This window comes from Oryza sativa, chromosome 1 (genome assembly GCF_034140825.1).
Source record: "Oryza sativa Japonica Group chromosome 1, ASM3414082v1".
Lineage (NCBI taxonomy): Eukaryota > Viridiplantae > Streptophyta > Magnoliopsida > Poales > Poaceae > Oryza > Oryza sativa.
In genome coordinates this window covers 21,121,187-21,192,099 of record NC_089035.1, presented here as the reverse complement: position 1 = coordinate 21,192,099, position 70,913 = coordinate 21,121,187, and the positions used below count along the sequence as shown (strand labels likewise).

The 70,913-nt window shown below is 41.9% G+C and overlaps 4 protein-coding genes and 2 long non-coding RNA genes across 6 annotated transcripts; 4 read left to right on the top strand and 2 right to left on the bottom strand.

Annotated features, from left to right (window-relative positions):
• The first annotated feature begins 5,319 nt into the window (after positions 1-5,319).
• On the top strand, positions 5,320-6,748 carry LOC136356092 (uncharacterized). The gene is made up of 2 exons (XR_010740776.1): positions 5,320-6,265; positions 6,378-6,748. It is a non-coding gene; the product is annotated as an uncharacterized lncRNA (long non-coding RNA).
• Positions 6,749-19,863: 13,115 nt separating this feature from the next.
• Positions 19,864-22,747, top strand: LOC4326196 (B2 protein). Its single transcript, XM_015758895.3, has 5 exons — positions 19,864-20,648; positions 20,782-20,882; positions 21,248-21,331; positions 22,011-22,121; positions 22,269-22,747. Exons 1-5 carry the CDS (start codon positions 19,931-19,933, stop codon positions 22,311-22,313), a joined length of 1,059 nt encoding a protein of 352 aa, XP_015614381.1. The 5' UTR covers positions 19,864-19,930; the 3' UTR covers positions 22,314-22,747.
• A 524-nt stretch (positions 22,748-23,271) lies between these two features.
• On the bottom strand, positions 23,272-26,971 carry LOC4326195 (F-box protein SKIP8). Its single transcript, XM_015758907.3, has 3 exons — positions 26,340-26,971; positions 25,340-25,536; positions 23,272-23,786 (listed from the first exon to the last, which is right to left on the bottom strand). The coding sequence occupies exons 1-3, from the start codon at positions 26,760-26,762 to the stop codon at positions 23,525-23,527; spliced, it is 882 nt and encodes a 293-aa protein (XP_015614393.1). The 5' UTR covers positions 26,763-26,971; the 3' UTR covers positions 23,272-23,524.
• Positions 26,972-32,584: 5,613 nt separating this feature from the next.
• Positions 32,585-40,485, top strand: LOC4326194 (ubiquitin carboxyl-terminal hydrolase 6). Its single transcript, XM_015766868.3, has 18 exons — positions 32,585-32,677; positions 34,518-34,663; positions 34,768-34,803; positions 34,916-35,023; positions 35,917-36,017; positions 36,098-36,224; positions 37,209-37,268; positions 37,356-37,420; positions 37,589-37,642; positions 38,116-38,224; positions 38,399-38,487; positions 38,567-38,636; positions 39,163-39,243; positions 39,325-39,399; positions 39,549-39,597; positions 39,796-39,915; positions 39,996-40,070; positions 40,152-40,485. Exons 1-18 carry the CDS (start codon positions 32,668-32,670, stop codon positions 40,199-40,201), a joined length of 1,425 nt encoding a protein of 474 aa, XP_015622354.1. The 5' UTR covers positions 32,585-32,667; the 3' UTR covers positions 40,202-40,485.
• A 5,429-nt stretch (positions 40,486-45,914) lies between these two features.
• AIP2 (DEAD-box ATP-dependent RNA helicase 15-like) lies at positions 45,915-51,108 on the bottom strand. The gene is made up of 11 exons (NM_001401632.1): positions 50,846-51,108; positions 50,642-50,742; positions 49,109-49,281; positions 48,796-49,027; positions 48,531-48,649; positions 47,855-47,911; positions 47,593-47,777; positions 46,672-46,816; positions 46,519-46,602; positions 46,371-46,434; positions 45,915-46,270 (listed from the first exon to the last, which is right to left on the bottom strand). Exons 1-11 carry the CDS (start codon positions 50,971-50,973, stop codon positions 46,260-46,262), a joined length of 1,299 nt encoding a protein of 432 aa, NP_001388561.1. The 5' UTR covers positions 50,974-51,108; the 3' UTR covers positions 45,915-46,259.
• Positions 51,109-55,021: 3,913 nt separating this feature from the next.
• On the top strand, positions 55,022-55,672 carry LOC136355170 (uncharacterized). Its single transcript, XR_010739329.1, has 3 exons — positions 55,022-55,246; positions 55,337-55,402; positions 55,493-55,672. It is a non-coding gene; the product is annotated as an uncharacterized lncRNA (long non-coding RNA).
• Positions 55,673-70,913: the final 15,241 nt, after the last annotated feature.

Below are 70,913 nucleotides of genomic sequence, written 5' to 3'. Positions count from 1 at the left end.
GGCCAGATCTAGGAGGGAGGGAGGGAGGGGACCCCCCACTGGACGCCCCGCGCCGCCCCGCTGCCGGTCCACGGGATCCGCCGCCGCCGGGAGCCGGGAGCTACCGCCGCCTCTGGCCGAGGAGAGGAGGAGAGGGGAGGGGAGGGGAGAGGAGAGGTGTGGAGGTGAGGGGGAAGGGGAGGGACGCGGGAGAGAGGGAGTGAGGGAGCGAGGAAGAAGGGACTTAGAAAAAATCGCTCCTAGGTTGGCTCTATTTATATTCCAAGTTTATTTTCACAGGCGGACCACTTAAGAGGTCCGCCTGCGAAAATAGATTTCCGCAGCTGGACATCCAGCTTTACCCCGGTTTGTATTTTTGTAGGCGGCTATTTGGCTCCGAGGGTTATGTCCGCTTGCGAAAATAAATACCCAACATCGGCAAAAATGCTTTTTCTAGTAGTGGGTGCTTCAATCTTTTCAAGGAGGCACCTATGCTACTAAGGCGGAGACAGTGATTTAGCAAGAGTAGTACTGAATTGAACCATGTAGCTAGGCTTAAGATGTTATTGATATTTCTACTTAAAATTTAGCGTTTTGCATTGCAACTTTTTCGGCCCATACAGGACTCAAGCCTATACTACTAGAAAAATATTTTTCATATTTTTTTGATTTTTTTCAAGCAAACTATAAAATCATCGTTTGTAAAAATAATTAAAGATACCATAAATATAATCCCGCATGCGTAAATTGTTTTTCCAGGTGGACCTTTTAAAGGTCCGTCTAGAAAAATAAAAGTATTTTTGTAGGCGGACCCCTTAAAAGATCCGCCTGGTATCTTAAGAGATCTGCTTGACTCCCAAATCCGGCTGGAGAGGAGAGGGGAGAGGGCGTTGGTGGCGGCAGCTATCGGCGGTGGCAGCGGTAGCATCTACCTCGACGCGGCTCCCCTCCCCTCCCTCCGTCCTAGATCAGGCCAAAGGGGGGAGGGGGAGGACGGCGGCGGCGGCGGCTCCCCTCCCTCCCTCCCTCCCAGATCCGGTCGAAGGGAGAGGGGGAGGACGGTGGCGGTGACGGCGATGGCTCCCTTTCCTCCTCCCAGATTCGGCCAGAGGGAGAGGGAGGGCGGCGACAGCGGCGGCTCCCCTCCCTCCTAGATCCATTTGAAGGGGAAGGGGAGAGGGCGACAGCAGCACCCCTGCAGCGGGCACAGGGCTCCCCTCACCTCCCCTCCCTCTCCCTCTCCCTCCCAAAACCGTAACCCTAGATCTGGCTGGAGGTGGGAGGGCTGAGGTGGCGGCGCGGCCGGAGGTGGGTAGGGCTGGCGCGGCCGTGCGGGTGGGGTGGTGGCGATTTTTTTTGTTCGCACAAAATATTTTCGCAAGCGGGTGGCTATACCGCCCGTGAAAATAATTTATTTTCATAAGCCTTTGCATACAGGCGGGCCTTCCCCTACCTGAGAAAACAATTTTTGGCTGCATGGGAAAACGATTTTCGTAGTAGTGTTATACTTTCGACGTTTAAAATGTGTTTCAAAATATTTTTTTTTCTAGAGTACTAGTTTCCCCCACCAACCAACCCACATTTAAACTTTTACCTAATATTATATCGAATCACTTTACACTTCTCAACGACCTCTCATTTTCCGAGTAACATCATAGTATTTGTTTTGATTTTTAATATCTTAAAATAATGTTAGAAGTGCTTATATTTTAGAACGAAATAAGCTACACCGAAAGACATGGATATGTAAGTGCTATATATCAGCAAAGATTTCATAGGTATTCAGCGCAATACACCAACCCAAATATTTAAGTTGAAGAGAGATGATAAAAAAATAATGTATTACTCTAGTGATAAAATGACAATGTATCAACCTACCAAAATAAAAGTAGGTATATCGACAGTAGTTTGTTGGCAATCTAGTACGTATGGGCATTTCGTGATATGAAATCCCTATATATATTTACGTGCTACTGGACGGCATCAAAAGTCGTATATTGATATGTTGATTTTTTTTTCCTAGCTAGGTTTGTGGGCACATATATTTATACCATTGGTCTAACTAAGCCCGACTCAAATACGATTTGATCGGCAGTGGACTTATCTCCAAATAAACGAAAATTACACACCTGCCTAATTACAGCAATTATTTCCAAAATTAAATCTAAAACAAGTCTAATCAGCCCGATTCACTTCCCAACTGAACCAATTCTTCTTACGGCGTCAATTCCTCTTGTTGGTCCGTTTTGACCAATGCTTATATCCAAATCTTACCGTTAACACATACTCCCTCCGTAGTAAAGGAAGTCGTTTAGGATAATGTTTAAGTTAAATCTTGGGAATATAAATTATGAATAACTCTCAAGTTGTTGAGTTTGAAAATGTAAAAATTATATGAATATATTGGTCTTGAAAAATATTTTCATAAATGTATGCATATATCACTTTTCAATAAATATCTTTACACAAACAAAGAAGTCAAAGTTGTGTTTTTAGAGACCGTGTCGCTATCCAAAACGATTTCCTTTACGAGTACGGAGGGAGTACGTCATGGTAGCCTGGTAGGAACATAGATTGGTATATCTGTACGTCACTTGTGTGATTTCTCTCCCCTCCTCCCACTACTGGAAAAACTGATCTTTGCTCGGTCGCCCCAAAACCACAGTAGTCCCAGTTAAAAAAAACCTTTAGTCCCGGTTTAAAACCCCATAGTCATTTTACGATCTTTAGTCCCGGTTGGTGTCACAAACCAGGACTAAAGATTACCACTTTAGTCCCGGTTGGTATTACTAACCGGGACTAAAGATCTCCTAGATCTTTACTCCCGGTTGGTATTACCAACCGGGACTAAAATCACGCGTAGTATATAATCTCTATTCCCTATCCTCTCCCTCACAACCGGCCTCTCCTCTCCTCAGATCCATCTCCCTCTCCTCCTCCCATCCCGGCCCTCTCCTCCCCCTCCTCCCTTCCCATCCGATGCCCAGCGAGCATCGCCTCCTCCCCCTCCTCCCTTCCCGCACGCGTTAGGTGGGGCCGCGCCCGGCGGGGCCGCACGCGGTAGGCGGCCGGCGGGGCCACGCCCGGCGAGTAGCGAGCGGCGGCAGGCGGCACTACCGGCATTCATTCTTTTTTTTTCTTTTTTTTTTACAATTTGTGATTCACTGAGATGTATAATTTTGTGATTTGTTGTATGGATCTGAGATATATAATATGTGATGTATTTGGTTTGTGTGTAATTTTTTTAAGATTTGTGATGTATTTGATTTTTTGTGTACAAGTAACTTAAGATTTGTGATGTGAATGTTTTGGGATGTTACTTTGATTTGGGGTTTGATTTGGGAATATGCATCCCACTCGATTTGGGAGAAAATACAGGGATTAAACTCTGGCTAAAAAATAATGAAAAAAAAAGAAAAGGAGACCTAATGGGACTGCCGCTACCCTCTCTTTAGTCCAACCGAGACTAAAGATAGGTATCTTTAGTAAATATCGATCTTTAGTCCCGGTTATTTCACTCGGGACTAAAGATAGCGATCTTTAGTCCCGGATTCGTAGTCCCGGTTGGATAACCGGGACTAAAGGGGAGTTACGAACCAGGAGTACAAAGGGTTTCTCCACCAGTGTCCCCCTCCCTCCCCTCCCCCCTCCTTAGCCTTGTCAAGCGATTCTTGCATCGCCCTCCACTTGGTGGCCGTTGCCCCTACGCTTACAAGGCCCGCTAGGCCATGTTGTCGCACCCAGGGTTTACATTACCGTCGGTAACCGTGCGGTTACCGCAGTTACCGGCCTTACCGTAGGGATACGGTAATAGAAAAACCGCGGTAACCTCCTTAAAGTCAAATAAATTTATATGGTTTCGTACGGTTTTTCACGGTTATCGTGGTTACCGCACAGTAACCGTGCTTACCGCCGGGTCACGGTAACCCCGGCCCCGGCGGTTTGGGAAACCCTCGCACCCCTCCATCTTTGGCTCCGGTGCCACCACATCACTATCATCTTTCGTCTTTGGGAGTTCTAGCCGCTTGGATGCACCGGCTCCTATCCATTTCAACAACATGTCCTACTGCCCAACACCAGCCCACTGCGGCCTTCCTATTCTCCTGCGGCCAAGGAGGCTCCATGGCCACTAGCCCACTGCCAGGCCACCACCATTCCGACCATCCTTCTAAGCTAGGAAACACCTTTCATCTTTCTACCCATAAATGATGGAGTAAGTCAAATAATTTATGCAAAGCCAAAATATAAATCACGGAGTAAATCATAATAAAGTTAGAAATTTGTGTAATTTTCCTCCCGAAATAGGTCGAGTGATGTATAGTTTTTTCAAAGAGCCATGTAACCGTCCATATTGGTTGTTTCCTAACCCATACACTGGGAGGCTAGGTGCATGCTTCCTGCTTGCCATATTGACCCGGCTGTTGGAATTAATGAATGGGTCTTAGCCCACTCGAAGATTAATTCTTTGGAAAATCACAAAAGCCCACCTCATGGGATGGCATGCATGTGGAGTTTAGTACCACCTTGCTTATTCTAGGAGAGGGGGACCTCCTTAAAAGGGAGGATGCCCTCCTAGCCACTTGAAGCATGTGTGGTGGAGAGAAGAGGGGAAACACACGCGCGCGCTCGCTCGCCTCGCCTCGCCTGGCCTGGCCTGGGCAGGGCAGGGCAGGCGGCGCGCGTGCACGACGTACGCGTCGAATGGTCCGAAAAATTGGCTCCTCACCCTTGCGCAGATGCAGCCTCTTTTTGCAGTTTTGTTTTGCTGCAAATTCGGATTCGTTTTTGTTTTGGAAACGTTCCGAAAAATCCGATGCGTGCAAACGGCGTGGAGTCCGGATAAGTTACGCGCGACTTATCCGGTTCGGTTACGCGCAGTAGAGATCGTGCGGGCGCCCTGATCAAGCGACCTTTCTCTATATAAACCGACCCGCCGTCTTCACGCAATATATGCGAAAATCAATCTAGGGTTTGCCTCCTACTCTGTACTGCGCCGTCGCTCGTAGACTACTCCATCCCGCTCGCCGGCGTGCACCAGCGATCGGGAGAGCAGGTCTCCGGAACCTCTGCCTTTGACGTCCTGCACCGGGAGAAGGCGGCAATAAGGTTTTTGGGAAGCGCTTCGCGCGACTGCTCCCTGTTCGTTCGCGACGGCTCGCCTTCCTCTTCGCTCGCGTGTTTCGTGCCTTCGTAGACACCTGCGAAAAGTTTCGACCAAGCAGCCGGTCTTTTCGTCACCTCGGTACGTGTTCAATATGTTGCGCATATTTGATCTGTTCATGTTATTCTGCGTAGTTTACATGTGTAGATCTAATGATGCGTTCATGCTAGTTTTCATCTGTAATGTCATGACTTATTTATGGAATAAATTAAATCATTATATGCCCATAATCTCAACAATCCAAAAACCTTATTATAGGCACTGTGATTTTACTATGGCTGGTTTTGCCGATGCACTGAGGCCGGATAAATTCACCGGTGTGCATTTTAAGAGATGGCAGATCAGGGTCACTCTGTGGCTGACAGCTATGAAATGCTTCTGGGTGAGTACTGGCAAACCTGAAGGAGTTCTTACTGCTGAACAGCAGAAGCAATTCGAGGAAGCCACTACTCTCTTTGTGGGATGCATTCTTAGCGTTCTTGGCGATCGTCTGGTCGAGGTGTATATGCATATGACCGACGCTAAGGAGTTGTGGGATGCACTGAATACTAAATTCGGTGCTACTGATGCTAGCAATGATCTGTATATCATGGAGCAGTTTCATGACTACAAAATGGCTGACAACCGTTCTGTAGTCGAACAGGCTCATGAGATACAAACCATGGCTAAGGAACTCGAACTCCTTAAGTGTGTCTTACCCGACAAATTTGTGGCCGGGTGCATTATTGCAAAACTACCTCCATCTTGGAGGAGTTTCGGTACTGCACTCAAACACAAGAGACAGGAATACTCCGTTGAGGGGTTGATTGCGTCTCTTGATGTTGAGGAGAAAGCTCGGGAAAAAGATGCCGCGTCTAAGGGCGATGGTGGGCAGTCCAGTGCCAATGTTGTGCACAAGGCCCAGAACAAGAGCAAGGGGAAATACAAAGCTCAGCAGACCACCAACTTCAAGAAGCAGAAGAAGAACAACAACAATCCTAATCAGGATGAGAGGACTTGCTTTGTGTGTGGCCAAGTTGGTCATCTGGCTAGGAAGTGTCCACAACGCAAGGGGATGAAGGCACCTGCAGGGCAGACTTCTAAGTCTGCTAATGTGACCATTGGCAACACTGGAGATGGAAGCGGGTATGGTAATTTACCTACTGTTTTTTCAGTTAATCAATCTACTAATTGGTGGGTTGATACTGGGGCCAATGTACATGTTTGTGCTGACATCTCATTGTTTTCTTCTTATCAGGTCGCACGGGGTTCCACCGTCCTAATGGGGAATGGGTCACATGCTTCTGTTCATGGTGTTGGCACGGTAGATCTGAAGTTTACTTCGGGAAAGATCGTGCAGCTGAAGAACGTGCAGCATGTCCCTTCTATCGACAGGAATCTTGTTAGTGGCTCCCGTCTGACTAGAGACGGATTTAAGTTGGTTTTTGAGTCTAATAAAGTAGTCGTGTCTAAACATGGATATTTTATTGGTAAAGGTTATGAGTGCGGAGGCCTGTTCCGCTTTTCCCTTTCTGATTTCTGCAATAAGTCTGTGAACCATATTTGTGGCAGTGTGGATGATGAGGCTAATGTTTGGCATTCACGTTTATGTCATATTAATTTTGGCTTGATGTCTCGGCTTTCCAGCATGTGTTTAATTCCTAAGTTTTCCATTGTCAAAGGTTCTAAGTGCCATAGTTGTGTGCAATCGAAGCAACCTCGCAAGCCTCACAAGGCTGCCGAGGAGAGAAACTTGGCACCACTAGAACTCCTACATTCAGATCTTTGTGAAATGAATGGGGTGTTGACGAAGGGTGGAAAACGATATTTCATGACATTGATTGATGATGCTACTAGATTTTGCTATGTGTACTTGTTGAAAACGAAAGACGAGGCTCTAGACTATTTTAAAATTTATAAGGCAGAGGTTGAAAATCAACTTGACAGAAAGATAAAAAGGCTTAGGTCTGATCGTGGTGGAGAGTTTTTCTCGAACGAGTTTGACTTATTCTGTGAGGAACATGGCATCATACATGAGAGGACGCCTCCCTATTCTCCCGAGTCTAATGGGATTGCTGAAAGGAAGAACCGCACACTGACTGACTTGGTGAATGCCATGTTGGACACCGCGGGACTGCCTAAGGCATGGTGGGGGGAGGCATTGTTGACCTCAAATCATGTGTTAAACAGAGTTCCTAACAGAAATAAGGACAAAACACCATATGAGATATGGATTGGTAGAAAACCATCACTTTCTTATTTGCGCACATGGGGGTGCTTGGCGAAAGTCAATGTACCAATAACGAAGAAGCGCAAACTTGGACCTAAGACTGTGGACTGTGTTTTTCTGGGATATGCTCATCATAGCATTGCCTATAGATTTTTAATAGTTAAATCCGAGGTACCGGACATGCATGTTGGTACAATTATGGAGTCTCGTGATGCTACCTTCTTTGAGAGCTTTTTCCCAATGAAGGATACACATAGTGGTTCGAACCAACCCTCTGAAATAATTCCCAGTTCAATCACACCACCAGAACAAACTGAACATACACATGAACTTGTCTCTGAGGAGGATGTCAGTGAAGCTCCTCGAAGGAGTAAGAGACAAAGGACGGCTAAGTCTTTTGGTGATGATTTCACTGTGTACCTCGTGGATGACACTCCTAAGTCAATTTCAGAAGCATATGCATCTCCTGATGCAGACTACTGGAAGGAGGCTGTCCGTAGTGAAATGGATTCCATTATCGCTAACGGGACTTGGGAGGTGACAGAGCGACCCTATGGGTGTAAACCTGTGGGGTGCAAGTGGGTGTTCAAGAAGAAGCTTAGGCCTGACGGTACTATTGAAAAGTACAAGGCTCGGCTTGTTGCTAAGGGCTATACTCAGAAAGAAGGCGAAGATTTCTTTGACACTTACTCACCTGTTGCTAGATTGACCACAATTCGTGTGCTACTTTCCCTAGCAGCCTCACATGGTCTTCTCGTTCATCAAATGGACGTTAAGACAGCTTTTCTTAATGGAGAGCTGGATGAGGAGATCTATATGGATCAACCTGATGGGTTTGTACTTGAAGGTCAAGAAGGCAAAGTGTGCAAATTGTTGAAGTCTTTGTATGGTCTGAAACAAGCTCCTAAGCAATGGCATGAGAAATTTGACAAAACATTGACGTCTGCAGGCTTTGCAGTCAATGAGGCAGATAAATGTGTGTACTATCGCCATGGTGGGGGTGAGGGAGTTATTTTGTGCTTGTATGTTGACGACATACTGATATTTGGGACAAACATTGAGGTGATAAATGAGGTTAAATCATTCTTGTCTCAAAATTTTGATATGAAAGATTTGGGAGTAGCTGATGTTATTTTAAACATTAAGCTAATTAGAGGTGAGAATGGGATTACACTCTTGCAGTCTCATTATGTGGAGAAGATCTTGAATCGCTTTGGCTACATTGATAGTAAGCCTTCTCCAACACCTTATGATCCTAGCTTGTCGCTTCGCAAGAACAAGAGAATTGCTAGGAATCAACTGGAATACTCCCAAATCATTGGCTCGTTGATGTACCTGGCTAGTGCAACTAGGCCTGATATCTCCTTTGCTGTGAGCAAGTTGAGCCGATTTACCTCTAATCCGGGAGATGATCACTGGCGTGCGCTTGAGCGAGTAATGCGCTATCTGAAAGGTACTGTGGAATTGGGGCTTCACTATACTGGGTATCCTGCGGTACTGGAGGGTTATAGTGATTCTAACTGGATCTCTGATGTGGATGAGATCAAAGCCACTAGTGGATATGTTTTCACACTGGGTGGTGGTGCTGTTTCATGGAGGTCTTGCAAACAGACAATTTTGACGAGGTCAACCATGGAAGCAGAGCTAACGGCACTGGATACTGCTACTGTTGAGGCAGAATGGTTGCGTGATCTATTAATGGATCTGCCTGTTGTTGAAAAACCGGTGCCGGCTATCCTTATGAACTGTGACAATCAAACGGTAATTGTCAAAGTGAATAATTCTAAGGATAATATGAAATCGTCTAGACATGTGAAAAGACGATTGAAGTCTGTCAGGAAATTAAGAAACTCCGGAGTTATAACGTTGGATTACATCCAAACAGCGAGAAACCTGGCAGATCCCTTCACGAAGGGACTATCACGAAATGTGATAGACAATGCATCGAAGGAGATGGGTTTGAGACCCATGTGAGTTATACTATGGTGGTAACCCAGTCTATGTGATCGGAGATCCCGTGAATTAGATCCTGGGAAGAACAAACCATTAATAAACTAGAGGAGAGTACCAATATATATACCCTCTCTAAGTGAAGATGCATATACTCTCGTGAGCTGCAAGGCAGGTTGGCTATGCCTTAATGAGTTCTGTTGGCTTTAATTAGCAAAGATGTTGTCCTGCAGAGCATTCTTGAAGGAACTCACCTTTGTGAGCTTGACTGTTGGTCGCAGTCCATGAAGATTTTGGGTGAATCTTCTAGGAAGCTTACTAAAGACCTAGGAGTATGACTTATACGCTCCACCCGAGGGGTAGTCTACAGACGGTCTAGTACCAGATAAGACTTTGAGTGAAACTTGCTTGCACAAGACTTGCAATTCAAGGCGTAGTCCATTGTTCAAGTTGTGAGTAAGTGTAGCTTGGAGTTCTAGGTGGATGTTCAACCTTAATTGGTCTCCATCGAACCGCTGGTATATAAACAGTACATTGGAAAAGGCAAATCTCAGTGGGATTTTGAGATTTGGTGGGGGATTGTTGGAATTAATGAATGGGTCTTAGCCCACTCGAAGATTAATTCTTTGGAAAATCACAAAAGCCCACCTCATGGGATGGCATGCATGTGGAGTTTAGTACCACCTTGCTTATTCTAGGAGAGGGGGACCTCCTTAAAAGGGAGGATGCCCTCCTAGCCACTTGAAGCATGTGTGGTGGAGAGAAGAGGGGAAACACACGCGCGCGCTCGCTCGCCTCGCCTCGCCTGGCCTGGCCTGGGCAGGGCAGGGCAGGGCAGGCGGCGCGCGTGCACGACGTACGCGTCGAATGGTCCGAAAAATTGGCTCCTCACCCTTGCGCAGATGCAGCCTCTTTTTGCAGTTTTGTTTTGCTGCAAATTCGGATTCGTTTTTGTTTTGGAAACGTTCCGAAAAATCCGATGCGTGCAAACGGCGTGGAGTCCGGATAAGTTACGCGCGACTTATCCGGTTCGGTTACGCGCAGTAGAGATCGTGCGGGCGCCCTGATCAAGCGACCTTTCTCTATATAAACCGACCCGCCGTCTTCACGCAATATATGCGAAAATCAATCTAGGGTTTGCCTCCTACTCTGTACTGCGCCGTCGCTCGTAGACTACTCCATCCCGCTCGCCGGCGTGCACCAGCGATCGGGAGAGCAGGTCTCCGGAACCTCTGCCTTTGACGTCCTGCACCGGGAGAAGGCGGCAATAAGGTTTTTGGGAAGCGCTTCGCGCGACTGCTCCCTGTTCGTTCGCGACGGCTCGCCTTCCTCTTCGCTCGCGTGTTTCGTGCCTTCGTAGACACCTGCGAAAAGTTTCGACCAAGCAGCCGGTCTTTTCGTCACCTCGGTACGTGTTCAATATGTTGCGCATATTTGATCTGTTCATGTTATTCTGCGTAGTTTACATGTGTAGATCTAATGATGCGTTCATGCTAGTTTTCATCTGTAATGTCATGACTTATTTATGGAATAAATTAAATCATTATATGCCCATAATCTCAACACCGGCCGGCCTAGCTTCATCATTCGAATGCACAGCAAACCAGAGACAAATATAATTAAGCCGCTCGATCAGCGTATTATACGAGAGGATTTGTGCGTTGTAGAAGCTTTCAGAGCAAGCATAATGGCACATTCTAAGAAGCAACTGCGATTAGATAATAGAGTTTACAAGTTTCGAAAGATTTGCGGGGCAACTCAGCTTGTTCTGCATCCGAGCTAGCTGTTGCAACTAGCGAGACAACTAGCTGGCCGGCCTAGCTACTAGACAGTGTCAACTGTCAAAGTAGTGTTAATTAGATTTCGTTGTTTTATTTTATATGGAAAATAAATGGTCCCAGCTTGCTTGGGATGATATAATTATTCGAAATGATCGCATATGTTCAGCTTTTGAACAGCACCATCCGCGTTATTCTTACTTGCTCATCACCAGCTTTTGCCGGCCAAAAAGGGGGAAATGTGCAAGTTAATTAGTACATGAGTATATCTGAAATAATTAAGTATATTTTTCGTTTCGTATTATAAATCTTTTTTATGTTTTCCAAAGTTAAACTTTTATAGGTTTAAGTAAGTTTAAAGAGAAATATAGCAACTTAACACCAAATTAACCCACTAAACCTAAAGTTGAATATATTTTAAAAATATAATTGTTTGGTGTTGAAAATATTTATGTCTTTCTATAAACTAATTTTTAAAAAAATCAAAACGTCTTATAACATAAAACAGGATAATAGAAAATTAATGTTTTCTCGAACATAATTGCTTGTGGTGGAAAATGATTACAAACAAGTTTACAACCATGAATCATTAAAAAGAACAATCTTAATAATCCATTAAGATAAATAAAAAATTTCATATATTCCCCCCACCCCACCCCAAGCAAAAGTTTGAACAAAAGTCCGTCTAGCACCCTAAAATTTAAAACCAGGCATCCAACCCCCTAATCTTGCAAAACCATTCATACTACTCCTAACTTCCTAAGGGTGTGTTCAGAACTCTAAGTTCCCAACTCCCTTGCTTCGTTTTCCGCACGCACACTTTTCAAACTGTTAAATGGTGTGTTTTTTTATAAAAATTTTCTATACGAAAGTTGCTTAAAAAATCATATTGATCCATTTTTGAAAAAAGAATAGCAAGTACTTAATTAATCACGTGCTAATGGACCGCTCCGTTTTCCGTGCAGACTGTTTGGATGGGAACCGGCATATGCGAACACAGCCTAAGTTGGTTTTGTATGGTAGTATTATTATATTGGTATTTATTTATAAGTGAGAGCTAACACAAGTGGTAAAAAGAAAGATTTAAGTGGAGATTTTAATATATATGTCCAATGCGTATGTCACGAGATCAAACTTGTCCAATTTATATACAAATTAGATAAAAAAAAAAGCCACTATACAAAACCACCTTTTTGGGCTATATAAACGGTATTATAAAGTTTAGAGTGATCAATGTTGGGTTTCAAAATTCAGGGTGCTAGATGCACTTTCATTTGATGTTTGGAGGGGTATTTGGACTTCTTCCTAAGATAAATCTAGTCAGTAATTAAGATTTCTAGTTGGTTCCATTTTTAATTTACATCAAATTAATCAAATGATAATAATAACCGCATAAATATAAATTTAGCAGTTAAATATGACATTCAACTAGACTAGGCTGGGTTTGAATTTTGCTTATCTCTCGTTTATCGTGAACACGCTTCCCAACCAAAATGCCAAACGTATATTATTTTCAAAAAAATTATATAAAAGTGTTTTCTAAATGAAATAGAATATATTTTTAAAATTTATAATAATTATTGTTTAATTAATTAGATGCTAATAATCCATCCCCCACCCCTTCCCTTTTTTTTTTTTTTTTGAAGACACCAGCAGCTCCAGCCGAAATGCCCTGACCGAACTGGCCACCCAAGCCAGTAATTCTCACAGAAAAAGCCCAGCTAATAAGCGCGGCCTGCTAATTGTTCATGGCCAGCTAATCCGCTAATTAACTCACCCAAGTGCGTGGCCCGTTTTTAATTCACGGGCGAACCAGCTGAAGGTTCAGCCCATGCGCGCGTGCGTAACTCGCTCCAGCCTGCACAACGCACGACGTCCCACCAAGGAGAGGGCCACGGCGGATTCTTGATGCCTGGCCCATTCCCCCCACTCGATAGCGCTCCCTTACTCCTGGGCCAAAATACAGTGAACTCAAATAATGTACGGGCTCAACTATCATCACATATCAGAATAAGTTCACCGGAGGTCCCTCAACTTAACAGCGAGATTTACTGAGGTCCCTTAACCACAAAACCAAGAATGTCTACCCTTAACCCTAAACTCACTCAAACCATTCACCGGAGGTCCCTCGGAGCGGAGGCTGCGGAGCACGGCGGCGGAGTGGAGGCTGCAGGCGGAGCAGCCGCGCGCCGTGGCCGCCCTCGTCGTCGGCTCTTCACCGTCGTCGTCGCCGTGAGCGAGGCTACGCGGCGCGGCCGTCCGGCGGCGGAGCGGAGGCTGCAGGCGGAGCAGCCACGCGCCATGGCCGCCGTCGTCGTCGGCTCTCCACCGTCATCGTCGCCGTGGGCGAGGCTTAGAGTTACATGCATATATGCATTCATTCATGAATATATACATATATATTCGATCGATCGATCTTGTCACTTTCAACCCGTGCAACCTGCAAATCAATCACAAGCTGCTTTTGCTTTGGTCTTTTTCTCTCTACTGCATGCATGTATCCCTCACTTGAGAACCCATAGCTAGCATGCATGCGTTTACGGGCTTTTGGCCTTTCTTCTCTCACGCGCGGAGGGACGCCATTGCCGCCGACAAGCTCACGAGTGAAGCTCGGCCGGCTCTCTCTCCTCTCCGGCAAGAAGGGCGCCAAGGCCGCCCTGCCCGACGACGACGATTACAAGCCCCCCGCGCCGCCGTTCCCACCCGGGGACGGCGACGACGATGAGGAGCCCATCAACCTCGTATTCAAGGGTGGAGATGAGGCCGGCGGGAGAGGGGGTGGCGCGCCGCATCGGCGAAGAGGTAGCCGCCGATCGCCTGCCGCCGCTCCGCAGCCACACTTGCCCCCCACCCCTCCCCTTCCCCGCCGCTCGTCGACCAGGCCCCCCGCTCCGTCGTAAGCGCCCGCCACCCTCCGCCCACCGCTGCTCCGCCTACCGCGCTCATGGAGGTTAACCAACACGACGACAATGCCGGCGGTGAAGAGCTAGAGCATGACGAGCGCCGCCGCTCCGCTGCCACTCTCGCCCGCTGTCCTGCCCGCCGCTCCCGCCGTCCCAGCCGCCTCTCTCCCCCTCTCCCGCCACCGCCGGCGCGCTCGCTCCACGCCGCCCGCTGCCGCGCTCGCCTCCTCTCCCCTCTCCCGCTTCTTCCCTGCGCGCCGTTGTGCCCGCACCGCCGCCTGTCGCACGCCCTCATCTGCCCGGCCGCCTCACTGAAGAAGAGATGGGAAAAGAGAATGTGCAGCTGACATGTGGGCCCCACATACTTTTTAAATTTTTTTTGCTGACTAGGATGCCACGTCGGCAAAACCGGGCAAAAATACTGTCGAGGGACCTCCGGTGAACAAAGGTTTGAGGGAGTTTAGGGATACACATTTTTGGTTTTATGGTTAAGGGACCTCAAAAAATCTCGATGTTAAGTTGATGGACCTCTGGTGAACTTATTCCTCACATATCTCATCATCCTATTAAGGCCCCGTTCGATGCTTCAAAAAGAAGGTAAAGTTTTTCGCGCACGTAAAACGGAAAACCACATAAGCACGTGATTAAATAAGTATTAACTATTATAAATTTAAAAAACGGATTTATTTGATTTTTATAAAACAACTTATATGTAGAAACTTTCATAACAGTTTGAAAATTGTGCTAACGGAAAAGGAGAAACTTAAACCCGTCACAAATGTTAAATGTTAAAGGACCTCTATGTCAAATTTAGATGAGCCGTCACAAATGTTATATGTGATACATGTCAAACTATATGGACCATGAACATATTATGATGAGAATCATGGTCATTGTCACGCTTGTACAATTTACCATGAATCTCATATGTTCGATAGTGCTATTGACGAGGTAGTACGCAGTGTGAACAACCAGACATGCCCATAATTTTTTACATTTTAATCCAGGCCAATATGTACCAATGTATTTAAAGGCCTCTAGCTCCATTTTTTTTAAAAAAATACTCGCTCATTTATTGATTTGGCTGGAGCGTGTTTCTTCTACTTTCTTTTTCTTTTTCACACATATAAGTGTTCGATAATTTTAATGGCCATCTCAAAGAGCTATGGCTCATGACGATAATATGGACATGTGTTTCAAGTATTAAAGATTTTGTTTTTCCGCTTATCAACAAATAAATGGCATAATTATTTTTTACACCATAATTTAAAAAATTATTCTTCCAACTTACATAGAGTACCACCACTAATTTATTGTTTTGTTTCTTGGCATCTTATAAATATAGGACATCAATTTGTTTTTTCATAGGGGCCTCAAATTCTTAAGGATGGCCATGTATGTCAATGTTAAAGCAGATTTACAAAAATTACTATGTCCATGCCACATATAAATCTTAGCAAATTTACTATATCCACGTTGTTAGAGTAAATTGTTATGCCAATGAAGTAGGAAATTGAAAGTTTTTGTTATTCAAATGTACTATGTCTTGCTTTTGTTCTCAAACTCAGCCAACAGCTAGGTGAGGTCGGAGGACCGGATGGTAAAGAGGAGGAGGTTTTTTTATTCAAAAGTACTATGCGTCTATGTCTTATTTTTTTTATAGGGACATAGAAAGATCTTTCTGCAATAGATGTTTCTCGATTGGTGAACGATATGGTATTTTGCGCAGATGATATAACTTCGAGCGGCTAGATCAAACGACCCAGGTTTTGCCACCAATGTGGATATATAGTTATGTTATACTAAGATGAAACCAAACGTAAACTACAAGGGCTGCAACAGGTCTCTACTTCATTTGGTCCTACACAACATATGCATGCAAATTAGTTGTATCGTTAACTATCTCCTTTTTATCGATGCTCTTCTGTTTGGTAAGATGATACTACCTCCGTCCTAAAATAATTATCGCTTTGAGTTTTTTTTAATTTTTGATCATTTGTCTTATTAAAAAATATATAAATTTATTATTTATTTTATTTATGATTTGCTTTGTTATCAATAGTACTTTAAGTATAACTTATCTTTTTTATATTTATACTAATTTTTTAAATAAAACGAATGATTAAACGTTCGAAAGAGAAAGTCAAAGCGACAACTAAACTAAAATGGAAGTAGTATCAATAAACCCTACATCACTCGCAGGGGTGAAAACATCACGGCAGCGACCCGATCGTCTCTGTTTGTGACGATCTTCTAGCGATATTCTTTTCGTTCGCACTTTATTCTTCTCCTGTTTGATTTTGACAAGGGTCTTTTTGTTTAGCCGGTTAGCCCACACAGGCAAAGTGATATCGTGGACATGATCGTGAGCACGGTTAGTTGGGGGTTGGGGTGCTTCGGCCACCGACTACCGCCCGTGCTTTGCCGCCGCGTGTCACCCGGTCAATAGCGACGGGGCTTCTAGAAACGCCAAAAGAAAAATCTAGCGTGAAGGTTAGGAAAAGGTCACCAAACGTTGGTGCTCAACAGTCGTGTGTGGGTGATGAGCAGAGGAAGCGAGTCTAATAAATTACTCCTATCAATAGCTTTACTGGTAGCTAATTGATTTTGTCCCTTTTGAACGACCGTGATAGGCTAATTGATTGACTAAATTGCACGGTGAAGTTTGGCTTGAGATACCAGCAAGTTCGGCTGCTCCGATTCTTTTATCAGCTAATTTGTGAGTCTTGTGACACACAGGTCAGAATTCAGAGTTTGGGCCACTTTAGAAATATAGGAATTCCTTGTGAATAAGACACTACTAATATGTTCTCATGCGGGTCTTTTTTTCTGTATTTTAGTGGAGCTTCCTCCGTTCCGTTCTTTTTGTCCGGGTATGGCTCAACACATCGCTTATAAAACTCTTTTCAATTTACTCCCAAGATTATTTTTCCAGAACGACTTTGTATTTGGACTTGTCGTACTCCACGGGGAACCAACCAAAAGAAAATTGCAAACCAGATCATCGCGCAAGAAACAGAAAAGCAAACCAAATCAACGCATCCCCACCCGACCACTGGCAACTCTCTCCCTTTCGCTCTCCGTTTCCACGGGCCATACCATATGCCCCCGTCCACGCGAGCGAGTACGCTAAAATCCTCCTATAGCCCGTGCGCCCACCACTCCGCCGACTCCCTTCCCATACGAGAGCACAGTGTCACGCCATGCCAAGGCCACAAGTCCCGCCAGTGTGTGTGACCCCCCCCACCCCACCACGACAAGTGAATATGCGATGCACCACCGTTTTTTGCGCTTGCACCCACCACCCCCCGCGTAGTACGCGGGGCAGTACGCGCGGGCATCGGCTTCTTCGCGGCTTGGCGGTTCGGTCGACCGATCGGTGAGGTCCACCGGATCAGCCGCTGCTGGCGCCCAGGACGAGGGATCCACCGGATCAGCGGATCAGAGGCAAGGCAGGCGGGCGCGCGCGGCGCGCTGCCGGGTGAGCGATCGCGACGCGGGGTGGGGTTGTGGCCGTGTGCGGCGCGCGACACGTACGCGTGCGCACGCGGGGCTTTGCCGCGAGGAAACAACCAACGGACGGACGGGGTCACGCGGATCCGGCGATTTCACACTCGAGAGCTAGCTAGCACTGGAGTAAATGCGAGTCATGGAGGAGATGCCTTCCCCGGTTACTAGCCACGCGCGTTCGCTCGAAGAGTAATTACGGGGGCTATAATCGATCTGTGTATTACTACTACTACTGTATTTTGAAAATGGAATTCGCGGACAAAAATCGTCGTGACGACGATAACAGGTTGTTTGTGTGGAGAGCGCGAATTTCCCCAAGTCAATAAAGATCCACCCAGCAGGAGTTCAACATATGATTCGGGTCGTTCGAATGCAGTTGTGTTGGATCGTCCCAACCGGAAGGGATATGTATCAGGCACAGGAATGCAAACATCCAACTAGAGACAAAACTCCCCGTACGGAAAACGGAGCAGTCCATTAGCACGTGATTAATTAAGTATTTATAAAAAAAATTCAAAAATGGATCAATATGATTTTTTTTAAACAACTTTTGTATAAATTTTTTTTTTTTGTAAAAAACGCACCGTTTAGTAGTTTGAAAAACGTGCGTGTAGAAAATGAGGGAGGGAGATACAGGACAGGGCGCAGCGCGACGTGCGTCGCGATCGCACTTGCCTCCCTCCGTCCGTCCGTCCCCGCCCGCACGTCCCTCCGATAGAGAGAGCGGAGTCCCCACCCCCGCCCCGCGCACTCTGATGTGCCTCGGGCCCTCGGCTCTCACTCGCTTTCGCCTCCACGGCACGGATGACGCGCCGCACACGCACTACGCACGCAGCGCAGCCGATGGTGCGCTCCGTTGCGAGACAGCGAGAGACGTGCCCGCTGGCCACTTGTGCTGCTCCATCTGAGTGACCATCGTACGTGTCAATCACTCTGGCGTTCGTTGCAAAAAACAAGGTGGTTTGCAGTGCATCCGGAATTCCGGATCAATCGTGCATGTACGGCCCGTCGAGTTGGATCGCAGCATGTGTGCTACACCACGCGGGGGACTCGAACCACTTATTTTTTGACACTACGAAAAAGGAGCTTAGAATAATACTAGGGTTTTATTTGGACAGTTTAAGAAACAGCCGATGAAAATATATGAACCTCGATTTTTGGTTTCTAATTTATTTTCTGGATTATACGGCTACAACTTTTCATAATTCAAGGCTATGTTTAGTTCAACGCAAAGTTTGGATTTTGGTTAAAATTGAAGATGATGTGACTGAAAAGTTGTGTGTATGACATGTTGATGTGATGGAAAATGACTGAAGTTTGCATCCAAACTTTGGATCTAAACACAGTAAAAATTAGGATGGTTTGTTTGACAGCTGCAGCTTCTAAAAGATTCTCTATTTGCTAGAAGCTCTCCAAACATATCCTAGTACATGTGTGCAAGCTTAGCTCGGGTGTAGGAGCTTGAGAGTTACGGCTGCGTTTAGTTCCACCGGTAAAAAAATTTATTGGGTCACATCAGATATACGGGCAAGTATTTAAAGTATTAAACATAGACTAATAACAAAACAAATTACATAATAGGTAAACTGCGAGACGGATTTATTAAGCCTAATTAATCCATCGTTAGTAAATGTTTACTGTAGCACTATATTGTCAGATCATGGCGCAATTAGGCTTAAAAAATTCGTCTCGCAATTTACACGCAAACTGTGTAGTTAGTTTTTTTTTTTCAATATTTAATAATATGTACATGTGTTCAAACATTCGATATGCCGGGGAAAAAATTGCCAACCCCGTCACATCCATGTAAAAAAGAAAGGAGCATGATTTTATTCTGTATCTTTTTCTTTAGCTCGAAAAAAAGGAGATTAGTTTCAGCTACCTAGCCTTTTCTTTTCAGACGGTAACACCAAGCATAGTGTACTCTCCACTCGTACCCCGCATCCTTTCGTTATCTGTACGGCAGTGACGTCCACGACTCGATGCATCACAGCTGGCTGGCTCTTGCTGATCGGTCGTGTTCCAAAGCGGCCCAACAATGAACACGTCACTTGTATTCACTAACACAATCTCTCATTAGACTAGACTAGTGTAAGTAATCCTATCCCATCTTCCAGAAGAAGACGCCGTTGAACTGAAGTGAACAATCAGCAGCAGCACGGACGCGTTTTCGCCACCTTCGCCGAAGCTTCCCTCGTCGCGCTTTGCTTTGCGCACGGTGATTTCGCCCTTGTCCCGGTCGAAATTACGACCAAAACTCGTATCCACCCGAGACCACCACCACTCACCAACCAACCAACCGAGCCGAGCCGCGTCGCACAGTCTCCTCCTGCCCCGATAAAACCACTCGCCTCCCGCCCCGTCTCCTTTCCCATTCCGCGCCCCCTAGCCAAGCAGCACGAGCACACGAGAAAACAAGAGAAAAAAAGCAGCAGCGGCCATGGAGGGATACGACCGCGAGTTCTACCAGTTCAGCGACCAGCTGCGGCTGCAGACGGCGAGCTTCTCCGGCCTCTCCCTCGGCGACTCCATCTGGTCCTCCCCCTCCGACCGCCGCAACGAGCCGGCCTTCGACGGCGAGTACCACCACTTCTCCTCCCCCTCCCCCGCCAAGAACGCCATCGCCAACATCAACGGCGTCGCCGGAAACCTGGATGGCCCGGGCCTCATCGGCTCCGGCAAGCTCGCCTTCGGCGCCACCAAGGCCGACCGCTACAACAGCGTCAACCTCCCCGTCGACAACAACAACAACAACAAGTCCTACGGCGGCGCCGCCAAGATCAACAACAACAACGTCAACGCCTTCGGGTTCAACAAGATGGGGGGTTACAACAACAGCAGCAACGGCGGCGGCAACTACGGCGGCAACGGCGGCGACGTGAAGAGCTACTTCAACAAGTCGGTCGGGAGGCCGGCGAGCAACAACAACAACAACAATAGTAACGGCGGTGGCGGGTACTACGGCAAGAAGGGCGGCGACGGCGCCGGCGGGAAGAAGAAGCACGCCAAGAACAGCGACAGCGGCGCGCAGGCGTCGGACAAGAGGTTCAAGACGCTGCCGGCGTCGGAGGCGCTCCCCCGGGACGAGGCCATCGGCGGCTACATCTTCGTCTGCAACAACGACACCATGGAGGAAAACCTCAAGAGGCAGCTCTTCGGTAAGCATAACCAACCTATAAATTCGATGATAAAACCATCCAAGAATTGGTACTTGAACCCTAATTATTCTTGAACCAAGAAATTATGTCCCATAAAATTAAGTTTCTCATGAACAAATCGTGCTTGATGCAGGGCTTCCATCGAGATACAGGGATTCAGTGAGGGCGATCAGGCCAGGGCTGCCCCTCTTCCTCTACAACTACTCCACCCACCAGCTCCACGGCATCTTCGAGGTAATAATTTTGGGTGTAGCTATATCTATGACGCCATATTTTTCACTAAAAAATAGTCGACATGTATTTACATTCTAATTTCCTAAAGTACATATGTGATTTTTAGTGTATTTACAATGTAAGTCTTAAAATTACATATGTAAGTACTAAAATTATATATGTAAATTCGAAAATTACATACTAATTACATATGTAAGTGGGGTGTAAATGAGGTGTAACTACTATGTAAGTGGCTGAAAAAAAATCGACTGTAGTATATGGCGCCATATTTCTAGCAACTCTGATAATTTTTACTACTCGCTAATTACGAGTTTATTATTTTGTGAATTATTGCCTAATTACATACTTATTTCTTTTTCATTCAGGCTGCGAGCTTTGGCGGAACAAACATCGATCCGACGGCGTGGGAGGACAAGAAGTGCCCCGGCGAGTCGCGCTTCCCTGCACAGGTACCATTGATCTTCAACTTCCCATGAATCAGATTGTTTTCGCTCAAATTTCTGCACTTCCACATGTTTTAATATGTAATTAAGTGTATTTAGGAATTAGTTCTACTAGATTTAATTAAGTTGTGCTACCACCATAGTCTAGAATCAATCAATATGAGTTATGAAGATGGGGACGTGATATGCATCAGTTGCAAGGTTTGATGGGGGGAAGAAGAATTGGTCCTTGCAAAGTAGAAATGGTTAATCAATAATAAAATAAATAAACAAATAAATGCCGGTCTAGATCGTCGGCAAAGATCGCTAGCGACTGCCTAACCACCGCACCTAAGAAAGGTTGGATGGACAGTAAGAGACCGACAACACGACCACATCAGACAACAGAGTAATCACAAACACTAAAAGCCTTCTCGGTTGGTTGCTTCCGTGTCGTCTCATAGTGCGATGGATCATGGGATGGATGCAAATTTCCACCACTGTCGCAATCAATTCACACCAAAGGCTAAACCCAAAGTGAAAGTGGAGAGTGATCTCACAAGGATCCGACCATCCTTGGGAACTTTAGTTTAGACTGAATCATCAAACCTACCTATCTGAAGCTGGTTACCAACCTCATAAACTTGATTTGGATGGATGACCCTATGTCCTTAATCTGTTTCCTTTTCTTGTTTGATGCCATCAGGTGAAGGTTGCGACGAGGAAGATCTATGACCCGCTGGAGGAGGACGCCTTCCGGCCGATCCTCCACCACTACGACGGCCCCAAGTTCAGGCTGGAGCTCAGCGTCGCCGAGGTAACTTTTGTTCATCCAAACACACAGCAAAAGACAACAATTCCTTGAAGAATTCACTGCAAATTAACATACAGTGAGATCATGAGACACCATGAAGTATGAATGATGCCAGCAAGCTGAGATTTTCGTTGCCGTGTGTTGTTGCAGGCGCTCTCCCTTCTTGACATCTTTGCAGACAAGGATGACGCCTGAGGCTACTGCTTCCCTGCTGCTGCTTGCTGAAGAATATCAGGGGACTGCCGGTGAAGGACACAAGTAATAAAGATTCGACGTGTATCCGTTGTGAGATATACATACATAAATACATAAATACAAGTAGTAAGTAATTAACGGTGTGTGCTGATGAATTTGGAACGATTAGTACAATTTCTGAGGGGGTTTCCCATCTCGCGGGCTAAGAGATGATGCGTCCCATTGTATTTTTTTTAATCATGTGCGATGATGATGACTTCAGTCTGCAGAGGATTAGCCCCTTTGTTGTTGTAATATTTATACACACGTTATTTGCTTCTGGACGGCCAGCCATGTATAATACTTTGAGACCTCTTTCTGTTTCTCCTGTTGTAAAATCTTTTGACAGAATAAACAGCCATAGTCTCTCCAGAGGCGAGTACTTCACTTTTACACATGAGAATGTCTTGAACGGAATTTGTCTTGGTATCATTAATCAATAACTCCCTTAGCCCCACCGTTTTTCTTATTTTTTTGAATTATTTTTGGCTATCCTTTTGTTTTACACGTCGCTGATAACTCCTGTTCCTCGCGCGCGGGGGCAACCGCCCATAAGAGTATCATCAAATGTTGGCACTTTCCACGGAAAGGCTCTTCTTTCACAGGCTTGATGAATTATTCTAACTCCATGAAACCGAAATATACTTGCAGCTTATAGGTATCAACAGTCTGGCCCAACTTTCTGAAGTGAAAATAACCGCACACAAACTGACCTGCTACAACAGAAATTATTGCTTCTCCACAGAATTTTAGGCATCACCTGCTGGCGTCTCATAATGTTTTACTTCAAATCCTTCCCAAAAACTAAAGTTAAAACTTCAAATCAAGATGCTCGAAATGATAAATTTGCAAGTGTAACAGCAAGTACAGAACAAGCGGTTAAACAGCGGTAACACAAACATTCAGGATTGCCCAGATATGTCAGTCACAGCCGCATGGAGCACCATAATTTTTCATTAACCAATTTAGTTCACTCCTAGGACACATTTATACAAAAACTGAAGGGATATCAACAGCCAGGAGATTCAGGATAAAGGAATAAACGGAGAAAACTGCGAAATAAAGCTCTCCCCAAATATGTTCATAATCTATCACCAGTCTAAACCGCAAAAGAAGCATGCAACATAAAAATGTGTCATGAAGTTTAGCTGCAAATGATTCTGTGCTCAACTTCAAGCAAACAGATTATGTGGAGCAGGGTCAGCCATGAGCGAGCTATGGTGATGAACCATATACCACCTGCCATTACGGAACTCATATACGTTGGTAACATGGAAATGCCCAGGGTCAACATCAACATGCGCCTTCATGTTAACCCATGCCACCTCACCGAGAACACGAGCTCGGACATCCCGTAGCTGGAAAGCAATGCCCTGCCCTCCATCCTGGCCCCAGTTGAATAACAGGCCCCAGCTGTCCATCACTGCGTTGTATCTGTCAAAAACAGACTAGTTAGATATGACCAACTTCAGAAATTTACAGGACGGTCGGAAAGAAAACCTGTGCAAATGACATGTTCATCCCAAAAGATGGGCAAAAAGAAGACTAAAGAAAAGAAATTGCATTAAACAACAACAGAAAAGACTGGGGATGCCTCCAGAAACTTAAGCTGTTGAGCAACAACAGAAAAGCACGTAACAGAAGATGTCCTTCTGGTGATAACACTAAATCAAAGTCAAAAAATGGATTTACTTCTATACTCTGACAATAAAGTGGTCAATGGTCCTGTTCTACAGTAACCGATGAATGGTCATGAACAGCCCAATACAATATGGTAAATAAAGGTTCTCCATGCTGGTAAAAGCATGAGTAAAAGACCAACAACTTTTTAAAAAATATAGAAGAAAATAATTGCTTTGAATATTCTTCCTAACTAACATTTACTTGTATGCGACGTTCAAAAATCGCATGCCAAAAATAAGCAGGGGAACAGTGACAACATGTGAACACACATGCATTCATGACAAAAAAGAATCCTTCTACAGATGAAAATCACACACATTTCTTGTTAACATTCAATAGGCCTGTCAGCTTAAATAACTAGGCTGAAAAGGTTGAATTCTTAACAGATATTAAAAGGAAGATGTGAATAAATGAAAAGTTTCTGCCAGGAAGATAATAAAAACAGAGTGAAGGAAATCTGGAATAAGTTGTCCGCCATATTAGATCTTGTTTCCAATTGTAGTTGTCAATACAATTTGCTACATATTGAAAGCATACACAAATGAGGCAACACAACAACAGGATAGTGACGATGCAAAGAAATGAATGTTGTATGTGAGTAAAGTGACAAGCTTCATAAATATGCAAAATGTGTTTAGATATTTTTATACTCTTGATATTTTATACTCCCTCCGTCCCATAATATAAGGGATTTTGAGTTTTTGCTTGCACTGTTTGACCACTCGTCTTATTCAAAAATTTTGTGCAAATACAAAAAACAAAAAGTTATGCTTAAAGTACTTTGGATAATAAAGTAAGTCACAAAAAAAATAATTCCAAAATTTTTTGAATAAGATGAGTGGTCAAACAGTGCAAGCAAAAACTCAAAATCCCTTATATTATGGGACTGAGGGAGTACAAAATAGCAATCAATATAACATGGTCATGCGATATTTTACTCTCTTTATTTTGCTTTTAGAAAGTATTTCTAGGATATGAAATCGCACAGAAACAAAATAATCATGTGATAGCTTATTAAAAATATTTTACCTGCATCTGTATAACTAATTTAAGTCCTGATTTTTTTAAAAAAAATATTGTTCCAAACATGCAAGACATATTTTTATCTCTTAAAACAGCAATTGAATTAACTTTTCATATTTCTGTGTATCGATCATTTCAAAATTTTCAGCAAAAAAAGTTAACACCATATTGTAAAACATGTGAATTGGTCCAAAACAATATGGGCAACAAGCAGAAGATACATTCCTCAGAAGAGAGATGCTACAGATCTAGCTCAATCACATTAAAGATTAATCACATACCCTGTGAAAAGCTCTCCGGTAGCATGAATGCATTTGACATAGTCTGCGTTAAGCCAGAAGTGACTCATTGCTGGCAAGGACCCTTCCCTGATGATATTATAGAACTCAGTATTCACGTTCATGATGGCTTTTGTAGCTGCATAATATGCCTTCCATCCGTTTGGTGGTGTTATGTTGTGCTGCTCCACTGTAAAATCCTACAAGGAAATGAAGAGTCAATTTATATTGTGAAACCAATTCACAAAATGTAAAAGGTCCTTTTAATATATAAAAACCACAAAAGCTGTTATCCGTATTTATAAATTGACATAGTTGAAGCGAGAAACAAGGGGAATATAAATTCTGTAACTTTATAGATTATATTACTATAAAATTGTTATATAAAGTTTGCAAATCCAAGGACCATTCCAGCTTATCATCTTATAAGCTGGAAGCCTGGCACATTATAAGATGAAACATATTCTGCGGTATTTAAAAAGAGTAACTTTTGTGCATTGCATAGGTCAACCGTGTGGCTGGACTGCAAAACAGGCAGGAAAATTTGGAAAGAAAAACAGTTTATATGCCTTTCTGTCATATCATATGGCAACCGGAGTTGCATTGCCACCCATTTAGGGAAATAAATTGTCTAGATTTGCTTGATTAATTCAGAAATGACCCAACACCTATGTCGTTTGAGCATGGCACAAAGGCTTATGATGCATGTTATTTATTAATCATATCGGTATGCCCATGTAATTCAGTCATAAAACAAGAAGTTTTTTAATCAGCTAAGTACATTATCTTTGAACGAGCATTATAGGGCAGTTATCGCAATGTAACGCAGATGGTTCCGTGCGGGCACAGAATCTAAACATAAATGACCTAACGCTGCTGATGGTCCTCTTGAGCGGAAAGAAAGCATGGCATTCCCAATCCAAGGGCACATCGATCGATCGACCAACGAAATGTTAAAGAGACGCGGACAAAAAGAAGAGGCACTGCAGAGCAGAAGGCGCACCTTGTGGTAGAGCGCCTTCCAGGCGCCGTCGTCGTTGGCGGCGCGGCGCATCGCGGAGTTGGTCATGGAGAGGCGGCAGAGGCTGGTGTAGTCGAGGTAGCTGAGCGCGTGGGTGGTGATCTCCGGCACGAGCTGCTCCATCATGGACGCCCCCGCGGCCGCGGCGGCGGCGGCGGCGGCGGGCGACGGCCCCGGCGCCTTCTTCTGCTCCCCGCCCACGGCCATCTCGCCGTTGACGGCCGCGGCGCGGCACCCGCAGCGGGCGCAGCCGCAGCACCCCGGGGACAGCGGACGCTGCTGACGCTGACGCTGATGCTTCTTGGAGGCGGAGGAGGAGGAGGAGGAGGAGAAGGCCCAGACGGCGCAGACGAGGCAGCAGACGGCGGTGGCCCCGGCGGCGATCAGGGCCCGGTAGCCGTCCATGCGGACATCCAGGCGGCGGCGGCGGCGCTCAGGCGGTGGGGGGACGGCATCCCATCCCACGGCGGGGGGGTTGGGGGAAGCTAGGGTTTTGGCGATGGTGGTGGTGGGGAATGGAACGAAATTGGAGGTGGTTTCGGTGTGTTTCCGCTTGGAGAGTTGGAGCGGGGCGACGCGACCGGAGCAGCCTGGATGGGAAGAAGGGATGGTGCGGATCGGAAATGGATGCGCTTCCCATTTATGATGATTGCGGGCTGGGCTGGGCTGAGATGGGCCTGGGTAGAGTTGGGCTCGGATGGCCAACCTGAGTATGTTGTGGACTTGTGGTGATGTTGTCTACTTTCTGATTCCGACGCCCATAGGGAACACGTGCAATGGGTGATGAATCTTTGATGATGGTGACCGATGTGATTTTCCTCTTTGTCACCGATGAGTAGGATGGGACCCTTCCTATACTAATTTAGCCAATTTTATGATTTTTTTTACTTGTTATTTTGACGGTAAAATATCGACGTAGTCTTTTTCCGTTTTATGTAAAAGTATACTCAAATTTTGACATGATTTTTAACCTCTCAAAGTTAGTATAGTACTACGGATATAAACCATTATAATAGTTTTATGTGTGATTTTACCAATGCCAAAGTTAACACGAGCGTTTTTGCTGACTAAGAAAATGGCATCATCACTCCACTGATCCTTGGTTCTAATTATATGGAGTACTCTACTATGGTGATATGTTAGCATCATGTTTATGGTTGTTGATGGGGAGAACATGGAATAAAGACAAAAAAAATATAAGGTAAGATTTCGATGTACTCCCTCCATCCCAGAATAATTAAACCTATAATAGGATGTGATATATACTAGAAAAACATTTGTCCAGATTCGTTGGTATAGAATATGTCACATCCTATCCTAGGTTGAATTATTTTAGGGCGGAGGGAGTATGTGTCTAACATGTATGCAGCGTCAGCAGAATATCCAATGAATTGTCATTTTAACAAAACCGCTATGAAAAATACTTTAGGTGTTAAAATAGTATTGCAAACTTTACATAGCCATGATAAACATTATGACTAGGATACTTGTAGCATCAAACAAACCCTCAATCTAGTCAAACATGTAGTGTGTGCTGATATCCCAAATGAAGAAGTGGCCAACTAAAACTTTTAGATAATTGTGCTTTAAATATAGAAAATATTGTGTCTGAGAGCACAAGGCCAGGTTAATATATAGTATATGTAAGTGACAAACTCATGCTTTGTAGGATCAATATGCAAGGCTATTGATTAAAGTGTGTCATGAATATTAAAGTATTCATCTGGCTGCTCTTTAGTGACAGGCTAAACACAAGAGACATGTTAGACAGGAAAAATTGTGCCCCACTAAATGCTGACTTAACCTGTGTTTTGTGTTCACTTCAGCACAGAGAAACTCTATTTCATCTGTTTTTTCAGTGCCCCTTTAGTAAAAGGTGTTGAAGGAAAATTGGAATTTCATGGAATACATCTTTGGAGTTTTTTCAGATGCTTGTCTTGGCCAGACTGAGGTTTAGAGGGAAGGGTTTCTTGGAGATTTGTTTCATAGCTTGCTGGCATATCTGGAAACAACGCAATGCAAAGATTTTTCAGAACGTCAATCCTACTTTTGATAGCTGGTGGTATGCTTTTAGGAATGATATTCTTTTGCATATGTGCAGAATGAATGGTGAACTTCGGCAACAGGTTTCTGACTGGATAACGTTTCTGATTGCTTTGGGGGTTTGATCCTCTTGTAATTTTTTGTTTTCCTTTTTGTAAATAACTTTCTTCTATCTATAAAACTACACTATTGGGCAAAAGCCTGGTAGTATTCATTTCAAAAAAAATATATGCAAGGCTGTTTTTCTGAATGCATAAAAATTAATCAAATCATGACACAAATATATATAATTAACAAATAGAATACTTCTTTTAGAACTCAAATAGAAGAGTTTTAAAGTATGTTTTTAACACTAGAGAAAATATATTGCAGTTTAAAGAAAAGTATGATCAAGAGAACTATTTTTAGGAAGAACATAACATATCATATAAAAGGTTAGCTAGAGTGGAGTGTATTAAATATTAACAATTTACAGGTTCACTTGGAGTCGAAACCTATTGGTCAAAACCATCCAGTACTAACAAACGATCCACATAAGCTTAATGATTAGGAAAGAGTAGTAACCACTTCTAACCGTATATGACTTTGGGGCAAGATCTAGCTTGCTCTCTACTAAGCTCTGCCACTGTGTGCATAGTTGTATGTATTCTATTTTGAAATAGTGCAATGCAATGTAAAAGGACTAACAGTTGTCAATGGTAAGCTTGAGGATATTAAAAGCAACTTCAATTTATTGATTGCTTCTTACATGGGTCCATATGTGCTAAGAATATCAGTAAATATCTATAAAATCTTCCAACAACATTGAGTCTACATGTTGGGACATGCCTATGAGATTTACCCAATGGAAAGAAGAGACTAAATGATCCATACATCAACAATCTTGAGAACTGACTCAAGAGTACATTAAAATGGTCAAATAGAAAAATTGTTGTGTCTATGTCCTCCACATCACCTAAAAACTAATACTGGCTTAACTCTCTCAGCTCAGACGCTATTAATTCAAACAGCTCATCTCCCTACCTTCTCTTCGAGCTAACTAATTTAATAATACCACATTTATCTCATCTTGTCTTGGATATTATATAGAACCTAGTTTCCTCTTATCTTCACATCTAATAGGGTGCCACATCATCATTAATCCTAGATGAGCATGCTATTTACTTGTTGGGCATGGACACCATCCCAAGTAAAGCACTAGGACTACTTTCAATATAAGTTCATTTAATGGGTGTTCACTCCTTCACAAATAGGAGAACACTGGCTTAAAGTCGAAGTAGGAACTGACATGAGAAGGTTTTGTGCTAGAAGGATAGCTCCATTTCATAGAAACTAAGAGGTTCTAACTAAGAATGTTAAGCTACCTTTGCCTTAATGACATATACTGCATTTATTTCTAATTGTGTTTCGATGCTTTGGTAATTTTGTTTCAGTTTGTTTTATTGAATGTTCCATCTTTGGTCAACTGAAATTCACAACAGTAAAATGAAATGCAAATACTTTTATTAAACTATCGTAAAACTATTGATTTAGTGCAGTGTCATAAAACTATAGATTTGTCTCTTCGGAGACATCCGATAAAAAAAACTATAGATTTAGGATCAATTTTATCACAAAACTACGTGCTTATAACTTGAGTATAAAGGCAGTATTATGGATCTAAACTCTAAACTATGTAATTTTGTGATAACCTCATTACTTAGTCTTTAGCCTCCACCTTAAATATGTAATTCCGTGATACAATTAGTGCTAAATTTATAGTTTCGTGATACACTGTCTTAAATTTATAGCTTTGTAATAGTTTGGTCAAAGTAAATGTAGTTTTGCTAAATTTACTCTAATTAGCAAAGCGTCATTACGTTGCAATTGGACCCAAGGAAGGATGGAGTTCAGGTTGTCATGTTTAAATCTTTTAGCAATTTTTATGTGGGTCCACCTTTTTTTAACATATTATCCTTCTACCCCGGGGAAATAAACTTTGCGCACCATGAGAGGGGTGAGCGAATGGTCCAAACTCCCCTTTCAAGTACTCGTATGTAGCAATGAAATGAAGATTAATGCTCCTTCGTTCTAAAATAAAAGGATTGAGTTCATTTTCAATAGTGAGTTTTAGTTTGGGCCTCCTTTAGTATTTATTTTCAATCACCTTCGGACCCCCTACTTATTTTGTTTCACTTTGCACCTCTTTTCCTTAACAACTGTGCTAGCATAGCCATCTCTGCCCTGAAAGGATGTTGATGTTATGACATGGAGAACATTCTTTCTATACCACAAAGATTTTATTGGTACCAAATAATACCATAAGATTTTTTTTCACCCCCAAAACACCACAAAGGTGGTGTTTGAATCTCCTGAAGATGAAGATAAAGATTAAGTGTTTTCACACAAAACGAGGTGGTAATAATGTATGATTAATTGAGTTTTAATTATTACAAACTTGAAAAATGGATTAATCTGATATTTTAGAGCAACTTTCATATAAAAAGTTTTCACACGAAATACACCGTTTAGCAGTTTGAAAAGCGTGCCACGAGAATCCAAAATTTTATCCACTTCTTGTTGAAGAAACGAACAGGGCCAAACTTAACTAGGAACCAACAGAGTTTGTTAATGGACAAAATTGTCCATGCGTCTACATCTTCTCCTCTCTTTGACAGTTCGACCGCAATAGGTGCAATGGGTCGGTCTCCCTCCTCATCATTGAGATGTGCTCCCGCCCTCGCTTCTCTGCTTCGCTTCTACGTCGTTGGCTCTTTGCTTCTGAAAAGGCAGCCACACCCACTATTCGGGTCACATGAATATGCTTTTATGCTCCTCTAATGTGTCATCGCATCCAAAGATGAGGCTAGGACCAATGTATAGGAGGCAATATGCAGGATGCCACCATGGCACCAATTACTTCTCTGCTTCCTAAGTTCATCTCCCTGAGCATGCTCATGTCTTCCTATATGGCAAGTCTATCCCCTACAGTGAAGGTCCTGCACCCCTCACTTTCCACCGGTAACGATGGAGAACCCGTCCAATCTCGGCCACAATTACATAGTATCTTAGTTATCTTGCCATACTTAGGTAATGGATTGAATATTGTCTGTTAAAGTTTGTGGTATTGTTTTAAGAAATGCTAATGTACCAATGTAATTTAGTAAATTGAGTGGCGGTGGAAAAAATTGTGTGTTATTTGGTACCAATGTAAATCTTTATTATATAGATGAAATTATCCCTACTAAATGGGGGTGAACATGTATTTCCTAAAATTCAACTCTACTGCGAATTAGTTCTAGCTGGAATTTCCGGTCTAAATCTGGAATTTCAAATTTGAACTTGAAAGTTCTGGTCTCAACTTAGATGCTATGGTCAACACAAACAAAAAACACATCAATATGTGATACAAAACATCAAACTCAAAATCCAGAACTAAGAGGTAACAAATAGAACATATGAGTAGAAAACAAGGTTGCTAACTAACTCAACCAAGCACACACATAGATCGGGTGAAAAATCACAAAAAAATGGTAAAGAGGGAAAGGAGACCGGAACTTCTCTTTTACTGAAGTGGTAAATACCTGTATAACAATATTTAGATCCACATATTTTACGTATTCTTTGAGGGATTCCAAGAGCTGTCTCTCTTTTAACACTAATCATCACCAAGCGAACATCAAAGTCAAGTTGGACCAATTTCCGCCTTATTACCTTTTTCTTATGGAGGCAAGGTAAAATTCTCAGTAGAAATTTAGTGAAATCATGAATTTGGTTACGTTTGAGCATGTGTTAAATTGATGTATCCACGGATGTACACATATGTAGTGGTTGAAAGCGGTTCCTCTGATGTAACATATCGTGACATGGTTACTAACATGTGCGGCCATCGCATATGAGTCCATGTGTCGATCACCACGTCACGATGACTTCACCTAAGCGCTAAGAGGACTGAGACCCTGATCGGTTGTGGTTTATGCGTGCATTTTCCATAAAATAAAATTTAAAAGGCAAGGGCCCAAAAATACCTAAAATTTGGCCCTTGGAAGTTGGAAAGAACTCGGGTCGGACAAACACTACAGCGGCCAATCCCAGAGCCCGGCCCGATTGAGTGCGTCTACTAAAATTAATTAAAAATTAAAAAAATAAAAAAAAAATCGTCGCCCTCGTAGTACTATTTCGCTTCGCCTCTCCTCTCTACCTCCGTCGCCGTCCGGTTCCTTTCTCTTCCTCCAAGTAAACTCGGTCTCCGCCGCCTCCTCCGCCGCCGCGCCGCCGATTCGCAGCCATGCCGACCGGTGAGCTCCCTCCCCCTCCTCCCTCGCTTCCCTCTCTCGTATTGGCGGCGATCTGATCGCCGCGGCGGGGACTCGCTTCTGAATCGCCGTTCGCGTTCCTGTGCGGCGGCGGAGTCCCACTCTACTTTCTCTCTGTGGCTTGGGGGTTTGGGGGATTTTTGGTTCGATCTGCATCTGCCTCCCGGTGGGGAGGAATAGGATGGAAGGGGATTGGCGCCGGAGGGGTTGGTGGGGGTTAGCTGGGTTTCCTGTGCGGGTGGAGGATTGGCGAGGGCTTCTCGTCTGTGAATGTAGGGCTTAGTTCTCTGCCCTAGCAGATTCGGACTCGCGTTCTCGGTTCACTTGACGCATTCGCACCTGCGGGTGCAGCGGGGCTGCTTGCAGATGCATGTAGCAGTGCTACGTGCTCGATGAATTCGAGCGCCGGTTGCGTGTTACTGTGAAACATTGCACAGGAGATGTGTGTGTATGCGCGCGCGCACACCATGGCACGGTGCTGTTTAAGAAATTATTTCTGGATGTTTGCATCTGGTCTAGGGCTATGTTTAGTTGTAGACTTGATAGTCAGTGGATGCTAGCGCGTCTTTTTTAACAGTCTGTTAAGTACTCGGTTGTGTTATTGTGTTGCATCTTGATTGCATGGATTATTTTTCTTTTTTTGTCTAACCTCCACACAAACCAGTCAGGCCTCTGTGCTATGTTGTCAAGAAGTTCCAAACCATGAATTTAGGTCTTTGCCTATTGCAGTGAGCTCGTGAAGTGCTGAAATACGAATGAATTGTATGTTACATCATGTCTAAGTGTGAATTTAGTCAGCTTTTTCAGCGTGATATTTTCACATTGCACCTTGGTGTGGAGTACGTCTACCCTATCATATGTTGAGAATTATACTTTCAGTAGCTTCTGCATGTTTCATTTCCTTTGGCAATCTCTGGGTCTGTTTGGCACGGCTCCAGCTCCACCTCTCCTGGAGGCTGGAGCTGGAGCCCATCCAAACAGTTTCAGTTTTACATAAAATGGAGTGGTGCTGGCTAGAACGCTCTTACAAAATGAACTAGAGAGGTGGAGCTGGGTTTAGGCTGCTCCACAACTCCACTCCAGACTCAACTCCTGAAGTTAAATTTAGGAGTTGGAGCTCTACCTAATGGGCCCTCTATTTGCTCGCTTGCTCCTAGTTGGGTATTGAATTACTTTATAATTTGTATGTTCAGATGTTCTCTTAACATGGAATCTCCCCTCAAAAATAGGAGTTAGTGGTGGTGTCAGTGTGCCCTATGCCTATATCTTTTATCGACGAATTTCTGTATTCACTTGTGCGTTGTATTTTATTGTATTGTTTGCTTGCGTTTATATGTACCATCAGCTGATGATATAATTGCATGTGAGTTTTTTATTAGAAATTTGTAGAATATAATTGTTTAAACTCAGAACACATATTCTTTTTCTTTTGAGATATGTCGCAATGCATGGGTTGATGCTAGTATGAACCATAAAAATGAACTAGTTCTGTTAGTTCCATTTAACTTTATCGAGCTATAGATAATGAATGCCCTGCCAATATCAAAACTTTGATACGAAGATTTGGTTTTATCTATAAAGATAATATTATTGGGTTGAGTGTTTTAAGTCAAATGGGGATTTTTCTTTTGTGCTGCATGATTTGATCCATACTGTTTAGAACATGCAAGGTGTAGGGTGCTAGGGTGGTTTGCTTCCTCCATGGCTACACAATAATCTCATGTATTTGTTCCACTAGTCAAAGCAGTTTATGTGTTGTTTCTTCACCCTTCCTTCGTACTCAATTTCTTACCATGATTGCTGCTTTTGGAATGCTTTCCAGTAAGCGTGAAATGGCAGAAGGAGACCTTCCCAGGCATAGAGATAGACACCAGCCAGCCGCCTGTTGTCTTTAAGACCCAGCTATACACTCTGACTGGTGTACCACCTGAAAGGCAAAAAATTATGGTGAAGGGTGGAATATTGAAGGTAATACATGCTCACGTGCTTATGGACACAACTGATTTTCATGTACTTCTATATTTAATCTTTCTTTGTAACAACGTGGTCAATTTTCTGTATTTGTAATGCAGGATGATGCAGATTGGTCTACTTTGGGAGTGAAAGATGTGAGATTATCAACCTGTCTTCCATTCACATTTTTATTCTACCAGACCCTTAATACATTCAAGTATTCAACTACATGTATATAATGTTAAGGATTGGAAATGCACTCTGCAGGGTCAAAAATTGATGATGATAGGTACAGCTGATGAGATTGTGAAAGCTCCAGAGAAAGGACCAGTATTTGTAGAGGATCTACCAGAAGAAGAGCAAGTGGTTGCACTGGTGCGTTTGACCTCTCAATTTATGCTTATCTCTACTATAATAAAAGAAGCTAGTAGTTATGGTGGCGGCGAGTTCGCCAACCCACTACTAGTCTACTACTATGGGATCTTCCATGCATAACTATATGCATACATGTCTTTATTAGTTGCATAGATATATGCATACATATTTTTATTAGTTGAATCTTCTCTGTATAATTATGTCATTTGGGGATTGATGTACAATTGGAAAGTACTCCCTCCGTCCCAAAATAACTGCAGCTGTGTAGTTCAAATTTGAACTGTGGCTGCACTTATATTGGGACGGTGGGAGTATATAGTTTCTTTTGAGTTCAGAATTTATAATATACTTGCTCTCGATTGTTGCAATGCATGGGTATTTGGTTAATCTGTTCTGAAATTTATTAGGAGTGGCAACCTTGCATGGGCGCATGGCCTCTCAGAATAACAACTCAATAAATTTGTCTAATATCATATGTCCGTATGAACCATAACACTTTTGTCTGCAAACCAAGATAAATGACTGGAGACAACAAATACCCAGTACACTTGCAGTGTTATCTGTTAACATAGATGTGTTAAGAACATATGCTATTGTCTTTCCATTGCCATTCGACAGCTCGTCATGCATAATTCCTGAAACAACCTGCTTAATGTATCTTATATGCTTAAATTAATCAAGAATCAATATAATCATGGTATCTAGAGTGGAAATTGTGATTGCGGATAAGCTAAAGTGATATTGTTGTTATAGATATCTTATGTTGTAATAAATTCGCAATGTCAAAAAATTCAAATTGCTTAAGAGCGCTATTATATTTGGCATAAGCATGTTGGTCTTATTTTGGTGTTCTTAATCTGTGCTGCAAGTGAGATTTCTCTTTGGAATTTCAGGGACACAGTGCTGGTCTTTATAACTTGGGGAATACATGTTACATGAATTCCACTTTGCAGTGCCTGCATTCTGTTCCAGAGCTGAAGTCAGCTTTATTGAGGTTCCACTGAAAATTGCTTTGAAGTAAGTTTTGAAGAAAGGAATTTCTTCTTGGCTAACTCATATGTTTTACTTGTGCAGTTATTCAGATAATGTGAGGGGTAATGGTGTTGACCAAGCCTCCCATAATTTGACTGTTGCAACTCGTAATACTTTCGGAGAGCTTGATCAAAGTGTTCGGCCTGTTGCACCTCTACTCTTCTTACAGGTCAGCATTCAGCTTACCCCATTTGGCCATTACATCTAAAGCTAGAGAATCTTCAATTCGTTTCTGTGATTAGGAGAGCTCCAGAGCTCCTTTTATGTTACTGTTCTATTTATGACATCTTCACAAATTAGATAAGAAATATTCTTTTTTATATGTAGGCTGTTGTTGCATGGGTCAGGTCAAAAAAATAGAACAATACTTCTATTATATGTTCTAAGTATCTAGAGTAGATTAACTACATGAAAATGATATCAGTAGATTTCTGATGTAAAAGAAGATTTCTGATGCAAAGGAGTTTCATGACACTACATTTTTGCTGGCATATCATTATAGAAAATGATGCTTGTAGTTTTCTATTAAAGTTGGAAACCATGAACTGCTGTATGAAATGAAAAGTCCATCATAACAACTATATGTATTTCTAATACAAAATTTGATACTGTTTTCCTATGTGTATGCTCGAGTGGAACTTGAGTTGTAATTATTTGAGTATTTACAAGGAATGACATGTTTATATGAAATTACTTGAACTGAATTTCGTGACATCCCTTTGGTAGAAAGGTGATTGTAGCCTTTTTTTTTTCTGGTGGGGCCACATGAACACAATGAAATTTTGGCATGAAATATCTATTTTGAGATAGCAATCTACTTAAGTTAAAAAAAAATTCAAAATTTATAATTCAGGGCTTGACAGTTCTATGTGGACCCCAATGAAGTTTGACATTGTTTTAACATTTTTGGTTTGATTAGAAAAACAACTGCCATTCTTCCAATTCCCAATGGACTTCCATGTCAAGCTGTTTTTGGTGGCTCTGAATGCCAGTTTCTTTACTGTTTTGGTTTTATGTTTTGCCACATTGTAGCATATAGATCGAGGATATCTAGATGAGTTTGTCTACAAGGTTTAAATGTTTTGGGAAAAACTATAATTTATAATGCTTGGATTTTTTGTACTAACTTTTTGTTTGATCTACACTTGAGCAGACGCTGCGTAAAAAGTATCCCCAGTTTGCGCAACAACAAAATAATGTTTATATGCAACAGGTTTGTTTGGTTCACCTATGATTAAATTTTAAGTTTTTCTACTGTTTATCTGTATGATTAAATATTGTTCACTTGAACAAATTGCAGGATGCAGAAGAATGCTGGACCCAATTGGTGTATACACTTTCTCAAACTCTTACATCAGAAACAAGGTAATTTATTGCAGTTATTCACCTAACAGCTCATATGCAATTGTGGAGTGATGTTTGTTTTCCTGGGGATGCTCCCCCCTCCCCCCCCCCTTCCCTTTTTCCTCCCTCTCTCTCTGAGTACACAGTAGTGTTTGGCTGCTCCGCTTACCATTTTGTCTTTTTTGGTAGTGAACCTCCTGCTGGTCAAATGAAGGAACTTTTTGGGATTGATCTCGTGAGCAGGTTCTCTCTCTCTCTCTCTCTCTCACACACACACACACACACACACACACACTCATCTGTTTTAATTGGGGGGGTGTGTTCTTTTCTGTTGTACAAAGGTACTGTACTGTATCATACAGTTCACTATGAGTTAACAATTCTGTTGTGGTTTCTTCTGTTTATGGATCTTTGCTGATTGTGCTAGTTTGTCGGTGCATTTCCAAAATGGTACTAGTAATATAGAGCTTGGATCCCTGCTTAAAACTTTTAGCATATCCACCACAAGTAGACCTGATGGTTTTTTCCATCTTTTTTATGCACAATTTTTGTGCCGTCTTCTGATGTCATGTCAGATGAGGACACTCATTTGACATTTTATTCCCGAGGCAGCAGAACTAGTTACCTGTATTGAATTAAAAAAAACTATTTGTTCATAAGCACGATGACAATGCTCCAGTGTGCTTCTATTTATTAATGTTGGCTTCTATTTGCAGGGTCCATTGTGCAGAAAGTGGTGAAGAGAGTTTAGAGAGAGAATCAGTTTATTCTTTGAAGTGTCATATATCTCATGATGTAAACCACCTTCATGAAGGACTTAAGCATGTAAGTTATGTTACCATTATTAAACTCATAATTTCTATTTTATATCGAGTAGCTCATTGCTGATTCTGACAGGATAGTTTTTTATGTGTACATTATTTTTATACTATGCTTGCATAAAACCTCAGAATTTGTATGAGAAGGCCCATGTAATTATTCTTGTATTCTTTCCTGCAGGGTTTGAAGTCAGAACTTGAGAAGGCTTCACCTTCACTGGGTCGCACTGCTCTTTATACAAGAGAGTCAAGAATAAATGAGTTGCCTAGGCAAGAACCTAAATATTTTCTTGATTATATTATCTCTTATTTTATTCAGAAATTATAAGTATGCCAATTCTGTGTTCAGGTACTTGACTGTGCAGTTTGTTCGTTTCTTTTGGAAAAGGGAATCAAACCAGAAGGCAAAGATTTTACGGGTATGTTTATTTCTCGAGTAAAAAACATACTCCCTTTGGTAAAACTATAGAACAACACTTTTAAGCAAGAACTACACTTCTTTACAGTAACTTTTGAGAAATATAGACCTTTTTTTGCTTGCATCTCATCCAATGAGCCAGGCCTCTTGGGCCCACTCATCACTCTCAGAAACGTACCCTGTTTCCTTTTCCTTATTGGATAGGCTTGTGAGATTTACAAGTGGTTGTGATCTGTCAAGGAGGCAATACTTAAAAAGTATTTCTTGCAAAAAGAAAATCGTGGTTCTCTGAAATTGCTGCTTGGAGGTGTAATTATGGAATAATTTTACATAGTATGGTTTTCTAAAAGTTCTCTGATTTCTTTGTTTTTTTTCCTTTCATAACCACAAATGCCTTCCTATAATATCATTGCATGATCTTGTGAGGAAAGCTTGATTGATTCTTCTTGATACTGTCCGCTCAGAGTTTTGTTCTACCTCTTTCGTTTGAAAACAAGTTGTAATATTCTTTCTTCTTTTACTTCCAGAAAGTTGATTACCCGCTGGAACTGGATGTTTATGACTTTTGCTCAGATGAACTGAAACAAAAACTCCAAGCTCCCCGACAGGTAGTACTACTACTCTTTTCATTTCCATGTTTGAGCTCTGTTGTGCCATTGATGATCACCACATTTAATTTGCATGTGAAGATGCTGAGAGATGCAGAAAATGCTAAGTTTGGATTAAAAGCACAAGGAAAGGCCAGCAGCTCAAAAGAAAATGAGGTAATGGTCTTTAGGAATATATGGTTGATTCATCAGTTTAGAGTTGTTGAGACATGCGCTTATCATTCTTTTGTTGAGCACACATGTTAACCACTCCAAAATGCCTTTTGTACTTGAACGGATCCTTACGGAGTTGCACTTCATTTCAGGGTTCATCAAGCAATGCTGGGGAATCATCCAGCATGGATATTGACAAAGGCAAGTAGTTGGCTTCTGTTCTTATTTAGAGAAATAGCTCAGATACTTGTACTCTTTGTTTGTCAAATGGTGGGGTTTTTCTGCCTCTTATTATGTTAGGGTTCTAGTGTATCTATTCAAGTAGCATGCTGCGACCCATACTTCAATACTTTCAATCTGGTTAGCTTTATGCTTAGCTGTGTTGTGTGTTTACTGCAGCCGATTCTTCTGTGCCAAAGAAACATTTGACTGGCATCTATGATTTAATTGCTGTTTTGACGCACAAAGGGAGAAGTGCAGACTCAGGCCATTATGTTGGCTGGGTTAAGCAAGATGACGGTAGGGCCAGCTACTCATGCAGTTAATTATTGGAGTCAACTGTTTATTTACGATCTCACTGATGATTATGAGCTTTTTAGGGAAATGGATTGAATTTGATGATGACAACCCTAGCATACGCAAGGAGGAAGAGATTTTAAAGTTATCTGGTGGAGGTGAGTAATATACATAACTAAACATTAGCTTGAACATGTTATGATTCATGAACAACTCTAAGCTGTTGCTTCTCTAAACAGGCGACTGGCACATGGCTTACATTTGCCTGTACAAAGCTCGTGTTATCTGAATTGGAATGCCAGACAGGCTGATGAGCTGATTTGTTTACATTTCTCAAGTTGCCAGTAGTTTGCTTGCCTTTTGTAATGCATGAGCGAACGTATTATTGATTTTTCCAGTTTGGTTCAAACTGAGAAGTAAGCATGTGACTTGCATTGGTGCTGGTGTTTGGTCGGTGGTCACTGGGACTTTAGACGTGTAATTTTGAGATGTTGAACTAGAATATTTTACAGTAGTAAACAAATATATACTGCAAAGAAACTGAGCGGAAAATATAATTTATTTCATGGAACATATGTTATTTGCATATTTCTTTAGAACGTATGCCTCCCCCCCCCCCCCGATGAACATGACTAGGTTCGTTCTAATTTGACGCCGTTGATTTTTTTAAACATATAGCTGTTCGTCTTATTCAAAAAATTTAAGTAATTAGTAATTTTTTTATTATTTGGTTCATGGTTAAATATATTTTTATGTATACATACTCTCTCCGTACTCGTAAAGGAAGTTGTTAAGGACAATGTTTAAGTCAAATCTTGGGAATATAAATCATGAATAACTATCAAGTTGTTGAGTTTAAAAATGTAAAAATTATATGAATAGATTTATCTTGAAAAATACTTTCATAAAAGTATACATATATTATTTTTTAATAAATATTTTTATAGAAATAAGAAGTCAAAGTTGTGATTTGGAGACCGTGCCGCTGTCCTAAACGACTTCCTTTATGAGTACGGAGGGAGTATAATTTTACATATTTCACAAAAGTTTTTGAATAAGACGAATGGTCAAACCTGTTTAAAAAAGTCAACGGTGTCAAATAAATATTTATAGACGGATGGAGTATTTATTAGAGGTCACGAATGAATTGAATATTACAAACTTAAAAAGGTTAATTTACAAAAGTTTTTAAAGAGATGCTAAAGAAAGTTTTTTTTTACTTCCCCCGCCCCACTTTATAACATTTTGTTATCTCCATTTTTTGCATAGATTTACTAACATCGTGTGTTACTTTGGACACGGCGAAAATCTCACGTGTCGGTATTGGATACGGATACACAAAATACGTGTCCCGTATACATGATTTTCGTGATTTTCAAATCTCTACTATTATAAAAATTGAAGATGTTTTCGTTGGTATTTTGGTACGCCATTCATGTTTGAGTCGATTTTAGGTTCGCTCGCTTTTAGAAATACATATCCGTGTTTGAGTTGGATTTTAAGTCCGTTTGCTTTTGGAAATACAAAAGGAGTCGTATAAGAAATCTTTTTTTTTAAAAAACACTTGCATACTAACTTGAAGATGAAAAATAGACTTGGAAATATGAAAGGAGTCGTATAAGAAATCTTTTTTTTTAAAAAAAAACTTGCATACTAACTTGAGATGAAAATCAGACTCCTACCTGCAGCTCATGATTATCTTAAAAAAAATATCCAAGGTAATTCGCACAGTGAATTTCACCCTAACTAAACTGTATAATAATAATAAGATTAAAATAACATTCACCCGTTGCAACACACATACATTTTTCTTTTCTAGTAAAAAAAAATCCGAATACTTCCTGATACGCATCGATGCATCCCACATATGTAGTTCAATCTTTTCAAATCGCACAGTAGTACATATCCAAGCCAACCACCGTTTGAGCTGCTTTGATCTTGTTCACCATTTGATGCCCCTACAAGCCACGCAGGCTCCCCGCACCGTCGATATTGGATATCGCGGCTCCACGTCTGCTATCGGCGCTTCCCCCTCCACCGTCGATTGTGTGGTCGTCACTAGACATAACACCTCCACCGTCGGGTGTAGCTGGGCCAGGGTTTGAAATTTCTAAAATGTCGTCTCTCACCGGCAAGCTCATATCTTGCCCGAAATTTTCGTTTTTTGCAATTTTTTTTCGAATTTGGTCAAATTTTATTCAAATTAATCTAAAATCAGTCAAAATTTCAAATAATTTTGGCCAAAAAATTTCGAAATTTCTGCAATTTTGGTAATTTCGTCCCCCACCGGCAAAAAAAAACCAATTTCGAAATTAAAAACCCTGGCTGGGCGTGGCACTGTTGTTGCTTTCGTTGGACGTGGCGCTTCTCCCTCTGCCGTCAATTGTGTGGTCAGCACTAGACATAACACCTTCACCGTTGGGTGTACCTGCTTTCGTTGGACGTGGCGCTTCCCTCTCCGCCGTCAATTGTGTGGTCAGCACTAGACATAGCACCTCCACCGTCGGGTGTAGCTGCTGGACGCAGTGCCTCCGCCTTTGTCTTCAGGTGCAGCGCCACAGCTGGACATAGCCCAAACACCGAGAGGTTCTTTACTTCATTACCAAAATTAACCCTACCAAGTCTTGCCTTTACTAAAATTTAGCAAGATAATAATCTAAACATTGCTAAAACTTGCCTCCATTACCATGATAATTTTAGAATCTTCCTCTCACAGAAACTTTGCAATGGTAATATACTTCACCTCTCAACCTTACCAAATATTAACAATGCCAAAATTTGCACTCCAAAATTTGATAAGGTTGATTTAGGCGTCAAAATAAAAGTCCCTGATGGACACTTTTGTTGTTGCTTATTTGGTTTCCATAGAGTACATGTGCATTCATTTTTATGTAGGGTTTACTAGCAGTAAAGTACGACTGATAATGTTGTTGGGGGAAAATATATGGTGCAAAATATATGTAGGGAAAAGCTCTGAGATTCGTCCATGTCATCACTAGTAAAAATTTTCCTCGTAGGTTTACTCATTAGTAAGTAAAATTTTTACTCATTGTGACGTGGAGGAATATAAGATGTCCATTTTCCGATCCAATGTCCACTTTCCATTGGTGCTTCTAGGGGGCTACTACATATTTCCCATATTGCTGCAGGCTCGAATAGCAATTTATGGAGCAGCCAAGCTCCATCCCATTTCATGAACATATGTGGGTGTTTCTGTCTTTGTAAATGGGCATACTCCCAATTTTACAGAGTTTAAGTATTTATTTGTACTTTCATTAACGTATATATCTTTATCTTTACCTATAAAAAAATAAAATCTACTCCCAACCAAAATTTTGTTCGCCCGTCAAAATTCCGTTCGTCAAAATACGATTCCAACCAAAATTTTGTTTGTCCGTGCGTTGCTGATGTCATCCACACGTTCGTCCATCGCTGACGTCATCCGCAGTGCGCTCTTTTCAGTTTATAGGATTATATTCTCCTCAGTTTTCTGTTAGCACGCTTTTCAAACTGCTAAACAATATATTTCGTGCGAAAACTTTCTATAAAGAAGTTGTTAAAAAAATCCAACAAATTTATTCATAAAAAAATATATTAAAACTTAATTAATCATATACTAATCGTATTTTTCGTTTTGCATGTGGCTAAACTGTCTACCGTCACTGCTGAAACGATCGCATCCCTGCGTGTTTCGTCCGCGTCATCCAAACGCATCCGTTTCCATCTACCGTCTAGATTCCGACCCTCGGGCGCATTGTTTCATGAATCCAAGTACTCCACGATCATTAGCATCACCGGTCTCCACGCCACCAACGATGCATGTAGTTTATCGCATATATTCAACTGGTAAAATCCCTGTGTTGTGTTATTAATCACTGGTGAAATCCCCGTGTGTTCCTCAACTCTATGTTTTCCTTTTAACTGAAAATGAATTGCCATTATTTCTTTTATCCTAGGTTCATGGAAATGCAGTTGGAAGGCCTATAACCCTTATGTGACCTACAAGCACCCTTATGCAGGTATTGTTTTCTTGTCTCATAATTAGAATGTGACTGCCCTTTCATGACCATGCAAGTAAATAAGTAATGACTTAGAATTATACATACCAATGTGGATGCTCCTTTTATCTGCAGTAATTGATATCCTTCTTTGCACCTCACTATAATCAATTGAATATGCATAATCGAAACTGATTTATTATAATTTTAAAGGTCAAGCCAACAAATTTAATATTTGTTTAAAATTACAGGACATGTCAACTTATTTCTTAAGCAACGTATATCATGGATTCTAGATGAACATATGCTTAACCATCAGGGCCGGCCCTGGGGGGTCAGCCGTGCGCAGGCCCGAGGCCCTCAAAATCCAGGGGCCCACATGGCTGATGGGCCATGGCCCATGGTGCCTCATGTATCGCTACTTCCCAGGCGAAGACGGAAGACGAAGAGGAGCGAAGGAAAGGCTGGAAAGCGAAGCGATTTGACTCCTGTTCCCATCGCCTTGATCACGCCTCCTGCGTAGCCTCGATCACGCCACTGGTCAATCACTCATCGCTGCAAACGCTGCGTCGCAAGGATCAATCTGAGTTGCAAAAACCCAGCAGGCAAGATCGACCGGACGAGATCCTCCGCCTCGCGGATTATCACGCTGCTGGGTTGAGCTCTCGCCTAGTCGCCTCTCGGCGTCTGGCGTCGCAAGGAGTCGAGCCGTCGAGGCCATCAGGCCAACCGCCCGGCGGCGGCGGCGCGGCGCGCCCTCATCGGCCAATCGACGGCTCGGCGGCGCCAGGTGCCTATAGGCTGCAGCCTGCTGCCCTGCTCCTCGAGGTAATTTTCTTCATCTTTTTTTCCTCTTCATAGATCAAAAATTATTAGCTCTTACTACTTAATAATTGATGATTATTTTTTTATCACATTGAATATTAAATATTGTGTGTTTATAAGTATAAATATATATATTAGTTTATGTGTATATATATAGGGGCCTCCGTATAAGTTTTCGACCTGGGGTCTCGAAAATCCAGGACCTGCCCTGTTAACCATATTCGCTCCAATTAAAGCAAGTAGAATGTGGGATATTTGTGTGAGAAACAAACTTTGAATGTTTGCAGAACTTAGCTTTCATTGAATTTAACTTTATTGTGTTTGGCCTTGTCAGGTCAATATTTTGCATATCAATGTCCTTGTCTTGTCTTGCATTTATCTGTACTTGGTCTTATAATGCTTTTGAATGAATGTCTGGATGTAATCCTGCAACGTGTCTTCATTTTTTTTAACCCGCCACGTGTGGACATATATTGTCCTCGTACATGTGTTATGGTCTCAGACAATATCATATTTTTGCCCCTTGTCTTAAATATATTTGATATATGACTTGAAATGAACTAAATTGAGATTAATTCTAGAAAATGTGATTTGAGTAACATGAAATTTAATAATATAATTTATTAACCAAAATATTATTACGCCGTAGCTTTAAGTTAGCACGAGTAAATTACTGGTTAAAGAGGTTTCGAAAACTTAGTTTACTTTGTTTCCACAACTCAATATGAATTCATGCAGCCAACAATAATTACCTTGTTTAGATACTAGCGAAATCAAGATAAGGAAAGGGACATCACCCCGAATCTAATTTCCTTGTTTACATTGTTTGTGATAATCCTGATTAAATCCTTGTATGCTTTACTTGTTTAGATAGTTTGTGAATCTTTTCCTTGTAGAGTTTCCTCTATTTACCTAATATATAAAATGACCAATAAGTGAAGCGCATGTATCTAGAACTGACTTTTTTTCGTCAAGTCCCCAAAGATTCAGAAAAAATGTCTGTAAGCGCCTAATTTGTAATTAGCTGCTATCTGGGCAGCAAAGAACGCCACCATCTTCCCACGTTACTAACCTTGAACCCGCTGTTCAGAATCGTATGAGCATTGCGGTTGCCATGAGAACGTAAGCAGCATAAACCGTTAAGTAAATATAAAAAAAAGGATAATGGAACAAATTGCATGGTAAGAAACTCGGGTGAAATCCTCAAAAGTACCATAAACAAAGTATACGTTAGCATCTGCGGAGTAGCAAAATTAACACAAACACATCCTAATAAAATTCTCGGAAGTACCATGAACGACAGCAATTCAAATACGTGCATGCCCAATTGCCCAGATACATCTTTTCAAGTATTATTACGGGCCATTCAGCACTTAGCAGCAGACCTAAACTGCTGTCTAAGTGAGGGCAGCATTTCTCACACTAAGTTTCTAGTTATCCGATAGATTCTTAATATGGCGTATCTCAAGGAGATACTCCTGTTTCCGGTTCGAATGTAAGCTTTTAAGCAGTCCACCCGGATCTTTACGAAGGCACTGGGAAACACAAATCAAAATACAACAAATCAGTTCTTTGAAATCATATGATACGGTATTAGTACAACTAAATCTGGAATAACAAGGAAGCAACACTTACTATATGTCGAAGTATCAATCTGCTCAGGAAGCTCCTTTATGTCAACCTCGAATCTTTCTTGCACCTTAAAACATCATGCATGTGAAATTACAGTGAGGCTTTGTTACACCAGTTAAGCAACAAAATTAAAATGATCAATTATACTAACTTGATTAAGAACATCAGAGTCTGAGGCAGAGGAAACAAATGTTATTGCAAGTCCTTTGGTTCCAAAACGTCCAGCCCTTCCAACCTGGAGGTTAGAATGTCAGAAAGAGAAAAAAGAACTTAACGAGAAGCAGTGAAGTGATGTTAAAATTACCCTGTGCAAATACGAGTCAGCAGAATCGGGCATGTCATAGTTTATGACAATGTTGACACGTTCAATATCAATTCCCCTGCCAACTAAATCAGTAGCCACAAGAATCCTCTTGTGTCCTTCCTTGAAGTTCTTGTACCGGGTCAGCCTACAAAAGCTCCATCATTAAATGAGGATCAAGCATTAAGGATTCTTGGTAGGGATCAAACCGCCACAACTGGTCAGGCAGTAAATTTCAGAACTACTAACAATCATTTAATCAAATTTTCATTAGGAATGTTGCTTGCATAAGATCATCACTGTATATGAATGGCTGCTCTAAAACCCATCATGTCTATTTCATAGCCAGCAATAAAGTGGTGAGTGGTGGCTGAGGGTAGGTCACAAGATGGCAGACAGACCATCACCACCAACAACAATATTCATATATTCATATAGTAGTATAAAAGGTCTAGAGAATAACAATGAGTACATAAACCAAACAAAGGCGAATCCTGCTTCATGGCATGCTGTTACTGTCAACAAGATTTCGTATATGTGCCTCTCAAAGATATGCTAAATTTATTAGGCATAACTATTGAAATAATATAAAGTAAATACGAACGTAAGAATAATAAGTCAACTCCATCCATGCTTACATCATAACACTCACATGGATAATATGCATTATGGTTGACCATTGCCCAAAACATTTATAGGCACCACAAAAATGTACATATTATAGAATATACATTTGAACTAGGTTGATGAAATATCTGACATCATCTAAAGCATTACAGTAAAAAAGAAAATAATAACTAAAATAAGACAACCACCATCAACATCAGCATAGATTATTGTTATTTTCATAAGGAACTGATAAAACAAGCATGAAAAACAAAGAACCTAAAAGACCAGGCTGCAAAGGAATTCAAGATAACAAACCTCTCCTCCTGTGTCATTCCAGAATGTATGGAGATCGCAGGAAAGTTGCATTCACAAAGCAGCTTGTTCAGTTCTGCAGCTCTACTAACACTTTTAACAAATATCACAACTTGATTGAAGTCAAGTGCATCTAAGAGATCATTCAATTTCCGGTTCTTCTCCGCCTCACTTAGTTTTATATAGTGCTGGAATCAGGGAAAGGGAGTTGGCACAAAATAATCAGAAAAGTGGTACAGATGACAGATTGATAATTAAATAGTACCTGAACAAGCCCGTGAAGGGTCAGTTTAGCCTCATCATCAACATAAATTTCCATAGGCTGTAAGATAACAAATGGTAGATAAAGGTATTAGAATTTCTGTGTGCCAATGTTCTAGGCACTCCAATAAGAACAGCATATCAATTCTTCTTGCATCAGAATTTTGAGCCTCCTAAGGGAACTTCAGCTATGACAATGGGCACTGGTATTTGAACTTCAGCTATGACAATGGACACTGATATTTGACCAAATCATAGACAAGTTCTGGAGAAGTGCTTGCTATAAGAATTAGCATCAAGAGGAAGCTGCTTTGTCCACACTGACCATGAGAAGGGTAGGAGAAACAGAAGCAGTTTACTCTGATAAAGCGGAGTCCAGTACAAGCATGCAGACAATTGGAGAAAAGCAGCACTGGCCTTGTACAATCTACAATAATGGTGCCCTCCCAACCCCAACACCCGCATTCTCCCCAGATGGTTCACATTGACAGAAGACTTCACTTGCAGCCAATAGGAACACTCAGGTAGTAATTGATGAACTACGACCAATGCAGAAGTGTACGGTAATCAGAAATCCCTTTGACCTACTGACACCAGAACTGCCACCGCTCCTATCAAGGTATGTGTATGCCAGAGTAAGAAGAAGCGCTATTGAAATGAGATAGGCCACATGACATTACATCTTGCATGAATTTCTTGCAAACTGGGCGGATCTCCTTGCTAAGGGTCGCTGAAAACATCATCACTTGCTTATCATGGGGTGTCATTTTGAAGATCTCCTGCACATCTCTACGCATATCTGAAGAAACAAATAGATTAATAAGAATATAACAGAGCCATGTATGATATATTGATATGATACAAATAGGGGTAGAAAAGTTATCGCAAAGTGAACATATTCTGCGTGTAGAATGATGATCACTTGATCAAGGAACAGCAGCCTACCAAGCGAATCGAGCATCTTGTCACATTCATCAAGAATGAAATGCCTCACATTCTTCAAGGAAAGATCCTTTTCTCTAGCTAGAGCAAGTATCCTTCCAGGTGTTCCAACCACAATATGAGGGCAGTCATTCTTCAACAGATCCTTGTGTTTTTTTATGTGAACGCCACCATAGAAGACAGCAACTTTTACCTCAGGAAGGTACTTGCTAAACCTCTCAAATTCATGGCAAATCTACAACATTATATTAAGTAAAGAGACAGTTAGTATATGCAGACATACTGGACATAATTAAACTAAGACATAAATATATACCTGGTAAGCTAGCTCCCTTGTGTGACATAGCACAAGTGCACCAACTTGACCAGCAACAGGATCAATTTGCTGAAGACTTGAGAGAACAAAAACAGCAGTCTTCCCCATCCCAGATTTTGCTTGGCAGATGACATCCATTCCAAGAATGGCTTGTGGGATGCATTCGTGTTGCACTGGTGTGGAGCCAAACAAAATTGGAGCGTACCCCAGTGAGAAACTATTTAACCTCCTGTCGCCGTTAATTGAAAGTTTTTACCACATTTTCCTCCAACTAAAATTGTCAGATAAAATTGTACCTGCAAAATGATATTTTTCATTAATACATTTCGAAAGAATATAAAAATGTACGCTAGAATGTATTTAATCTGATTTGGTATTAGAAACAAGCACTAGGACGAGCAAATGTTCATGCACAATCAATTCGTTTATTGTTTTCTATTTGGGTTAACACTTAGTTTACTTCTGGATGAACTATCCTAGAAACAGAAGAGCTGGCTGCAAAAGTTGAGTGGGTAAATGCATCAATGCCTAGGGCATGCATTCAAAGTTTAAATATATGGCATATGCCCATGTGAGCTAACAGAGAAAATAGCACCTGTAAAAACAACAAATTGCTTGCCTTTTCAGTAATCATATCTTGCATTCACTCCGTCTAAATACAGTATCATAGTATGAAAGGTTGAACCAGTGAGTGACCCGACCAAATTCTTGGTTCACCAGTCCAGTGGTCCACAGTTCAATAAAGTTTATGTTGCATGTATGTTTCAATACAAAGACAAGTGACGAGGTGGTGGGATGGCTCAGCCGGTTCAACCAGTGCTGGTTTAACACCGGCTCAACATAATCTAAATGCATGGATAGTACTAACGCACAAGCAGCTTAGCACTGGTTCCCTTTTTCCCAGCAAAAGCACCTAGTGCACAACCAGAGTGATACCAATGTGAGCACTCTGTTTTTTTCCAATTAAAGCAGTCTAAATGTATGTCTTAGTGCACAACCAGACCAATCTTAAGCACACTTGCCCTTTTTCCAGTAAAACCATCAGTCTAGTCAAGCTTTCCAACTATGTATCATGTCTAGTCAAAACAATTCGAACTCAGTTAACTATGCTACTTAAAGAATTCCAATCAAGCCTTTTTGTTCATCATATGGGCTCAAAGTTTGAAGATTCAGATAACGTAAGAGGCAGTAGCAAGCGTGAAGGTCGATTAAGGTATTGCAGGAAATAAATAAGAGTAAGAAGCTATTATAGGAAATAAATAACACGGTCCTGACAAACGTGACTTTCGAATTTTCAGTTACCACTTAGATAACGCAATCCTAGTAGTTTTAGCCCATTTATAGATCTATAAAGTCCTTGAACCAAATTAATATACACCTGGTTAGTGTTGGTTAAGTGACTACTCAGACTATATCGAAGTCAGAATCAAATAATTGCCACTTCACACATCATTTATTTAGATTTCAATAAATCTAAATTAGGAACACTAGCAGCAGCAACAAGGGGGAAAAAAGAAGAGCATATGAGCTTGCCTTCGGAAGGGTGCTCAAACCCGCAGTCCTGGATGGCGCGAAGCAGCTCCGGCTTGAGCAGGAAGTCTCTGAACCCCGAGCTGTGGATCCCCACGTACCCCCTATCGAACATAGAAGAAGGTCAGATCAGGGCCCCTCCCACCGACTCAACCACGAAACCCTAGGAAGCAAGCAAACCCTAGCGCGGGGGGGGGGGGCACGCACTTCTTGACGACGTCGGCGGAGGCGTTGGCGGCGGCGGCGCCGCCGTCGGCGCCGTTCTCGACCTCCTCCTCGTAGTCGACGAGATCCTCCTCGTACACCTCGTTGTCCTTGACCTCAGCTTCGCCCATGGTGCCTGCGCGCTGCGGGGAGAGAAGCTGGAGGCGGGACTCGAAGCGGACGCGGCGGCGGCGGCGGCGGCTGCAAAGAGAGAGAGAAACCAAAGCGGGGGAGGGGGGAGGTGTTGGATTTGGGGAGCTAGGGTTCTTGGGCGAGATTGGATTCGGGGGAGACGTGGTCCGTGGGATGGGATGGGATGCGAGGATCTGGAGCGACTCGAGTTGGTGGTGCTTATCCCGTCCACCACGGATTATGGGCCTTTTACGGCCCAGGTTTCGCATACTTCTACTCGAATTTTTTTTATTTATAATTTTTTTTATTAAAAGTTTTACAAAAATAATTTTCCATTTTGAAAATTGACGGAAGTAGTCGCCTAAAATCGCCCTCTCAGAGGGCGGCGAAAATGACGTGGCAGACGGCCGTTCGCTCTCGGGCGACGGCCGTCAACGAAATTTGCAGGCGGCCCCCTTGCCGCCCTCCGCTAGGGCGATTTTATACTGTGCGGGGGGCCACCTGCAAATGGGCGGCGAGGGGGGGCATGGAATTTTGCAGGCGGCCCCCTTGCCGACCTCCGCTAGGGCGATTTTGTACTGTGGAGGGGGCCGCCTGCAAATGGGCGGCGAGGGGGCATGGAATTTTGCAGGCGGCCCCCTTGCCGCCCTGGGGGAGGGCGATTTTTCCTCCCCCCTATAAAGCCCAGTCCCTCCTCTGTGAAATTTCATTATATTCACTAAAAATCCAAAAAAAACGAAAGAGAGAGAGGGGAGGGCAGCAGAAGGGGAGCGGCGAAGCCCTGCTGGTTCGCTCAATTCATCACAGGTATGCTCCCATACATCTTTTGCATTTGTACTAATATGTTATGTTTGAGTATATATGTTGCGTTTTAGTTTTAGTTCCATATATTTTAGCACATCTGTAGCACACAGCACATATGTGTAGATCCAGAGCATAGAATATAATAGTATGAATTGAGACATAGACAGTAGTGTTAATTGTAAGATGTAGTTTAGTTTAATCTGGAGAATGTAACGTAATTTTAGAAATTTAGAGAACAATATTGTAGAGAATGTAACTTAGGGCGTAGTACAGAAATGCGAGGTTAACGCAGTTATTGTTTTCATCAGGCACAATGTCAAGTAAGGTCACATTTCAGATAGTTCACGGTGAAGGAAATATTAGATTTGGTCCAGATGGTGTTGATCTGTCAGATTTTGTAATGACATCTAAGGGCATCGATAGGCCTGCGGAGAGAACATTTCAGTCAATTTATAGTTGGTTGTTGAGAGGATTTAGAATAGACCAAGAAGTCTACACAATGTCAGTGTCAGTTGTAGTGAGTCGTGCAACAGAAGGTTATTTTTGGGAACTAATGCCGATGGACAGCACTGATGCTTGGAGACGGTATGTGGAAATGGCTTTTGAGGGGGAGAGAGTCGGTATAATTGTTGATGAAATGGAGAGGGAAGATTCGGATAATGAGGAAGTGGACGACGACGCATCATCCGATGAGGAAGGTGATGTAATGGCCACTGATTGGGCAAATGAGGACTTCTCTGGACTTGTTATATCAGAGGGTGATCATGTACCCTGGGAGTATAAGGAGAACGAGGTAATTAAGGGTGCAAGGTATGCTCATAAGGATGAGATGAAGGAGGCGGTGAAGCATTGGGCAGTTTCCTTGCAGAGAGAGTTTAGGGTGGTCAAGTCAACAAATTATGTGTATGAAGTGAGGTGCATGAAGGAAGATTGTCCGTGGCGTGTCCATGCATATAAGGGTAAATGGAATGATTATTGGAAAGTTAGCATTGTGACCGAGCACAAGTGCTACTTACAAGGGGTGGAGAAGTATCACCGAAACATCACTTCAGCTTTTGTGGCAAGTGAGATGTACAGCAGTGTTGTTGGTAACATTGGCTTTGAACCAAAATCAATTATTAGGCACATCGAGAACAAATTCAAGTACACCATAAGCTATGCAAAGGCCTGGAGAGCCAAACAAAAGATCATTGAGATGAGGTATGGCACATTTGAAGCTTCTTATGATAATTTGCCTCGTTTGTTAGCCACCATTGCCCAGAGGAATAATAATACGTACTATGACCTACATACATTTACATCGGTTGATGATCGAACAAAGAGTGTGCTGCATAGAGCCTTTTTCTCATTGGGTGCTTGCATCAATGCTTTTGTGCATTGTCGACCTGTTCTATGCATAGATGGAACTTTTATGACAGGTAAATACCGAGGTCAGATATTGACAGCAATTGGGTGTGATGGGAACAACCAGGTTCTACCACTTTTCAATTCAACTTTGCTTTGTGTTGTACTTATGTTTGAAGTTTGCTCTATACAGGTTGCGTGCGGCAGGCCTTCTACCACTTTGTAGGCTTGTTGAGGCGGCGGCGGACGACCGTGACCCAGCGAAGCGGTGGGATGCAGACCGGTCACTCCTTGCCGCTCTTGTAGACCGCTGGAGACATGAGACGCACACGTTCCACCTTCCCTGTGGGGAGATGGCTCCGACACTGCAGGACGTGTCGTACCTGCTCGGGCTACCGCTGGCGGGAGCACCAGTTGGTCCCGTGGACGGTGTTTTTGGGTGGAAGGAGGATATCACTGCGCGCTTCGAGCAGGTGATGCACCTTCCACACCTAGGACCGACCAACACCCTGCCTCCGTACTCTACAGTCGGGCCTAGCAAGGCTTGGTTGCTCCAGTTCATTGTAAGTAAATAAGTTGTTATTATCATACGTGCTTATTTGCGACCGGATGAGTGTTTTGTACTAACATTTCATTCTTAATTGTAGGCGGACCTTCTGCACCCTGACGCTGATGATCACTCGGTCCGACGCTCCCTTGAGGCGTACCTGTTGTGGTTGTTTGGGTGGGTGATGTTCACTAGCACCCACGGGCACGCTGTGGACTTCCGGCTGGTCCACTACGCACGGTCCATCGCGGATGCTCAGCCACAGGACGTGCCGCAGTGGAGCTGGGGTTCTGCCGTGCTAGCAGCCACGTACCGTGCCCTCTGTGAGGCGTGCACGAAGACTGACGCGGGAGCGATCATCGCTGGCTGCCCTATGTTGCTTCAGCTTTGGGCAGCCGAGAGGTTTGCCATAGGTCGACCAGTGGTGGACAGCGCACCCTACGGGGTTGGTCGCAGCGCGCAGTGGCCAGAGGACGGTCCCACGATGGGGACTTACTGGTGTCGACGTGGGGTTAGTGCAACTTCGCTGCGTTATAAGTTTATCAGTCGTCTTTTTTTTTTCTTCACATAACATGTCTAATTCCGATCATGTTTATTGCAGCGTCGTTACGCTCACGTCCAGGTGAGACGTGGTTACCCGGACTTCGTGTTCGAGTTTGACCGTCTCCAGCCGAGCGACGTCATCTGGGAGCCGTACACAGAAGAGGCCGTCGCTGCGAGAGCACCGCTAGGACTTTCGTCCTTGTGCACACGCGACCAGGCTTACTGGCTCACCATCCTGCCGATGGTGTTCGACATTTTCGTTGAGCCTCACTGCCCGCAGCGTGTGATGAGACAGTTCGGACTTAGGCAGGTGTTTCCGGGCAACGTGCAGCCGACCGTCCTCCCTGCCGACCACTCGTGAGTTCGGATTGTTCATTTCTAAATTTTTATGATAATTACTTCATCGAGCCATATAATTTACCTCTCTTCACAGGTTGACTCGACGGGGACAGCTAGCAGGCGCACTTTGGGCTCCACGTGTACAGCAGTACGTTGACGACTGGGTGTTAGCTACAGAGGAGGTGATCAACGAGCTCTTCCCACACACGGAGGAGAACTACCGTGACTACCTTCGCTGGTACCTTCCTCGCACTCGTGCGCGTGTGACCTTCACTCCAGACGCCCCAGAGCCGCACGTTGCCGCTGTCACGGACGCGTATCCCACGCACCGTGACCGAGACTACTTCGTGGCGGTACGTCCAATTTGTATTACTTCTTACAATTATTTCATTTATCTTGCATAATATAGGACAACTACTGAATTTTTTATTTCCATCTTGCATAGGCTGATGCCGCACGGGATATCAGTGCCGATATCACCGCAGTCCAAGTGAGGTTGAACAGAGGTTTGCACTTGACTGACGTTGAGCAGAGGGTGACCTTCGACCGGATGCAGGAGAAGATGCGTGCGGTCATGCGCATCTTTTCCTGTCGCAGCGCCGTGGACGTCGTACCTCCAGCTGGTCCGGTACAACCACGGCCTCGCGCGCCTACCGTCGGAGCAGGACCTCGACCTACGGCACCTGTTTCGCACGGTACTGCTCAGCCAAGAGGTTTCTTAAGTTTTGTTTCTGTTTTTCTACGAAAACATCACCCCGTCGTAACTTGATGTTCCATCCTCGCAGGACCTCGTTTGCCTTCGAGCGCCCCTAGCTTCGGAGCAGTGCGACCTACAGCACCGGTTTCGCACGGTACAGTTCAGCCCAGATATTAGTTCATTTTTGTTTTAGCTTTTGCACGAATATGTCACCATGTTTTAACTGCACGTTTCCTCATCGCAGGACCTCGTCTGCCTTCGAGCGCGTTCGCAGGCACGACCGGCGCTTCCGCGAGCTCCGCAGGGGCGTTCGCCACCTCTTCGGGCGCGTTCGCCAGCTCTTCCTCTCACGGAGCGTCGATCCCTCGCCCACACGGTACTTTACTTTTTATTACTACTGTTAAATACTTGTACGAAACTGATGGTCCTTGTCCAGCAGGATTTGCAGCTGGGATCTTCGGTACTGGGGCCTCTTCGTCTCACGCCGGTAGGACTGGTCCTACTAGCCAATTCTACGACGACGACTTGCACGGTGCACACCACCACGACGTACTAGGCTCCTCTCAGCTTGGAGGAGCTCCAGAGGCGCACACTCAGGAGCAGCCAGAGGTCACACCTGTACAGGCAGGACGGGTTGGCCGTGCCGTACCCCCGGACCGACTCACGTACTCCCAGGGGCACATTAGGGCGCAGGGTAGGAGGGACAGGGGTAAGAGGCCTCGTCAGTAGTGTTCTACCTCTTCAGTCCTTATGTGACCGTTTCTTTTGTCTTACAAACTTGTAAAGCAGTACTACTTTTGCTATTACTACTGCAGTACTACTTGTGTTTGTCTCGTCTACATAGTTCTTTTCATTCATATGGTGCTAGAACAACTTATGCTCACGACAACACACTTTCGGCGCTTCACGGTAGTGTCAGATCCAGTAGCGCGCACAGTCCACAACAGCACACATGAAAAGCGGCAGCTCGAGTTATCACTATCAACTTTCGGCGCTGCCTGTTGACATAAAGTGAATCACGCCCACGCGTGATCGTCTTGTCACATCTAATGAATAATGTATCTCTTTGAGTTCACATATATTGCAGTGAAAACGACGCTATATAATTGACAATCTGAAGACAACCTCTTCATATCTTCTTTCCCACTAGCACACCACACACGAAAATGGAAGCCTATTCATTGGTAATACGTAATCTAGATTTGAGATTATGTAGAACATTCTTCACTACAATTTTACATTTTGGCAGCAAACCAAATATGATCAAATGCAATTTTACCTTACCAAATATTTGGTAGTGCCAAAACTTGCTTATATTTTGGCACTAACAAAATATTTGTACGGTAACAATCCAAATATGCCCTAAAAAATAATAAAATTGTATTTTACCAGTCTTGGAGATTTTAATCTTGTATAGTTTTCAATATAAAAAGATTTGATAACTATTGATATTTATACAAAAATATAGAGCACAGTATAAAATCGCCCTCCCCCAGGGCGGCAAGGGGGCCGCCTGCAAAATTCCATGCCCCCTCGCCGCCCATTTGCAGGCGGCCCCCCCCCAACAGTACAAAATCGCCCTAGCGGAGGGCGGCAAGGGGGCCGCCTGCAAATTTCCATGCCCCCCCTCGCCGCCCATTTGCAGGCGGCCCCCCGCACAGTATAAAATCGCCCTAGCGGAGGGCGGCAAGGGGGCCGCCTGCAAATTTCGTTGACGGCCGTCGCCCGAGAGCGAACGGCCGTCTGCCACGTCATTTTCGCCGCCCTCTGAGAGGGCGATTTTTAAAAATCGCCCTCCCAGAGGGCGGTAGGCGACTACTTCTGTCAATTTTCAAAATGGAAAATTATTTTTGTAAAACTTTTAATAAAAAAAATTATAAATAAAAAAAATTCCTTCTACTCGAAAGTTGAACTTCCGTTAGCACGTTTTTTAAACGGTTAAATAATACTTCATCCGTTTCATATTATAAGACTTTCTAGCATTCCACATATATTCATATAGATGTTAATAAATCTAGACATGGACAATACTAAAAAGTCTTATCTAAAGTAGTGAAAGAACTAATCTTTCTCGAAATGGTAATTTGCCACGTCATCAAAAAATTATGGACCATCCGATTTCTGCTCCAGACATTTCAAGCCGTTGGATTCTCTCATTTGCGAAATATCTTATTCACCCCTCAAAAAACTTCTATCAATTTCTAGTCCCTCCGCGTCCCTAGGAAAAAACTTGCGTCATTTTTCATTTTGCCCCTTCCTCATCCGCCGCTACCGCTGCCTGCCGAATGCCGATAGGCCGATATACGGAGATGTCGCTCCTGCTCCGTATCTCCGCCGCCTCCTCCCCATCCCCACCGGCCACCGTCGCTTCCTCCACTTTTCCCAAGCACCCCCGCGCCGCCGCCTCCTCCTCCTCATCTCCACCGCTACCGCGTCTCCTCCTCATAATCTCCACGCCTCTAGTCGTGACTCTTACCAGATCTAGGCGGTGCGGCAAGGATGATAGATGCAAGGAGGGGGCAGAGGAAGACGAGCAGCACACGGTCGCTAGCCAAGGAGTTTTGGAACAGCGGCAGACAACGCTGCATAGAGCTCGAAGGCAGTGGCGGAGCTCAGTGCACGGCTGCCTCTGCCTGTTCCTGCGCTGCCGTACAAAAATTCTGAGCACACGTATTTAGGTTATGTAAAATAGTTGCTCAAGATGTTTTTTCTTGAGACGCTTATGATAAAAAGCTTTCAAATACGATCCAAGTTCTGCTCAGATATAGAAAACAAAAATAATTTATCATTATAGCCTTTTGAGGCTTTGAGTCATCAAGGTCTTCATTAATATTCTTAAAATACATGCCAGTACATACTACACATTTAGTTCCATATCATTTCTTCTAGCGATAGTATTATTGTGTTTCAGGCCTAGCACAAGTATGTAGATTGTATAGAAGTCATTTTGAATATCGATACTATCAACTCATTACTTCTACTGGTCTTCAGCTGAATTGTTTTTAACTGTGTAGCTCCATACTGTGCGTGAATGTGTTCTACTGAATTTAATTTGTTTCTTTTCAGTGAACCTGAAAACGTAAAAAAGAGCATCAGCCTATTGTTGATTAATTTGCCTGTATGATGACTTAAAGACGGAACGGAGAAACCACTGACGGGTATAGTGAAGGAGCCTATTCAGAAAACAATCCATGTTTATTTTTAAGCAGAAGCACATTTGAGGTTGTGCAATATGTTCAACTTATTAGTAAAACAAACTAATTAACATTTCTATGATAAGCAGCAACTTGGTGTAAAGACAGGTTGAATAAAAAAATCTTTTCCTTCAAGAGCTGTATTTTAACACTGTAAAATGAATATAGTAGGATGATTTAGGCTTCATAATTGGCTAGACAGTTATGCTAGAATAATAACAAAAGGCAATTGTGGCGTCAAAATCTCCGAAATACTAAAGTTACACCACCAAGCTCATCATGTTAATTCCTTTATAAGACAACATGCTTTCCTTTTGCTAGTGAGGAGACACTTAAGGAACAGTTCCCCCGGTGCCCCTGTTTGGTGAAGAAAGTAACATGGAGGAGCACACTTATCTAACCTCCTTCCAAGTACAATCTCATTGTCGTATATTATGATCCATACATATAACAAGGCTTTTACAGGACTTTAATACGGCCATTTAAAGTCGCCCAACGGGCGACTAAGTGGCTAGTATAATATGAAATGGAGGAAGTATATTTTTTCTTCAAAATGTTTTTCGTATTAATTTATTTTTTAAAGTTTATAATAATTAATACTTACTTAATTATATGGCAATGAGCTTTTTAGTTGCGCTAAACATCTCTCCAGACGAAGAGAACGGACGTAGCATAAATAAAAGTTTGGAGGATCTACTCCATTGTTTTCTATTTTATTACTTCCTCTGTTTCTAAGGGCCTATTTGGTACAGCTCCAACTCTTAAATTTAGCTCCTAGAGTTAGGTTTGGAGTGGAGTTGTGGAGCTGCCTAAACCCAGCTCTACAACTCTAGTTCATTTTGTGAGAGAGCTCCACTCCCATTTTTTATGGAGCTGAAACTGTTTGGCTGAGCTCCAGCTCCAGGAGGGGTGGAGCTAAAGCTAGAGCTGTGCCAAACAGGCCCTAAGTGATCATCATATTCCACCATGGCAACGAGACCAAGAAGCAGTAATCCTATTGCTCTTTTTTTCACAAATATGTGAAAAGGATTGCGTCAATATATTAGAATCCCATTGCTCCTTTACTTCGTGTGCATGCGCAACGAACAAGCTGTGTTGCGCCGATGCTTCATTATCCCGTGCATGGCCCCACGACACCGTCGCTTCGAGTCGCTCGCGCCATCGTTCGCGCCCTCACACCATCCAATTCATTTGTTCCATCCACACGAATCACGTCGTGCCATCCCAGCCGCCCGACGACACTACGTGATCATCCCAGCCGTGAACCAATCTGCATAATCCATCTCGCCCATGGTCGATCCGCGTCATGTCACCTCTTTCATCCATGGCAGCACATGATTTCAACCTAAACATCGAGCCACCAGATTGAGGGCCCCTTTGAACTGTAGAATTGAAAAAACGGAGGAATAGGACAAATACAGGATTTTGATTGGAACGCAAGTGTAAAATAGAGGATTGCAAAACACATGAATGTTTGATTGGACCACAGGAGAAACATAGGAATCAGATGAGAGAGATATACTCAAGCGAAGTTTTCCAAGAGATTAGAGTGGATGTTAAATTTACTATGTTTCTCCTCTAGAATCGTAGGAATAGGAAAGTTTCCTACGTTTTTCCTTTTCTCATTCTTACGAATCAAAGGCATGAATAGTGTAGAATTTCAATTTCTTTGTTTTTCCTCCAATTCAAACGGGGCCTGAGATCTAAACAATCCCATCGGTAGGGATGACATTGCCGAATAGGATGGCCCTGCACATGAACTCGATTATCACATGGTGTGGAATGATGAAAGTGCTTCTCGATTGCAAAGAATCTGAATGTATTCCATCAATTGGAATTTCACTAATTTGTTTTCGTTTTTGAGTTTCACCATGCACATTCAGAAGGAGGAGCTGCTAATTCTGCTGGACTTGATCACGATAGTAAGCCCTTCATAAATGATTAATTTTTAAGTTCTGTCGGAGTACCTCTGAAATCTCTTTTGTTCTGAAACTAGAATTTGACTAGTTTTTTTTTTTGAGACCAAAACTAGAATTTGACTAGTTTTTTTTTAGACCAAAACTAGTAACTAAGTTTATATGGCAAGTTTTGAAATCTGATTTTCCTCTAGTTGAAAGGTGGCTGTTTTTGAGCTCTATAGTTGAGAATCAATGATTCTAATAAATGTCAAAACCAATAAGTGAAATTCAGAATTAATCTTTATGTAGAAATTTGTTCAGTTACAGATTGCCTGAGACCTACATTATGTGTTACTTATAGATCCATAACTGGCTATTTTTACAAGTACATGAATGAACTAGCATTGCTTTTGTTTTATAGAAGCATTTGATTAGGATGGGTTTGGAGCAATGCAATATGGTGGTGGAATTGAGACTGATGATAAGCCTCTATTCAGTCTATTGTCTTTCTGTCTTACTGCTACAGTACATTTATTTTATTTCTATGATTGACACAATAATCAATTTTGCTAGTTAAATTGATACTCCCTCCATCCCACAAAGACTCCATTTTTTAATTTTTGATACAATGTTTGACTCTTCGTCTTATTTAAAAAAATTATGATTAGTATTTTTATTGTTGTTAGATGATAAAACATTAATACTATTTTATGCGTGACTACTTTTTTTAAATTTTTTTATAATTTTTTCAAATAGGACGAACGGCTAAACATTGGATAAAAAACCCAAAAATAAAGTCTCTGTGGGACGGAGGGAGTAGTTTGTTAATTTTTCAAGTTTTGAAATCATTTAGTTCTGAGGTGGAAAAATTCCAAAATTGTCAGTACTCTATCTTTGATATCTGAATTATCACTGTTGTACTCTAGGTCTCTAGCACTCAAACTTGAAGTTGCCATGTTGTCTAGGGGAAAATCGACAGCTTCTAAAACTGTCCAATAAAGGTGTTCTGGGATCTGAAACTGAAGAATAGTTTTATTCTGAAATTTTAATCTTTAGTTCTCTAGTTAGCAAGTGATTAATTTTCACTTATAAAGATGTCTAGTTCTGAAAACTAAAATTGAATAGTGACTTCAGTTCCAAAAATGGTTGTACAAACTTTTGGTAGATACAACAAACCTTGTTGCTAGTTAAATTGATAATTTGTCGATTTTCCATGTTCTGATATTGGCTAAAACTGAGTTGCACAAATCTTGAAATTGTATAGTTCTGATATTACTTCAACGTTGTCCTATATTGTCAAGTTCTGAAAATGAATAGTTCTTGTTCTGAAATCTGGGATCTGAAATTAAAGATATAATTTTATTCTGAAATTTGAAACTTTAATTTTCTACTCCCTCCATTTCACAATGTAAGTCATTCTAGCATTTCCCACATTCATATTGATATTAATGAATATAGACATATATATCTATTTAGATTCATTAACATCAATTTGAATGTAGGAAATGCTATATTGACTTACATCGTGAAACGGAGGAAGTAGTTAGCTAAGTGATTAATTTCACTTATAAAGATGTCTAGTTCTAATAACTGAAATTGGATGACTTTCATTCCAGAAATGGTTGTACAGATTTTTGGCACATACAACAAACCCTGTTGCTAGTTAAATGGATAATTTGTCGATTCTCCATGTTCTGATATCGGCTAGTACTGAGTTGCACAAATTTTGAGATTATCTAGTTCCGATGTTACTTCAGCATTGTCCTATATTGTCAAGTTTTGAAAATGAATAGTTCTTGTTCTAAAATCTAGGATCTGAAACTGAAGATATAGTGTTATTCTAAAATTTTAAACTTTGGTTCCCTAGTTAGCATGTGATTAATTTTCACTTATAAAGATGCCTAGTTCTGAAAACTGAAATTGAATGGTGACTTTACTTTCGGAAATGGTTGTACAAACTTTTGGCACATACAACAAACCTTGTTGCTAGTTAAATTGATAATTTGTCAATTTTCCATGTTTTTATATCAGCTAGTGCTGAGTTGCACAGATTTTGAAATTGTCTAGTTCTGACATTACTTCAACCTTGTCCTATATTGTCAAGTTCTGAAAATGAATAGTTCTTGCTCTGGAATATGGGATATGAAACTGAAGATATAGTTTTATTCTGAAATTTGAAACTTTAGTTCTCTAGTTAGCAAGTGATTAACTTTCACTTATAAAGATGTCTAGTTTTGAAAACTAAAATTGAGTAGTGACTTTAGTTCCATAAATGGTTGTAAAGGTTTTTTTCCACATATAGTAAACCTTGTTTCTAGTTAAATTGATGATTTGTTGATTATCCAAGTACTGATATTGGCTAGTACTGAGTTGCACAAGTTCTAAAATTGTCTAGTTCTAACATTACTTCAACCTTGTCCTATATTGTATAGTTCTGAAAATGAGTAGTTATTGCTCTGAAATCTGGGATCTTAAACTAAAGATATAGTTTTATTCTGAAATTTGAAACTTTAGTTCTCTAGTTTGCAAGTGATTAATTTTCACTTATAAAGATGTCTAGTTCTGAAAACTGAAAGGTGTTTTAAGACTCTAGTCATAGAAATGGTTGTACAGATTTTTGCCACATATAGTAAACCTTGTTGTTAGTTAAATTGATGTTTTGTTGATTATCTGAGTTCTGATATCGGCCAATACTGAGCTGCACAAATTCTGAAATTGTCTAGTTTTTCACATTACTTCAATCTTGTCCGATATTGTTAAGTTCTGAAAATGACTAGTTCTTTTCCGGAAATTTGGGATCTTAAACTGAAGATATAGTTAAACGTATGAAAACTGATTCTAGCTAGTTAAATTGATGATTTGCTAATTTTGAACTTCCTTTTTCTATTAAAGGTGCTCAAGTCCGAAAGAGGAGGTTCTATCCGAATGACCTCAAGATTGCAATTTATTTTGAATTGTTGGTGAAGACAAATGCACCGGTTTTGATCGTGGTATGACTAAGAGGGTTGCATTAAAGTTTGATGTGCCTCAACGAGTTGTGCAAAGTGTGTGGCGTTATGGGTAGGATTACCGCCAAGGGAAGGGGGATTAGAAGGTGTACTAAACAAAATGGATAAAAACTGTGGTTGCAAAAGAGTGCATATAGACATGGAATCCATTAAAAACGTGCCCTTGTGGGATCGCACAACCTTTCAAGATCTTGCCAATGTGATGGGCGTGAAGAAAACCACACTTTATAAACGTTACAAGGAAGGTTATTTTCGTGGCATATCAATGATTTGAAGTTTAGCTTGACTGATGACAACAAGAAGACTCATGTCCACTATTGCTTGTCCATGCTTCTCCCCGCCATAAACCATGCTCCTAGTTTCAAACCGATGTACAACATGTAAAATCAAAGTGTGTTTGATTATTATTTTATGATGAACAATTAACATGTGAGATAATTGGTTTTAATATTTGGAGAATATTTGGTGAAGTAGTTTTGGAGATATGTGATTTTCAGATGGTGAATATGAGATTACTAGATGGTGCTCCGGTCAGACCGGGCAGGTGTTGCCGGTCAAACCGGCGTGTGTAGTGCGGTCAGACCGACCTGCCCGACGTTTTGACAGATTGACTTCTGCGTCGGTTTCGGTTTCGGGTTGTTTATTTGGATATACATGATTAATTCAGATTTATAGCTTCTAGATGGATACTATGAGTATGTAATACTATTGTGTGCTACTATTGAGTCAAGTTGGAGAGAACTTGTTGTCGAATATGGTTTTCCTTGTGAGTTATGGGTAGGTCAGTCTTGATACCTCGGGCGAGCGTTGTTGATAATGTATCGGGAGTCAATTTGGGAGAAGATGACGTCCAGACAATCAGGATATCATGCGGGATGCTTAGGCTAAAGATCAATGCACATGGTTGGTGAAGATTCTATATGGCATATGATGAAGATATTGTGTGCATATGGGATGCGGAGTCGGATTTGGAAGGAGTTCAAATTTGTTATGATTGGTGTTTGTAAAGTTTGTTTTATACGGAAAGGTTTCCTAAGGGATTAGGACTTCTTGTACAAGTTGGATTCGTGTCTTCAGGTTGTCTACCTCGAGTATACATAGAGAGAGGGGTTGAGGCCTCCTGGTATCGATTTTGAGAGAGTTGAGTTTAGAGAAAAGTTAGGGTTTCGAGTTTAGTCGAGATTTTTGAGAGGAGTGCTGTTGTTGCACTTTGTAAACACGAATAGAAGTAATAAAGTTTTAATCTACTTTGAGAGATCTTGAATTTGTGTTTGCTCGGGACATTGGCGGTCAGACCAACGACATCGGTCCGGTCAAACAAGCAACTTCATGGTGGTCACGCGAAGGTACTTAGACCGGGAGATCTACACACGTCAGACTGGCAGTACAAGTGCGGTCAAACCGGCGAATCAACTTCGGTCAGACTGATCTACATTGAATCTAAGGGTAACTTTTAGTTTCATTCAAAGTTTTGGTTTTTGGGTTCTCCAACCATTCACCCCCCCCCCTCTGGTGTTGTGCGATACTACAAGTGGTATCAGAGCCTTGTTTACTTCTTTTAGATTTTTACCGACCTAGAGTTTTAGCCATAGCTAACAAGTTTACAACTAAGCCATATGTTTTTGGTGGACTTGATTTTCTTTATTGGTGTCAAAAGATGCAATTTTATATTATCACTGAAAATTATGATATTTGGAAAAAGGTTACTAATCCTTACGAAATTCCTGATCAGATTAATACTGCTGCTTTAAAAATTGAGTTTGAAAATAATTGTAAAGCTCACAATATTTTGCTTGATGAAATTCATTGTTTTGATTTTGATCATGTTTTTCATCTTTAAACTACACACGGAATTTGGATTGCTTTAAAAAAAACTTTCATCAAGGAACTTCAAGTATCAAGAAACCACACAAAGATATTTTCAAAAAGGATTATATAAAATTTGAGATGAAACCTGGAGAGGCTTTGGATGATTCACGATTTAACAAAGTTTTGAGTAATCTTAGATCTATTGATACATCTTATTATACTTATTACTCACAATTTGAAATTTCTTGTCACTTTTTGAATGGTCTTGATATGTTTGTTTGGAAGATGAAAGTTACATCTATTCAAGAGTCTGTTGACATATCCACTTTAACTTTAGATTCACTTTACACTAAACTCAAAACTCTTGAGATAATATTCTTTCTTGTAAAGCTTATTCTAAATCTAGTACTTTAGTTTCTCCTTTGACTTCTTTGGATATTGGTGCTTCTTCGTCGACTTATACTGCTCTTTCTACTATTAATGTCATGTTTGATGATCAACTTGAGCAATTCGAGGAGGAGGACTTGGCTTTGGCTATTAACAAGTTGTCTCGAGCTAGAATTGTGTCAGGTTCAGGAAAAGAGGAGGTCAAGTTTGTTGCTTTGAGTGTGGAGAGCTTGATCACATCCGTTTGCACTGCCGCAAGCTTAGGAGAGCCAAGACCCAAGACCCAAGACCCAAGAAAGAAGACAACGGAGACAAGTTCAAGGACGACAAGCCAAAAAGTAGGTTCAAGGGAAGGAGAGACAAGTTCAAGGACAACAAGCCAAAAGTAGGTTCAAGGGAAGGAACTCCAAGCAAGCTCTCAAGAAGATGTTGAATCAAGTATATGTAGCCTTTGAGCCTTCACGTGATGTAGATCTTGAGAGTGATGAAGACGAAGACAAGGGAGAGAACATCTCAGGCGTATGCTTCATGGCTCATGGTGAATCAGATTCAGAGTATGAAGACAATGAAGTAAATCCCCAGGAGAATTCCTTGAAGAAGTTATTTTGACTTTTAGCTCCAAAAATAAGAGTTGTGAGTAAATGATTAGAAAACAAGAGTTTACTATTGAATATCTTAATTCTGAAATTGCTAGATTAAGGCCCTGTTTGATTCAGCTTAGAATTATTATAATCTGGATTATTAGGAGTAAGCTGAAACAAACAAGTAGATTATTTTGATAGATTATTATAATCTATAAGCCAGATTACTATAATCTAATAATCTCCTCTGGAGGAGCTTTTTTCAGATTATTGGGTGGCTAAAGACCCACTACCCTTAGATGCGTCCAATAATCCAAAGAAACAAACAGCTCGCAGCTTATTCTATGTCAGCTTATTATAATCCAGCTTAGAGTAATCTGATTTAATAATCTAGATTACAATAATCTTAAGCTGAAACAAACAGGGCCTAAAATATCTTATTCATGATGATGATGATTACAAAAAATGATGTTTAATGATTGGGATTTCAAATATTAGAGATGCTAATGTTCCACATGATTCGAGACTAAAATCTTTTCTTGCTCTTGGAGTTGTCATGCTGTTAACGCCAAAATTTGGTAAGACCCTAGGAGAATTATCGCATCGCCAATAGTCAGATTCCTGCTATATTCGGTCAAGGAAATTAATCTATCAAAGGAAGCTTATCCAGAAATGACCGAGTTCAAGGAGGATGCGGCATGGCAAATTATCTATTAATTAGGAATAGTTTGTTAGTTTCCTTTTATCTTTAGGAAAGTATGTTTAGTGTCCTATATGGACTTCATGTTTTCCTTTTATCTTTATGAAAGTTTCTTTCTTGTCTTACAAGGACTAAAATCTACCCATGGGTATAAATATGTACAACCGTGGTCATTGTAATTTATCCCACAGATCAATCAACTACTCTCGGCGCATCACCACCCTCTTTACCGAGGCTTTTACTTATCATCCGGCGGAACTTGGCACCTAACGTGGGGCTACATCGGTTTTCGATCTCCGGCCAAGGGGTAAGTCCTACGTTCCACCGGCCCTGGTGAATCTATTGGCTACGTTGGTATTGTTCAAGGCTGCATCGCTTCGATCTCTTGGATCGCTCTGGTTTGGTTGATATATTTGCGTACCTGATATCTTAATTCTATCTCTAATTGCATTGTGTTTAAAGACACATCGGTTTAGTTGGAACTGTCTCGGTTAGGTCTAATCCACCACATTAGACAGATCTATCAGCTCATCGAGTATTAGATTGTCATATACAATCTCATGCTGCATCGGCTAGGTTCGACCTACTAGATTGTTGTTGATAATATAAATCTTGTTAAGCCAATAGGTTCATGCTAGTGTTTTATCGGGGTGTTAGCCGATAAGTTATCTGGACGTTGCATCGGCTTACAAGGATTGCATACATATTGGATTTAGCCGAACGCAACAAAAGTTTTACTGTTTATCTAATCTTGTGGATTTAATGACATCGGACCTCTAGACGATGTATACTTTAACTTTCGGATCGATGCTTATTTATCATATCATTATTAGCCGATTGGTTTCTACTTGATTATATTGTTATTTTATGACATCGTCATCAGCCGATTGTCTTTATATCATTATCTACATTGGACATATAGCCGATTGATCAAAACCCTATCGCTATCGGCTGGTATTGGCATCGGCTGGAATTAATCCATCGGTTTGACAGCCGATCGGCTCATGTATATCTTGTGAGTTGCAAGGTCAAACTGACCGGCACGCCCGCATCTCACCAACCTTTGGACCTGCATTGGAGCTAAGTAGATCTCCCTGGCCAGTGTGTGTTTTTCGCGTCAACACATGCACACCTGCACTTTGGATGAGTTGTTTTTAACTAAAAAGTTATTGAAAAAAATATCATACTGCATTTTATGCTAGTTCGATGTTTTAACATGATTTGTGTTAAAAAGTTAAAATAACAACATGATGTTTTGAATTGCTCGATATGCTCTCTAAACAAATTGGAATTCAAAGATGCATTAGGTCGTGTTTCAGTACACGGAAAACATTGTGAAATATGAAGTGCTTTTTTGCTCTATATGTCGCAGAAACAAAGATGTTTTGATTGATTGCGAAAACTGTGCTAATTTGACAAAATAAGTTTTTTATTTGAAAAATTCTTTGGAAAGATTTTCTGATGGTAAAAACAAACTTAATATGATTTTGGATCAATCTAAAATGACTAGTTACAATAGGGTATTAGTATTGATGCTCATGATTATTTCACCAAACACCAACATGTTGTTTTGAGTATAACTGATCAAGGTGAAATTTTGACAAAACCTGAACCTAAGAAAACAATTTTTAAATCTGCTGGAATATTGCCCGCTCTTTCTTCAACACTAAAAGAAACAAAACTTGATATTTCTAAACCATCTACTTCTCGTGAAAATATTGCCCGCTCTTTTTTGGAAAAGATTGGATATCTTGTTGGCTTCTTCTAATATCTTGATATGTTTTATGATAGTTTTAGATTAGCTCATAAACAGAAAAAGAAAACAGAAATTGCTTTTGTGAAACCAAAGTGGCAAAAATCTGATTTTTACTCGAGGAGACCGGTTAGATCGTAGTGGGTTCCGCAGTTAGACCCAAACAGGCAGACCGGCCTCGGCAAGATTTTTCTAAAAATTCTCAAAGTGTTTTCTTGCATGGTTATATGCCTATTGGATCCGCCAGTCTTGTATCTCAGTATTGAATTTCTAAATTTCTTTTGTCTAACCCTAGTAGTGACATCTGCTTGTGTGTAGGCTTTGGTGGTGAGGAAGGAGAACATGTGGATCGTGGATTCCTGGTGTTCGCGGCACATGACCGGTGATAAAAGTTGGTTCTCCTCCCTCAAAGAGGCATCCAGGATGGACTCAATTATCTTTGGAGGTACTACAAGTGTCGTTCTTGCTACGACACCTGTCAAGGTAAGTGACAAGTTTGTTTTGAAAGATGTGGTTTTGGTAGAGGATTAAAAGTACAATTTGCTTTTAGTTTCACAAATTGTTGATGAGAATTATGAGGTTCACTTTAAGAAAATTGTAAGTAAAATCTTTGATTCATTTGGGGTTTTGATGGCAATGGGTCGGGTCGGGCACGGGCAGAACGAAACCATGCCCGACCTGATGCCTGAACTTACCCGCCCGAACCCTGCCCGAAAGAGTTGGCGGGCAAAATTCCATGCTCATACGCATGCCCGACGGGCACGGGCACGCCCAGTAGATATCCATTGGGTTTCACATGACTAATATCTCAATAGATGTAATTTAACTGAGTAACAAAATCCATTAATTATCAGTTATGTTCAAATTGCAATCAACAGGGCTACATGCATCAATCGCCAAGGAATAAGAACATGCATTCACATATACTAGCTAATATGTTTACAGATCTAACGAGCAAGCCAGAATATCCGTCACTGCCCCTAGCCAATGTCTCTTCCCCCGCTGCTGGTTGCATGGCGCTACCGCCGCCGCGGCCTTTCCTTGCCATCGGCCCGTCGCTGCTGACACCCAGGGAGTCATCGTCGTCCTTTGCCTACGCCTTCACCGTCACTTGCCTATGTTGTCACTGCCTTTCCTTGCTACCGGCCCGTTGCTGCTGATGCCAAGGGAGCTATCGCCGCCCTGAGCCTCCGCCACACGCACTACCCTTAGCCCCGACCCAGGTCGCGCGAATGAGGGGAGGGGAGGGACGGGAGTCGAGGAGTGGTTGAGTGAGGATTAGCTTAGGGTTTGACTGGCCTTCTAGTATATATATACCTCCTTGTTTAATGGGCCAATTGGGCAAGGAAAGGTATGAGTATTGAAACATTGGGCCAATATTAGTAATGTATATATAGCGGGTCGGGTATAGGTAACCCACGGGTAAAAACTAAAACCCAACTACGACCCTCTGTATTTTCGGGTCGCGGGTGGGCGTGCCCACAGGTAAAAAGTTACATCCACGCTCATGCCCATCGGGTTAGGTATCCGTGGATACCCAGACCCGTGGGTAAAATTGCTATCCCTAATATTGGGTATTTCTCGCTATGGATGAGTTTTTAAAGTTGATTTTGAAGATCCTGTATCATTTGAGGTCACATGTTTGGTTGCTAAATTTACTAGAGATTTGATGTTTCGGCATCGTAGGCTTCGACATGTTGGTTTTGATCATTTTACTGGGATTAGTGGTTTGCCTTAACTTAACAAAAAATCTTGATTTGGTTTGTTCATCGTGTCGTCATGCTAACATGGTTACTTCTTCACATGCTCCTATTATTTCTGTGGTGACGGATGTACTTGGACAGATTTTACATATGGACACTATTGGTCCAGCTAGAGTGCAATATGTTGGAGGAAGGTGGTATGTGTTGGTTATTGTTGACGATTTTTCTAGAAATTATTGTGTTTTCTTCATGGTAACTAAGGATTAGGCTTTTGAACACTTTCAGACTTTGTATCTTTGTTTGGATCTTGAACTTCATGGTTCTTTGAAAACAATTCGAAGTGATAATAATGGTGAATTTAAAAATGCTTCTTTCGAACAATTTTGCAATGAAAAGGCCTTGAACATCAATATTCTTCTCCCTGTGTTCCTCAACAAAACAATGTTGTTGAAAAAAAAATGTTTTTTGGTGATATGGCTAGGACTATGTTAGATGAATATCACACACCTAGAAAATTTTAGGCTCAAACTGTTAAAACTGCATGTTATATTTCCAATCGTATTTTCTTGAGACCTAAACTTGGAAAGACTTAATATGAGCTTCGATTTGGACATCAAGCCAAAGTTTCACAT

What these genes read in the sequence shown, in the direction of transcription:
- LOC4326195 (XM_015758907.3), bottom strand. Translation starts at nt 26,762, where the DNA reads ATGGACGGCTACCGGGCCCTGATCGCCGCCGGGGCCACCGCCGTCTGC. An exon ending in GGAAGGCGCTCTACCACAAG is followed by an intron (nt 25,537 to 26,339) that starts GTGCGCCTTCTG and finishes ATTTCCTTGTAG; the next exon opens with GATTTTACAGTGGAGCAGCA. An exon ending in ACCGGAGAGCTTTTCACAGG is followed by an intron (nt 23,787 to 25,339) that starts GTATGTGATTAA and finishes TGTTTTTGACAG; the next exon opens with ATACAACGCAGTGATGGACA.
- AIP2 (NM_001401632.1), bottom strand. Translation starts at nt 50,973, where the DNA reads ATGGGCGAAGCTGAGGTCAAGGACAACGAGGTGTACGAGGAGGATCTC. An exon ending in TCCGCCGACGTCGTCAAGAA is followed by an intron (nt 50,743 to 50,845) that starts GTGCGTGCCCCC and finishes TATGTTCGATAG; the next exon opens with GGGGTACGTGGGGATCCACA. An exon ending in GCAAGAAATTCATGCAAGAT is followed by an intron (nt 47,912 to 48,530) that starts GTAATGTCATGT and finishes GTTATCTTACAG; the next exon opens with CCTATGGAAATTTATGTTGA.
- LOC4326194 (XM_015766868.3), top strand. An exon ending in AGAATAAATGAGTTGCCTAG is followed by an intron (nt 38,488 to 38,566) that starts GCAAGAACCTAA and finishes TTCTGTGTTCAG; the next exon opens with GTACTTGACTGTGCAGTTTG. An exon ending in CTGGGTTAAGCAAGATGACG is followed by an intron (nt 39,916 to 39,995) that starts GTAGGGCCAGCT and finishes TGAGCTTTTTAG; the next exon opens with GGAAATGGATTGAATTTGAT.
- LOC4326196 (XM_015758895.3), top strand. Translation starts at nt 19,931, where the DNA reads ATGGAGGGATACGACCGCGAGTTCTACCAGTTCAGCGACCAGCTGCGG. An exon ending in CCTCAAGAGGCAGCTCTTCG is followed by an intron (nt 20,649 to 20,781) that starts GTAAGCATAACC and finishes TGCTTGATGCAG; the next exon opens with GGCTTCCATCGAGATACAGG. An exon ending in AGTCGCGCTTCCCTGCACAG is followed by an intron (nt 21,332 to 22,010) that starts GTACCATTGATC and finishes TGATGCCATCAG; the next exon opens with GTGAAGGTTGCGACGAGGAA.